The sequence below is a fragment of the Capsicum annuum genome, chromosome 7, assembly GCF_002878395.1.
Source record: "Capsicum annuum cultivar UCD-10X-F1 chromosome 7, UCD10Xv1.1, whole genome shotgun sequence".
NCBI classification, from domain to species: domain Eukaryota; kingdom Viridiplantae; phylum Streptophyta; class Magnoliopsida; order Solanales; family Solanaceae; genus Capsicum; species Capsicum annuum.
Window position 1 is genome coordinate 120549784 of NC_061117.1, and position 72089 is coordinate 120621872.

The window sequence follows — 72089 nt, forward strand, 5'->3', positions numbered from 1 at the left end:
AGTATATCCCTATCCTAGACACTAATTTGAATTTTTTATTTTATAAAAGAATACAAACCCTACTTTGCTTATCCCTATGTTCTATCTTCCTATTTCTCCTCCCGAGATCACAAGGTTGATAATGAATATATTCTAAGGGTAACTAATCCCTAAAATAGTTAAAACAAGGATAAAAAATAACCATATTGATAAGCAAATCAACAAACTTAATTCAAAACAAAAATATTCATGATCTTGGCCTTAACCCCGGAAAGGGAGTTTAGCCCTTAATGGAAATATTCACCATCCAATTACTTGGATTGATGATACAAACCATGAAAGAAACTAAAGTTTAAAGAGAATAAACCCTAAAACATATGAAGCATCCTCCTAAATTGTCCAAAGACATCCAAAAATGATCAAAGATGTCCCAGATATGTTCACGTACATCTATATATAGTAAGCCAATCATACTCCAAGTAGGAGTACATAACATCACGTTCTCTTGATGGTTAACCAATCATATGCTGAGTAGGAGAAGAATTCATGTGCAATTTAGCACTAAAATGAAGCAGGCGTTGCATGCTATAGAGCACAAAAATATAGAGGGCATCGCGTGTTCTATTGCATCGCTATAGAGGGGGCGCCGCAAGCTCAACTCCACCGCAATGGAGGAGGCGATGTACCCATATCACGGGCAGCCTTTGGAAGTTGCTCGTCAAATATTTTTTAAGGCATTGGAGCACTGATGTACAGCAGGCGTCACATGCATATCTACATGCTGCTACTGAAAGTTGCATTAAAAATATATTCTAACTGTTCCATGTCCAACTTTTTGTTTCGTACCTTGTAGTGTTCTTTTACTTTGAATTCCAGCATGTTCCACATCAATTCACCACAATAATCAAATCCACAAACATTCTACAATATCAAACACCATGAATTGGATCTCAATACATCAACTCGTCAAGAACAACAAGCTAAAACCTCAATCTAAGCGCTAGTCTCGACTACTTTACGCTAATATGTATTGTTGACTCTTGGCTCATTCTAACCAAATTTTGTACACGTCAAATGATTTGTTCCACATAATATTACACATTCAAACCACAAGAAACTCATTTAATAGGCTAGAATCCATCGAAACCAACTAGACACACACCTATCACAAGCTAGTAACACTAGTTTTCTGGATTAAACACTAAATGACTCAACTAAGTGCGAACTAGTTTGGAAAATAATTTGAACATTGTAATCACTTCCTTTGAAACTTAAATACTTATTTATATAAATATTAACACATTAAGCACATGAACTGCTCTTAAAACAAGGCTAATTAAGCTAGAATCATAAAGCTAAAGTGTATAAATACACCCAACATCACCTACTTCTTCCACTTCTAAGCTTGGATAAGATCCATAATACCCATTTCAATTATTTTCTTCAATCCTTATTATCTAATTCTTGTTTTAAACTTTAAATTAAGAATAGAATTTGGAGATTTTGGCCCATAAAGACTAAAATTTATAATTCTCAAATTTAAATCCAATTTCAAACCCTTTTCACTTGGATGAGTTTCTAACTGCATAATTATTAATTTCCCTCAATTACATATTCAAAACAACTTTGATTCTTGATTTTAAAATGGATTTCAGGGATTTTACTTGATAAAGCTTGAAAATGAGTTTTTTTCAATTTGGACCTTGTTTTTAACTCATTTTCGCTTGTGTTTTCAGCTGTAGGCTCCTAAAAATATGGAGAATATATTTTTAAAATAAATTTATGATTTTTCCCTTCTTTTTGAAAGCTCATTTCGGGAGTTCGTTTTGACTCCGACTTGAAAATAGGTAATATGAGTATTGTTGGCTTTCTTTTGATGCGTAGATTTTATATTTATATATTTTAGTTAATTTCGTGTCTGTTCATGGTTATTAAGGCTTTGAGATTAAAGTATTGCGGACTAGTTTTTAGCCTTCAAGGTAGGTTATGGACTAACTTCTTTCAAAATGGGATGGACAGTTAATGTTGATACAAAAGCATGTTAAGGGTGTGAGATCTAATAATAAAAATGGCTATCTTAATATGTTGTTCCCATTTGGAGGCCTATATATAATGTTATGTGGTGGCTTTGGAACATTATGTGCTATGTGTGACCGTGTGGGATCCTATGTGATATTGATAGCCTTGTATACATAATGATAATTGCATCTTATTTGATGAAAAAAAGTGTTGTGATACCAATTTTGTGTTGTGATATATTCATACTATATTGGCATATGAATCATGTTGGATTTCATGGATGGTTGGTAATAATGAGTGGATATTTGGCTTACGTGATGGTATATTGATTGTTTGTGGAAAGACTCATTGTGGTTGGTTGTGAGCATTACATCCTCATACTCATTCATAGAACATTGGTACCACCATGAAAATGCTGAGAAATACTAGCAACACCTCTTTCTGGTAGAACATATGGCATCTTCTAAAATCCTTCCTGAAGGATCTGCTGGGGAGGAGATATAGATATATGTGGATTGTATATGGGTTGACGAACCCCTTGTGAGCTCTACGTCTTGTAGATTTAGCTTCGTGGGTGTATATGTAGACTGTGCAATGGTCTCGGAGGCTGTGCGATGGTATCGGAGGTTGCGTGACAACCTCGCACATTATATCATCATCATCATTCTTATTATATTTACTTTATTATGTTTGTGATGTGATTTTATATTTTGTTTGACTTGTTACCTATCTATTATTCTATCTTCTCTTACTTGTACTTGATGTTCTCGTATATGCTCTCTCTTTTCCTTGCTTATATGTGGTATAAATGTATGCTTGTATTCCTTTCTCGTATTTTATTGTGTTATATGTGGATATTATAGAACTTTTAGTGCAAGCGATGTGAATACCATTGTGGAAAATTTTCTAATTGCAGATGACGTGCCCTTAGTGTGTATTTTGTATGTTTTATTTTCTACTTTGCTCGTTTAGTCTATGATACATACTGAGTACAAGTGGATGTTCTCACTCCTATTGTACCCTTTCGATGCAGATTTAAGTTTGGGTGCACATCATGAAGTTTGATTTCGGGCGCCATTTAGAACGTTCCAAGGTAGTAGTTGATTTTAGTTGTCCGGGGTCTACTTCTATCTTTCCTTACCAGACTATGTCTTTATTATATTTCAGAGACAGAGTTATATCTAAAAGTCTTTTGTATTTGTCTTTGAGTTGTACTAGTTATGTTCTTACACTATGACACCAGGTTTTGGTATTTGGTATTATTGAGTATGTTTCTTTCTGCATTTGTTAAATTGATATGGTTCGGCTTTGTTCCAGGAGCCAAGCCTTGGGTTTGGATTGTTATTTTTTTTTTGTATCAGTTTGTGTGATAGGCTTACTTGTCAAGATTTGCCGCAACAAGTGCCATCATGATCCTCGAATTTTGGATCGTGATAGTGGGACCCACTAAGAATAAAATGGAGATGATTCTATTAAATAGTTGTCAAATAAGAAAAAATGATACTTTTTTAAACGGATCAAAAATGAAATGACGACACATAAACTGGGACGGAGGGAGTATATTTTTTTAGAATAATTTTGTAATGGTGTATTATATTGTTATTATGAACTTTTTCTTTTTTGATAATATTGTATAAAGAATTGAGAAATTTTAATAATTTTCACAACTTATGAGGTTATTTTGTTTTATAAGAAAAAAATACAACTTAAAAATTTTAATTACATGTCCTAACAAAACTTCAACTTCATCTTACATGAGTATATCATGATTTCATCTCACATGGCCACATATATCCTAGATATGATATAGTTCTATTATCTCCTTGCTGTGCAATACCAAGTAGACTAGTACAGTACCATAAAATCGCTCATCCGTTACATTTAGGGGTCATTTGATATAGTGTACTGAAAAAGTTAATGCATGCATTAGATTAATGTACTAAAAGTATCTTGTTTGGTACATTTTTTCACCCTATTTATAACTAATGTTTGCATTAATGATGCACTCTATTATGAATTAAGCTGTGTATTATTAATACCATCATTTTTCATGTATTAATAATACAAAGGACTTCAACACTTGCATTAGTTTGATTAATTTTAAAATCATCCCTCAAATCATTTTGCCTCTCTCTTTTCTCTAACTTTTCATGGAATCCATATCTTCTTCTTTCTTTCATTTAATTAAAAATTTCGAGAACCAACTTGCATTATTTATGCTCCAGGAGCTGTAGGCGGAAAGGCAATAATAATAATAATAATAATAATAATAATTATTAGAAACATCAGAATTTAGTACTATTTGAGAACCACAAAAAAGTTAGCAGGTAAAAAAAATACTATTCTGCTTAGTTCTATTTTACTCAATAATACGACCCTCAGTGTTGTTCAAAAGGGAGAAAAGGACATAACTAGTCCTCTACTATTGGAGTAGATTTAAAATAGTCCTTTAAATATATTTACCAATTTTAATTCTTTAACTATCCATAAACTTGTAGGTTTGGTCTTTATCTATTCTTATACAAATAACTATAGTTTATTCTAACGGAATCCATGCCCCCGTCGGATTAAATCGTTAAGTCATGCCCTAAATTATCTTTCTCTCCTCACTATCTTTTCCTCAAATTTTTCTATGAGAAAGAATCTTAACCTCAACAATTCAAAATAAAGTTTCTGAGAGAAAAGATACAATGGAGGTTAAAAAGGAAGAATATTCTTGTTGCTAGGTACTTGAATATGTTATATTCTGAGGAAGACGATAGTAACTGCAAAATTTGATACAAGAACGAGTTTTTATTATCATTGAAGACAATTTGGACAAAGCAAAATTCAGGAAGGAGATTTTGGAAATATCTGGATTAGTTCATATTTGAACAACGATTTTTTTTCTTAGAAAGTTGCAAACATTTGACTATGGCATAAGGATTGAACTATTGCGAGTGGTTCTCCACCAAAGTTGAAAGTAAATATATAATGCTAAAGAACTTAAAACACCAAATAACGTATCAGTAAATCTTTTTACTAGTTAACCGCCATTTGAGATACGCGTCTTATAGTTTGTTGTTTCCGGAATAACCGGCTATCCTACTTATCGAAGAGACACTACTTTTTGTATAATGGAGTTCTTGATTATAATTTGAACAAGGATCAAGATATTTGATATATGACAAGTACAGTCCTTTCTTATTTTCAGAATCAGAAGCATATGGAGAGTAAAATTAAGAGAGCTTTTTGTATTTAGCTTATACTAACATATAATTTTGTCACCCCCTAATTTGAGTGTCTATGTGATCATTTCAGACATGATTCTAAACATTTCTATGTCTAACATTATGGGTGGTTATCATTTTTTAGTTAAAAACTTTATTAAGGTGAGTTTTGTTTTTCTCCCTAGCTACTTGCTTCTCAAATGTTATAATTATCGGTGTATTTGTAGGCCTAGCAGCTGCTTGGACGTATGTTATCATGTCCGATGAAGTTAAGGATCTTTATGCGTTCTCTTAAAGATTCGATGAAGTTAAGGATCCGTTTAATATAACACAGAGAAATCTGATGAAGTTAAGGATCTCTATGTGTTATATTAAACGACGCATGTTATATGTCCGATGAAGTTAAGGATCTCTATGCATTCTCTTAAAGGCGAAAAGCTATTTGTATGGCAAGCTGCGGAGTGCGAGTTGATGAGGCATTTTAAGTATGTAAGGGGAGATCATGAAAGAGGATGAGGAGTATTCAGACGAGATTTGTTGTTACATATGTTTTGCTAGTTGGCTACTTCTTAGCGTAAACTGCTGAGAAAATTCAGACGTGGACTAAACTTGCACAACTATAGGCCCTGTTTTCACCCTCTGTTTTGGATCGAAAATGGCTGCCCAAAGAATTTGTTGTAGTGTCATATTTTATAGTTGGTTTAGGTTACTAATTGAATTTGGTGGTGTCATATTTTATAGTTGGTTTAGCTTACTAATTGAAGGACTGCAACGATCTTTGATACTTTGAGTTCATGACATTGTAATTTGTATTCAACTATGCAATTATATTGTCGTAGTTGGCTAGTTTATCCATTTGTTCTTAATTTTTATGCGTTGGTTATTATTTTATGAGAGTTGTAACAGAATGCCAAGCAAAGAACATAATCGAGCAACTATTGCGAAGAAAAAATATGATTCTATTTTTATGTTAATAATAAGTCATTACATCAATAAATCTGCATAAGATTGCAGAAAAATCCAAAAACCAACAACTAAACTGATCTAAAAGAACTTCAATTTATAATTTTTTGTAGCAGAAAATTAAAAACAGCAGCTTCCGTCAAATTTGACCAATTGTAGCACCAAAACACCTAAAAAATAACACAAAACCTCACCAGAAACTTCGCTAAAAAGTCACCAAACTGCACAAAAAATTGAGCCAAAAAATATCACCTAGATGCACCAAACAACATATATCATCAAAATCAGCACCACACTTTAGAAAAAAACTACACATTGAGTCAAACGATACAATAACTGCACCAAAAACGTCAACAAGCTGCACCAACCACGAGAGCACTTCACTTTACATTGACTCTCTGAAGCTCTTCTAACCTATAAATATAATGAAAGTGAAAATCTTTATACAATTTTGATATGTAAATTAAATGAAATATACTATAAATAAAAGAATAAAGTACTGATAGCTTTGTAGGAGCATATGATGAAGATGATTCATGATATTGTGGAGTCACACTTTCATATTCTGTCTGCAATAAATTATACTTGCAAGTTCTTATGTTATGTCCAAACTTGTGGCATGTACTGCATGCTAATATTTTCTGATTCCTCTTCATTTTTGTCCTACTTTCACCAACTTCATCTGATTCTTTTTTATTTTCTTTTGCTTTCTTCCTTTGGTACTTTGTCTTACTATTCGTGGAGGCAAAAGAGGAGTATTGTCATTTTGCGGCCACATGTTTTGACTATTCATAAGAAGAATAGCAAGTTCGCAGACTTTTCCATAGGTTTCCACCTTATAATAATCCTCATCGTAAGAATTAACTTCATCGTTTTTAGCCCAAAGAGCTGCAATGACATGCTTACAAGGTATTCCTGTCAAATTTCATTTTCTGCAAATGCAATTTTTTTAGCAAATCTACAGCCCAAATATCAGCTATGCTAGCTCCTATAAGCTCATAATTCCACTCATTTGACTTTCTAGGAATATATTCAGCAGCGGCAACTTTTCTTTTGTGCAATACCTCCTTAATTCTGGGGCATATATCATCAGAATTTCACTTAACAGATTTATGCCTATTTGCTTGCATTCTTGTCATGAGCATATATCGAATTTTCTCCAAAAGAGTGATAATAAGTTTATCCCCCGCATTCAATATCATGCTATTAAAACATTCACACATGTTAATAGTAAGGTATTACACTTAACTTTTTCAGAAAAGTGAGATCTGGACCATTCACTAGGTGACTTATCTCTCAATCAAATAGTATCTTCGGAATCCAATTCAAATATTTCAACCATGCGTTCATTAAACCACTTTAATGTTGTTGCACTAGCAGCTTTCCAAAGTGCATCTCTCAGTGTATTACCACCGAATTTCTCCTTTTTAAAATTACTATGCAAGTGCCTCACACAAAATCTATGATCAACAAATGACAATACATTATTAAATGCTTCTATCTAACCTTTTTGCTTATCTGACATGAACGTCCAATGAGCTCCTTCATCAATCTCCAAGTCAAATTTAAGATGATCCAAAAACCATGCCCATGAGTCAAGATTTTCTTTCTCCACAATACCATATGCTATCGGGTAGAAATCATTATTAGGATCGAGCCCAATGGTAGTCAACAATTTAAGTCCCATAAATTGGACCCTTGAGCCAACAATCATCCACTCCCACTATCCTTCTGCAACCACTCTAGAACCCTTCCTTGCAAGCACCAAAGCAAATATAGAATCTCTGAAATTTTTTAGGCTTGCCATGATCCTCATTATCAACCAACTTCATATACATAGAAGTATTTGGATTTATCCTCACTATTTCATTGCAATAGTTCCACAATAACTTGAATTGATCAGATATATCTCCATCAATCATATAAATTGCCTACATCTTTGCGCTTCTACATTTAGATAATGTCGCATGTGCTCTCAACTGGATACTAACATAACTCTAAATTTAGAGATCTTTCAATCCCTATATGATTTAATGGCATCAAGAAATATTTCTAGCGATGAACGAAGATGTGATGGTATTGTTATTATGGTTTCAATTTTTGCACTTATGGATGGGGTTATACGTTTTTACTTGAAAAGCACTATCTCTATATTTTATAAGCCATAATCTCCCAATCATAATCTGGATGTTTCACGCAAACTGCTTGTATCCTTTCCTCATCATTCTTGCATCATATTATATATCTTTCCTGATTGACTGCATGAATTGTCACAACATTCTTGAACTTATTTTTACTTTTAAATACCAATTCAAGTGCCAAAGTTGGATATAGTCCATCTATATTTGGATTGAACTCAGGAAAGTTCATGTTGTCTGAATTAGAATCACTTTCTAGGCTCTTGAAAGCTTCAGAGTTAACACAATCAGAATCTCCTTCTTCACGAGCCATCTTTTTCTGCATTTCTTCGTTAACTTCATATGTGTGCGCCTAATTTTCACTCCTTCCTAATGTGTCATGTTCATATGAGAAATCATTATCCAATTCTTCAAAATCGTCATCACTTGAAGAATATTCATCCCTTCCTTCGTTGGTGGTATCTCTAGCAGATTGTTGACTGTCACTTAAACTATTACTATTTTGTCCCTTATCGAAGGTTTTTCCAACATACATTTCAATATAAGGGGTCGTTTGGTAGAGTGTATAAGAATAGTGTAGGGTATAGTATATTAGTAATACTTGCATTAGTATTGCCGGTAGTTATGTCAACATAAATTTTTGTACTTTGTTTGATTTGATGTATTAGAAATAACATGTAATGATATAATTTCTATAAAATAATATTTATTTGCAAAAATATCCTCCTTCAAAAGTAAAGTACCTCAAATCATGTACACACAATAAGGCAAGAATCTGATCAAAAGAGGGTTAGATTCAACCCCTCAAACAAATCCAAAACTTAAAAAACCCAAACCTTTCTTTCCCAAATTTATAACCTCCAAAACTAAAAAAAAAAATCAATTTCATATCCACATCCCAATCACAAAACATTCTAATCAAAATCATCTAAATCTGTATATCATGATTAACCCCACTTTCTTTCAATACAAAATAACTATACCCACTTTCGTGGGTATTTTCAACTTGTTTGCTATTAACTTAGTGGAGAAGAGAGAGGTAAAGTGTTGCAAAATAGGCAAAGCACGATGGAAAAGACTTGGGAAAATGTTTTAGTAGGATTTTGTAACGACCCTTTAGGTCATTTTTCATATTTATACTTATCTTTACTGTTTGAGCTTCTCCATAGCTGCCCCAAGTCATTTATGACTTGCTGGAACTGAGAGTTCGGTTACCGGACAGTTCGTTTGGTTTTTAGAGTGAATTCCTTGTTTAGAAGTCTTCGTTGGTTCCAAATGGCCACCGATTAAAAACTTCAGCAAAACGATCTTGGATGAAAATTTTGACTGCGCCAGCGTATCCGAAATATCGATTTTAGTCTAGGTATACATTTGGTTCAGGTCCCAATGCATCCGAGCTCATTTCGACCTATAGTCGAAAAGTCATAAAATCGAAACTATATATGTGGGCCTCACTTTTTGCCGAAATGACCTTTTATGGAAGTTTTGATGATTCCAATAGATTTGAATTATGGTTTACACTCAAATTTCACTATTGGGGCGGGATGGATGAAGTGGAAACTCGCATCGGGGGTGCTGTGTGATAAGAAGGTGCCGCCCAAGCTTAAAGGCAAATTCTATAGGGTGGTAGTCCGTCCGGCCTTGCTGTATGGAGCGGAGTGTTGGCCAGTTAAGAACTCCCACATCCAAAAAATGAAGGTGGCAGAAATGCGGATGTTGCGCTGGATGTGTGGACTGACCCGAGGGGATAGAGTTCGGAATGAGACTATCCGGGAGAAGGTTGGTGTGACTTCAGTGGAGTGTAAGATGCGGGAAGCACGATTGAGATGGTTCGGACATGTGAAGAGGAGGGGCATGGATGCCCCGGTCCGTAGGTGTGAGAGGCTAGCGTTGGATGGTTTTAGACGGGGAAGGGGTAGACCGAAGAAGTACTGGGGTGAGGTGATTAGGCGAGACATGGAACAGTTACAGCTCACCGAGGACATGACCCTAGATAGGAAGGTCTGGAAGATGCGAATTACGGCAGAGGATTAGGGCCAGTTCGGGTCGCTAGTGTAGGGAATTAATTGATGGGGGTGTATTCCTGTTATGATTCCGTATTCAGTGTTTCGTGTTCCGTGTTCCATGTTTATTACGAATCTGTGTGCTTTCCTCTGCTTTATATTCCTGCATTCCTGCTTTACTCTGTTTTATATTCCTTATGGGTGCCGTATCTATGTTATGTCATCTGCTTCTGTGCTGTACTATGTGTTTGTGTGATATCTCGTGACTTGAGCCGGGGGTCTTTCGGAAACAGCCTTTCTACTTCATCAGAGGTAGAGGTATGGACTGCGTACATCTTACCCTCCCCAGACCCCACTAAGTGGGAATACACTGGGTTTGTTGTTGTTGTTGTTGTTCTCAAATTTCACTATTGGATCATATATTTTGGGTCCCAGATGAGTTTCGAGGGTCAAAAATAAGTTTTTGACTTTGTTGTCATAGGGTACCGCATCTGTTCGCCGAAGGGGTCTATAAATAGACCCAAAGTCGCGAATTTGGAAATTTTTCATTCACCTTTGAGAGCTTAAAACCCTAAATGGGTATAATAACTCAAAACTGAGTCTTGTGGATGTCTAGGGAGCTTGGTAAATATATTTTATCAGGATTATCATCCGGATTAAGGTAAGATTTCATCACTTTATTGGTGAATTTCATTGTTCTTGACCCAAAATCCCAATTTAGCTTAGGGCTTGATTTAGCCCCAAATTTCATTTGTTTACACCCATCAATTGAGGGTTATGCTTCCTTGGTGATAGATGAGCATTGGGTTGACCTCGGAAACGCGATTTCCGTATGTGGGACCCACTTAGGGTTTTTGGTGTCATTTTTGAACCTGAAGCACAACAGTGCAATATGGGTATCGTTAGACTCGTATTGATGAGTAGATTATATTTTTGATAGTGTGATGGCATTTTGGGGATTGTGAAGTGAAGACAAGGATATGGTGCTTGAAGTGTGATTTTGCGGTTTAGCCTTGAGGTAGGCTTCTGTCTACTCTTCTTTATGGATGATGTATGATATATATTGCGTGTGAATGTGAATGTTAAGATTGATCTTGGATAGAATGACTTAGTATTAAATATACATATAAGTTTGGAGATTAGATAGGGTTTTGGACCCGTAGGTTGAATTACCTAATACCCTTATAGAATCCTATTGCCTTCTCCTTAGTTTGGGTAAATTTGTAGCATGGATATGATATAATGCTATGCACAGAATATGTTTTTAGCATTTGAAGAATGATTTGTACATTTAGCCTTATTGGGCTAGTGTGATAGTTTTGGAACCGTAAGTTTGGTAGAGTTGACTTGAGAACCCTTGTTTCTAGTCGAAGTTACTATCTTAGGCGTTAATATGGCTTGCTTGACATCTATAGGATGAACTAGATACCTTAGCCTAGTTTAGAGCATATATGTCTAATTATGAAAATTATGGATTAAAAGTGGGATCATTCGGCCCACTTAGACCAAGATTTGTGTTAGCCCTTGTGGCCTTAGTTGCGGATAGTAGACCTAATTGAGACTAATGAGCCTTATTTATGAGAATTACTTGGTGAATTGATAAATTGTGATGCTTTTCGTCGGATTATGATTAGTGGCCCATAAAGATGCATTTTCCTCTTTATTATGATATTTGGCCTCTAGAGATGCATTTTCCTCTTTATTATGATATTTGGCCCATAGAGATGCATTTTTCTCTTAATTATGATATTTTTCCTATAGAGATGAATTTTCCTCTTTATTATAATATTTGACCCATAGAGATGCATTTTCCTCTTAATTATGATATTTTGCCTATAGAGATGCATTTTCCCCTTTATTATGATATTTGGCCTCTAGAGATGCATTTTTTTCTTTATTATGATATTTGGCCCATAGAGATGCATTTTTCTCTTAATTATGATATTTTGCCTATAGAGATTCATTTTTCTCTTTATTATGATATTTGGCTCATAAAGATGCATTTTCGTTTTAATTATGATATTTTTCTCATTGAGATGCATTTTCCTCTTTATTATGATATTTGACCCATAGATATGCATTTTTCTCTTAATTATGATATTTTGCCCATAGAGATGCATTTTCCTCTTAGTTATGATATTTGGCCCATAGAGATGATTTTCCTCTTAGTTATGATTATTGAGCTTAGAGAGACGATTTTCCTCTTGGTCATGATGCATAACCTATAGATATGAGATGTCTAATAGAGGCGATATGCTTGTTGATATTATGCCTCCTAGATGTGGGATGCCTCATATATGTGAGATGATTATAGATATGCAACGGTTTATAAATATGATTATTGATATGAGTTCCGAATATGTATATCGACCTAAGGCCATGATTATGATGTTGTGATTATTCCAGATAAATTAATAGGCCAAGGGCCGTGTTATGGTACTGATTAAATATCCAAGAAGTGTTTATCATTGTGGATGATGTGATTGCAATTTATAAATATGAATATGTATATGTTTGAATACACATCTCTCCGGTATGAGACGGAGGAAGATGTGGTATGATGCTTATTATTCCATTGATTGAATACTGGTGATGGCATGTATAGGTTTGGTACGTTCATGACTATTTACCATTATAAACGATGTGATTATAGCCAAAATATGATCTTATGCTTTTTCTTCTTATTTGACGATTAAGCTATATAGTAACTAGTTGTCTATTAGCTAACTATTGCACTTGATGGCTAGGAAGCTAATGTATTAGTTAATGAATCTTGCTTAGTTGGAACATGGTAGCTAATGATGGTCAGTTAATGAATGATGTCATTTAATTAAAGATGGTTAGGCGACAAGTAGTAATGTGTTGTCTAGTAATGATTAACAAAAATAGGATGAATTGCTGATAATAATGAATGGTGGATAAATGACGATTTTGGTCTAATGATGAACCTAGATTAGATGTTAGATGTTGACTATTAAATGAATAGTGGTTAGTTGTTATCTCGTGAATAAGGATTATGTGAAGGATAATGTTTAGACTAATAACTAGAGGTTATGTGATGACTAGCGAACTAGCGGTTTAATAATACTAAATGTTGGTTAGCTAATAATGAGTAATTGGGATGTATTGATAAGATAGATATCTTTACGGTTATGAGTATATCGGTTTGCGTCTTTGCACCTATTATATGCCTATATGTATGTGTCGAGAGTTATGCTGATACATTGATACCCGGCAAGGTCGGAGGATATTATGATGATATTGATACCCGATTCTAGTTCGGAGGATACTATTGAGATGACATTGATACCCGGCAAGGTCGGAGGATATTATGATGATATTGATACCCGGTTCGAGTCCAGAGGATACTATTGAGATGATATTGATACCCAGCAAGGCCGGAGGATATTATGATGACATTGATACCCAGTTCGAGTCCGGAGGATACTATTGAGATGATATTGATACCCGGCAAGGTCGGAGGATACTGTCATAATATTGATACCCGGTTCGAGTCCGGAGGATACTATTGAGATGATATTGATACCCGGTGAGGTCGGAGGTTGATGACAATGATGATGGTCCTGATGAGGACATTTATGATGTATTGTGATATTGATGGTATATTTTGCATTCATTCCTGCATGAGCATCGGCTATCACCAGTATGCATCTATGTCTATCAACCGGTATGGGATGGTTGCATAGATATGGGTGAAGAATATGCCTTGTGTTGTTATATATTGATTGAACCTTTCGAGTCTGGGGTAGTAGGGGTACGCATAGGCTCAGCTAGGTATTTGGTTGTCCGGAGTAGTCGGTTATTTACGATGTTATTGATATTGTTGTTATCATAGTTATGATCATTATTATGGCTAGCCTATGACAGATTGGTCATGAATCTGGTATTGGGATTAAGGTATGTCTTCGTCCTTTGCTATCTTATAATTACATTGTTATGCACAATTATTCTATGTCTAGCCATATGGATTAGAAATCCTGAGTATGTTGGTATTAAATCCTTATAGTATTATAAGGAGGTCTTAAAATGAGAACATGACGATCTAGGTTATGTTTGAGATACCTCCTATTTATATGTATTATATATATATATATAGCTATATGAAGTCATTGGATATCCCTTTTTTCGTTGTTCATATTGTATAGTCGTTCCTTCGCCTTGTATATTACAATATTTCTTTCTGTCGCTCTTTATCTATATATTGACATGAGATATACGGTATAGCTTTGGCATATATTGAATATAGTTGGAATAAGATAGTTCACCTTGATACTTCCTTAGTTTTATTATGTTAGACTTTTGGACATGAATAAGATAGTTGTCCCTTGTTATTCTCATTGACTTAGTACATGATTTATGGATTCTTGGTTGTAGTTTCCATTATGTTTATATGTTGTATATATCTACTTTATCTTTGGAGCTCTGTTGGCAGTTGTCTACTGAGTACCATTCGTTTGATACTCATACTACACCTATGCAGCCTGCAGATCATAGTACGAGTTATCTCCGTTGATGTGTGCATCGTGTGGAGTATCCCTGATTCGCAGACTTAGAGTGAGCTCCTGACGTTCGGAGTATTACTTATCTCTCTCCTATGTATTAGACTAGTCTCTAAGTTGTATTCAGAGGTAAGTTGAATCAGTGTATTTCTCCATGATATATCACTTTTGTACTCTTGTTATGTTAGAAGCTCTTGTACTGATACCACCAAGTTTTGGGATTCATCTATGTATTGATCTTTATCTCATATATTCTGTATTATTTTTCTTATGTTATTAAGTTGTCTGTTACTAGCCGTTCCGAACTACAGGTTGGCTTGCCTACTGGTGGGTTATGGTAGGCGTCATCATGACCTGAAATGTTGGGTCGTGACAGACTTTGAGGGGTAAATTTGTCATTTACTAATTAATACATGTGTTGAAACACTTAGTGTTACTAATACATATATAGGAAATGGTAGAGTATTAATAACACACGTCTTAATATACAATAGTGTGTATATTTTGCATAGTCTAAAAAATGATACCAAACATACTATTACTAATACACAAAGAATAATGCATGTATTATATTTTAATACATTCTACCAAACGATCCCTAAGAGTCTAAATGCTCAAAGCAAACCTCAATTACTCTATCTTCTAGGATGTTCTTGGATACCAAATTAGCTTCTAAATACGTTGAAACAAGCCTCATTTTTTCACTGAGTCTACTATACTCTGCCAAAATTCAACTGAATCATCACCATATCCACATATCTCGGTCATAATTTTGACTAGTGATAACTTTATTTTTGAAACATCAACACAATCAATGAACTGAACACGACCCCCAAAATAACATCTTTTAAACCCATGCTTCATAATACCACCGTGGGTTACTTTGACGCTGTTTTTTAAGGCATCGCGTACAAAATCTACGGAACAAAGAAAAAAAAATACGAAGAATGATAACTTTTTAACTGTAAAGTCTCACAAAAATAGAGATTTAGAATCCTAAAAAACTCACCATAGAGAGAATTTATACCACCTTCTGCTCGTAAAATCATGATCCTAAGCTTTCAATAATGATGTCAATTGATGAAATTAATCTAGGGTTTTCTCTTGATGTAGTGACAAAATAGCAGGGAGAGAAAATTAGACGGGGAGGTATGAATTTCGTTAGTATAAGTTGTAGTCACTTGTATAGAATAGATAAAGATCAAACCTGATAAGTTTTTGAAAGTTCAAGGACTAAAATCGGTAAGTGTATATGTAAAGGACTATTTTAGACCTAATCCTATAGATGAGGAACTATTTATGCCGATTTCTCGTTCAAAAGCATTACAAACATTTCATTTTTTTTTCCATCAACTAAAAGAAAGTGAATTTAAACATTATATTCAAACTTATATGACTTTGATTAGGATATTTTTCTATTGAGATGTCGAAGATATTTTTGTAAACATGCATTTTTTTAATAAAAATTATATAAGACATAATTTCTAATACATCAAATCAAAGTGTATTATATAAGAAATAATGCCAACATAATTAATGTAAGTGTAACTAACACCAACATTACTGATGCAAATATTACTAGTACATTCTATTCAACATTATTCTTACACACTCTAAACGACTCCCTAGTCTTAACAAAAGTACGATTCTCGCTTTTTCCAAATTGTGTTTCATAACAATCTAATTAAGCGTTTGTTTCAGCACAATCGGCGTTGTTTATCTGTTACACCCATTATTTACATTTCAGGTTAGCGTCACAGTCAAGCACAAGCAGAACAGAAGAATGAGAAATTATAGGTGAGACGGGATTACTAACAACAGGTACACCTCAAGATAGTATTTTACATTTCGCTGACATGGAGAAAACAATAAAATGTTGGACATCATATTTTACATTTCTCTGACATGGAGAAGACAATAAAATGTTGGACATCAGCATCACTTGTGTCCTTGTGTTGTGCATTTAGAACAGATAATTTCGTGTGTCATCTGAATATATCATTTGATGACGGAAATACCCAGAATACCTTGCCAGAAAAACATCATCAGCAATGGTGTTGCTGGTGGATGACCAGTGTCCTCTAAGAAACAGTAGCATAGAGCTTGGAATCCAAAACTTAAATACTCGAATCACACAATAATTCATCCTTATGATGAAGCTTAACGTGCACTGCTTTTTCTATTCATTACGTCGTGGTAATACAGGAGCACGCACATTGGCTGACCAAGAATGCAGAAAAAGCACCAGAACATCATATTGCCCACCTAGAAAGATTATAAACTTGATATCAATTGCTTCTAATTATATTTTAAATGAATGTAGAAGGAATCAGCTGAGCGTATGGAAATATAACTGCATCCGAAAACATACCATCGAGCTTTGGAACTGATTTTGTAAGAAGTTTGTGAGAATGACCAAAGGAACCTGACCAGAGAAACACCGGCATATTTAATCTTCAGCATGAGTAAAGAAGACAATAGTCCATTGTCAAATACTGATGTTTTAAAAACAGTGGTTTTTGGAAACATGAATAAAAATGAATTTAAGTTTCTATGCACCTGATGAAAATGACTACTAACCTTCTATATTAAGTTAAACTACACTGATAGTGTAAACATTTGTAGCCGGAGTATACAACTTAAATCCAATAACAATATGTTAATGCCATTACCTGGAACATAATTCCAATGAACGCCCAAAACTTGAAAAGGCGACATGGAACAGCAATACACAACTGCAGATAGGCAGGAACATGTCATATCAAACCAGTAGTTCTAAGTTTCCAGTACCAGGTTTTGTTATAAAATATGGAACAGGATGGAAACAACGAACCTCGTGGAAAACAGCAGATACAAGGAAAGCAATCAGTAATGCGACCGCCTGCACCAAGTGTTAATGATATAAAACTTGTCAAAGCAGAAAGTGCAAATTCATTTCAAGCAACAGGTTGGTGTTTTATCCTATTTACAGAGACAACGAATAACTGAGATCTGACAGAAAAAGACTTTGATGTAAAATATTCTGCTGAATTGTCAACCAAAGTACCTTATGAAGGTCAAATATCAGGGGCAACTTTTCTCGTTTTCAGCATAAAGACATAATCTTAAGGTTTTAAACCCATCTACACTGGAAATATTTGTGCTTGAAGATCGCCATGGGATAAAAGATGAAAATGCTGCCATAGATTTCTAAAAATGCATTTTGAATTGAGGAATCATCAAGTGAATATAGATTGCCGCATTAGTGGAAGTGAGGTTATTCCTTCAATCTTTGGCAATGATACAATGGAACTAAAAGTAGAAGAAATATCATAAATCAATTTGGAGAGGCGAACACAAGAAAAGTACGATATATACACGAAAAAAAAAAATGAGACTGAAAAGGCACCTTTGGAATTCCGTTCCTTAAGCATGGGAAATAAATGTGACGAACCATCCACTTATGAACAGGCTGCAATAATCACAAGATAGATGGTTACTAATGTTACGGAAATGAAAAATGCTTGACAAAGAGGGAAGCTTAATTGCATGTGCCTGTAACTTAGGGTTCTTTATATGGTGGAATAGGAAAATTGATTTGGGGAAGCAGAACCTCAATGAAGGCCTTTGTTTAACGGGGTCTCATGCAATATGATAGGTGGGCGGAAAATGCTCCATTCTAACTTTAAGAACAATCTATATGCAGTTTCATATAACAGGGAAAACCACAAAACAAAACCATACTTTGGAAACCATTTGAGTTAAACTCAAAAACATATTGACCAATTCCACTAGATTTAACATATAATGTAAGTTTTTTATTAGGATGGTACAAAAATGCTGCCTTTTTGTAACCTAAAGTAGGTCAATCTGAATAAGCCAAATGGACACCCGTACTTCCATCATACCGAACAAAATTAAGAAAATCTTTTTCCTGGAAAACATTTTCCATCATGCTTTAGGTATTTATTATGATAAAATTGGAGGGTGAAATTAAACTTGTTTTATGACATCATTATTTTTACAGTTTGACTTGACCTAATAATACAAGGAGAAATAAGTCTATAAGTTGCTCGGACTATTCCCTTTCGATGACGCACCCGTGTCGACATGATATGGGTGTGGGATCCGTACCCAATATGGTCAACCTAGTTTAGGAACTTTGATCAAAGTCAATGGAGAAATTCCAGATTCAATAATTTTTGTAATCAAAACAAAAGTTAAGGTGAAATTGAAGAAAAATGGATTACTTTGTACGTAGAAATTACTATGTCACTACTTTTTCTTTTATCTCCTCCAAAGATTCTCCTCTTGATCTATATTTTCTCTTCAACTTTTCCACATAGCATCTCATAATTTAGGTTTTATAACTCTATATTTGGATAATTGAATTATTTGTAGCAGAACCCCGCACCCGTATCCATTCCTAGATCCGTATCCTCGAATCATAAAATTTAGATCATGAAGGATCCAACCTCTAGACCGCACCCATGTCTGACACCCGCACTCGAGTCCGAGCAACATAGATAAGTCTAATTGATACAAGAAGACCAAGGAACACAAGAAAAGGCTCAAAACAGTCCACAAATCAAGAGGAATCCGAGGACCCCTTTGAGAGCTAGTTTCGGTCAAACAACAACAATACAAGAATACAAGGAAACAAGGTGTATTTATACACCAAAACAGCCACTAAAACATGATGAACACAAGAAGATAGACAACAATATGATAAGGATAATAACAACAATAAACGGTTACAAGATACATGAACAACAAGAACCAACGGTTTCCCTAAACAACACTAACTCAGACATGAAATGTAGGTACTTTGATCAAAGTCAATGGAGAAATTCCAGATAGATTCAATAATTTTTGTAATCAAAACAAAAGTTAAGGTGAAATTGAAGAAAAATGGATTACTTTGTACGTAGAAATTACTATGTCACTACTTTTTCTTTTATCTCCTCCAAAGATTCTCCTCTTGATCTATATTTTCTCTTCAACTTTTCCACATAACATCTCATAATTTAGGTTTTATAACTCTATATTTGGATATTTGAATTATTTGTAGCAGAACCCCGCACCCGTATCCATTCCTAGATCCGTATCCTCGAATCATAAAATTTAGATCATGAAGGATCCAACCTCTAGACCGCACCCATGTCTGACACCCGCACTCGAGTCCGAGCAACATAGATAAGTCTAATTGATACAAGAAGACCAAGGAACACAAGAAAAGACTCAAAACAGTCCACAAATCAAGAGGAATCCGAGGACCCCTTTGAGAACTAGTTTCGGTCAAACAACTACAACACAAGACTACAAGGAAACAAGGTGTATTTATACACCAAAACAGCCACTAAAACATGATGAACAAAAGAAGATAGACAACAATATGATAAGGATAATAACAACAACAAATGGTTACAAGATACATGAACAACAAGAACCAACAGTTTCCCTAAACAACACTAACTCAGACATGAAATATAGAGATAGATAGTGAGATATACACTACAATAAGACCCAAGAACCCAAAGATATATTAAATCTAAGGACCCCTAGAACTTACGATAGCAACACCACACTCTTATGAAGACACGAGAGGGATCCCACCGCTCAAGCACCATCGTTTCCAAGCAATACACATTCACAAGTGAATCCACACTTGCTCATGTCCTAGTTTCGGCCTAGGGAGGCTCTCTCTCTCAAGAGATGTGTTCTATCATCAACATTCAACAACTAATGAGCTAAAACCTAACATGTTCTATTTATAGACTTATTACAATAAGAGACAAAATGACAAAAGTGCCCCTTAGTGTTAAATGAACAAAATGGAGCCCATGGAGTGCAATAGAGGGGCGACTTTGGAGCCCTTTTCACACTTAACTCGTACACTCTATGTTGCATTCAAAATACTCAAAAGTGCGCATCTTCATGATCGTGCTTGTATCATCCTCTCCATCTTGAGAGGAATTTGACCTCAAATTCACGGCACAAACCAAATGAAAATGGCTCCCAAAACAGTACGCAAAATAAGAAGAAACCGAGGACATAACAACTTCAAGTCTCGGCAAACATCTTCATTTTGCACCTCAGTTTTCTCTCCATCTTGAGATTTGCCTTCAATCTTATTCGGCTCAATTGAGTTTCATACCCGGCCAAGATAGCACTAGGAACGTTGTTATTCATTGTAGCAAAGAAGTTACCTACAAAACACAAACAAATTAGTTGTACAAGAAAGGTCCTCACACTCTCCCTTTATTTCTTTGCCTCTCGGATTCCTCACACTTTAATTTCACAAGTGTTGTAAGCTTGCTTGTACTCCGGGAGGTGTTGAGAGGTGAACCAAATGTTTACAACGACTCAAAAAAAAAAGACTAAGACACACAAAGGAACGTAGACACGAACGGTTTTCAAAACTAATTTATAATCTAGTAAATGGTCACTAGTTTGTAAATTAGTATTGGAATCAACAAACGAAACTAAAGAACAACAAATTGAAACTAGAAGATCAAAATTTGAGCCAAAATTTTTTGCGTGAACAATATATATGGTGACGTGGCAGTTTACAATTGGTCACGGCCCACACAATTTGTTCATCACTTGAAGTCTTCATCTTTACATAATTTTTTGTAATGGATGACTTGATATTGGAAGGAAAGTAAAGTCCTGTAACCTTTCAACTTTTCAAACTCAAAAGGTGAGATTTGACTTTACTAGTCCCACAAGACAAGGTCCCTTGTTTTAAGGAAAGTTGTTGGAAAATGATTGATAAAGTCTTTGATGGTTGTAGTGTCTTTCAAGACTAACAAGTCACACCCCCTTTTTCCTTCACCTTTATGGATCAAATAAACACTTTATTTTAACAAGACATAAAGATTATGAAGAACATCAAGAACTACAACAACATTCCCCAAGAACAACAACAAACTTCAAGAACAACCAATAACATCCAACTTCCAAGTCCAAATCCACAACAACACAAGGCCAAGCTTAGAACAACAATAACATCACAAGGCCAAGGTGAAAACTACAACAAATGTAAGCTCAAATCAAGATATAGACTCAATGTGTTAGTGAGGAACAAAACTAACACTTAGAGACAACAAAGACAAGTAAAAATCTCGGGTAAGACACAACATGAACACAGATTTCGGCCAAGAACACAACGCGGACAGATTGCTCTTTTTTTTTTTTGGGAATTTTCAGTTTTCAACAATTTTTTTATTTTTTTATTTTTCAACTAACAAGCCCAAGATTGATCTTGTGGGAACAAGATCAAGCCATGCTTTGATACCAAATGATACAAGAAGACCAAGGACTATAAGAAAAGGCTCAAAACAGTCCACAAATCAAGTGGAATTCGAGGACCCTTTTGAGAGCTAGTTTTGGTCAAACAACTACAACACAAGAATACAAGGAACAAGGTGAATTTATACACCAAAACAGCCACTCAAACATGATGAATACAAGAAGATAGACAACAATATGATAAGGATAATAACAACAACAAACGGTTACAAGATACATGAACAACAAGAACCAACGGTTTCCCTAAACAACACTAACTCAGACATTAAGACCCAAGAACCCAAAGATATATTAAATCTAAGGACCCCTAGAACTTACGATAGCAACACCACACTCTTATGAAGACACGAGAGGGATTCCACCGCTCAAGCACCATCGTTTCCAAGCAATACACATTCACAAGTGAATCCACACTTGCTCATGTCCTAGTTTCGGCCTAGGGAGGCTCTCTCTCTCTCAAAAGATGTGTTCTATCATCAACATTCAACAACTAATGAGCTAAAACCTAAAATGTTCTATTTATAAACTTATCACAATAAGAGACAAAATGATAAAAGTGCCCCTTAGTGTTAAATGAACAAAATGGAGCCCATGGAGTGCAATAGAGGGGCGACTTTGGAGCCTTTTTTACACTTCAACTCGTACACTCTGTATGTTGCATTCAAAATACTCAAAAGTGTCCATCTTTATGATTGTGCTTGTATCACTAATGGAGCACCAAGTTTTTGGCAATGTAAAAGTAAAACATACTTTATTTTTATGGTCTGATTTTCAACACTAAAATTTCAAAATTAGGAATTCAAATAATCTATTTTCTATAACTTCATTATTCAGGCCAGCTTGCATACACCTCAACTAATTTTATGGAGATAGCCATTACCTCTTCCACTAGCTCAGGTATCACATAACTGTCCACCAAGTCACCTAATGTTCAACTCTAGGAATATTAGAATTTGTGAACTCAAGTTTCTCAACCCAATTCATTACCATTAGGCCACATCCTTATTGCGATATCTATTAGATAATTGTATAGCCTTATTATGAAAGTTTGGAGTACGTCTAGATTAAAATGATCTGCTTCACAGAACAAAACCTAAAGTTTTACTCCCTCTGTCCCAATTTATATGAGTTAGTTTAACTTGACATGGAGTTTAAAAAAGAAAAACTTTTGAAACTTTTGATTTAAAATAAGTCATAGATGTTTGTGTGGCTATAAATGATTTTATTAAGGATATAATAAGCATTTTAAATTTAAATTGCTACTAGATATAGAAATGTGTCATTCTTTTTGGGACTGACTAAAAAGAACAGCGACTCATATAATATATTGGGACAGAGAGAGTAAACTATAAACATCAACTTATATTTATTACAGATGACAATGGTGTAGTGTGGGTTTCAGCATGTGCAGGGAGGTGTCGAGAGTCAAGATAAGCCTGTCAAACGGGATGGGTCCAACCCGGCCCGAATCGACCCATTTAATGAAACCGGCCCGGTTTGACCCAACCCGGTAAGCCCAAGGGCTTTAGGGTACCGTGTCCCAGGCTGTTTTTTTTGTTTTAGGCCCGGTTAACCCGGCCCGAACCCAACCCGGTTGGGGCCCGCCAGTTAACCGGTCCGGCCTGGCCTTCTTTTTTTTTTTGGATTTTGGGCCAAACTAGACGTTGGCCCAACGGCTATATAGCCGTTTTTGGGTCCAAACGGCTAGTTTGGGCCCATTGATTAAAAAAAAAAATTACTTTTAAAATTATTTTTTAATCCCAAAAAATTTTCTATAAATACCCTACACCTTCAAATTATTTTTCACACAATTTTTAATTCTCTCAAATCTCATTCTCTCTCAAATCTCAACTCTCAATTATTCTATAAATTTAATTTCCTAAAGTGCTCACTTTAATTTTTTAATTTTGCGATTACAAAGTACGAGTGCAAGTTTCTAAAGTCGCAACCTTCTGATACTTTCAAAATTTAGTATTGTCGTTCCATCTCTTACATTTAATTTTTATTTAGTGTATTAATTGTTGAATATTTAATTTTATTATATTTGTATATTTTGAATTTGTTTAGTTTAATTTATATTATGGATAAATTAAGAAACCTCGCTACTAAAAGTGTTAAAAAAATTTGTCCCGGAAGCGGTAATGGTAGTAAAAAGCGAAATACTAGCGGTAGAGGTAGTTCAAGTAGTAGATATACCCGTATGCCTCCGACACCGCTTAGTCAACCTTTTGAGGAAGAAGTAGGTATACCTTTAGGTGTAGGTGCTCACGATATGAATTATGTAGAAGCTCAGAAAAATTACGGTATAGAAGAAGAAAATGAAGTAGATGCAGTTAATTTAGATGAAGATGATGAAAATATTGGTGAAACACCCGCAGTAGGAAATGCTAACGTTAGATCTGAATCGGTTAATCTCTCTTCCCGTCCTCCCTGTGCCCCAAGAGCTCGTAAAACAACTAGTATTGGATGGCAATTTTTTGAACGTATATCATATACTAAAGTGCAATGCAATATTTGTCAACAAATATATAAGCATAAAAGCGGAGGCAAGCTAGGAGGTACGGATACGTTAATGAGACATATAGGTGATGCTCACGAAAGAGAGTTAAATATTGCACGAGGTGGTGGGGATGTTGGTGGGCCAACGCAAACTAGAATGGACCCAGCAACCGGTCAGGTAATGAAGTACAATAAATTGAGGGACCGAAAAGAAATAGCTAAAATATTAGTTGTGGGTTGTTTGTCTTTTAGTTTTCCTTCTTCTTATGCCTTTATTCATTATATTCAAGCAATTTCTAATCCTATGTTTAATGGTGTTCCTAGAAGTACTTGTCGATCTGATATTTTTAGACTTTATTCACAATATTGTTTTTATTTATCAACATTGTTAAAAAATATTCAATGTAGATTGTCCCTAACTTCTGATCTTGGTCGTGCTGTAAATAAAAATGATTATTTAACCGTTACTTGTCACTGAATGGATAGTAATTTTGTGATGCAAAAATATATTCTTTCTTTTTTATATGATAAAGATCGTAAACATACTGGAGATTTTATTGTTGATTCTATTGTTAAAGTTGCCGGATTTTATGGTCTCAAAAATAAAATCTTATGTATTGCTTTTGATAATGCTTCTAACAACAAGACTGCTATAAAAAAATTAAAATCTAAGTTATCTCCACCGTTGCCTGAAATTTTTCACATTAAATGTACATGTCATATATATAATTTAATTGTAAAAGATGGTCTTGAGTTTTTTGACCTTTATATTGAAAAAATCGTCTTGCTGTTGGTTTTATTCAAGGAAATAATCGAAGAAAAAGAGTTAGAGAATTTAAAGTTAAATGTCAAGAAAATGGACTTGCACCGATATTGATGCCTGAGGAAATTGATATTAGATGGAATTCTAAGTATGATTTTTTAAAAACTTGTTATAAATATAGAGTTCCAATTACACTAGCTTTTAACCAACATTGCGGTTCATTTGCTAATTCTGCTGATTGCATGCTACATGATTCTGATTGGGTTGTAATTAATGTTCTTGTTAAGTTTTTAGAAAAATCTTATGTAGTTACGGTTGAATTTTTCGGTGCTTATTATCCTACTGTTTGTAACATTTTGACATATATAGCCGATATTTTTGGTTTGGTCAAAGAATATAAAAATAAAAAAGGTTATAAAGAAGTTGTTAGTGCCATGTTTACTAAATTTAAAAAATATTTTTTCCCGATTCCACCTATTTACTTGGTTGGTGATATGCTAAATCCGTGCATGAAATATAATACTATGTGCCACTTTAGTACTATTATTTATGCTAACTTAGAAATAAATACTAACAATGATTCTGAACAAGTACAACCTGATTTGTGGACGGCTAAGGGTGATGCGAATGAATACATAGAAAAATTATATAATCACTATGCTGATTTATTTGATTTAGTCGTACCTACAAATATCACTCCAACTGTCGCTCCTCATCCTCCCGAGGAGCTATCATCTTCTAAAAGGCCGGCACATAGTGGTTTTCCTGATTCCTTTTATGATTTACCTTGTTGGAACAGTGTTGATGACAGAGCTTACGTATCAACTTATCGGAAAGAGTTGAAATATTATCTTCGGTCACCGCCAGAGGATCACAGATGACAGATCAACACGTTGGATTGGTGGAGTAATGAAACACAATATCCTGTGTTTTCAAGATAAGCTAGAGATATCTTAAATGTTCCAATGTCAACCGTTGCATCAGAGAGCGCCTTTAGTCAAGGCTTGGAGACAACCGACACTCATTGGGAAGCAATGCAATGAATCTTCTAGTTTCAGAGATTGGATTAGAGAGGCAAGAAGAAACCAAAGAATGGAACCGGAGCCGAACGACGAGCTGAACTTGAAGAAATTATGTCTTCACGGGAGAACTCAGCAGAATCAAGTCCAATGCATGGTCTTGCCCCCATTGACTTTGACTATCCTATTCAAATTCCCGTTAATATTAACATGAATGAGTTGGAAAAAAAGATGCATAATTTGTAGATTTTTCATTCATGTAAATTATAAATTTTGGATCATTTCGCAATCAATAAAATTCAACATTCATTCACTCCTTGGCCCTTACTTTGTAATTTTTTTCATTTAATGATTTAAATTGAATTTCTACTTTAAATTAAAAACTTACTTCTAATATATTATTAATTTACTACCAAGTATTGTTAATTTATTATATTAAGTAGCATATGTTTTATATATTTGGGTATATATCTTCTATAGATATGTATATTTAATGTATACATGTGTATATGTTTTATAAATTATATATATATTGTAGTGTGTGTGTATATATGTGTGTATATATCTTCTATAGACGTGTATATTTAACGTATATATATGTATATGTTTTATAAATTAGTATATAACTATATATATATAAAACTATATATAACTATATATATATATAACTATATATATTGTAATGTATATATATTGTAGTATATTTTATTTAAACTTTAAAGTAGCAATATACAATGAATGGTGCGTATATATGTGTAATTGTGTATATATTTTTTAAATTCTAATGTAGTATATACTATATATATAGTGTATATATATTGTTTAATGTATTTAAAATGTTTATAGGTGGGTATATATAGTGTATATTGAAAAAAAGTTTTTATTTTTATTTGTGACCGGGTTTGACCGGATTTCTAACCGGGTTTGATCGGGTTTAGGTGGGTTTAACCGGGTTGGGTTAAGTGGGCCGGGTTAGGGTTGTTTTTAAAAAGTTTACTGTTGAGCCCGGCCCGGCCGGCCCACTTAACCCCAACCTGGACCCGACTCAACCCGCAACCCGAATAATTTTAATGGGCCAGTTCTGGGTTGACCCGGCCCGACCCACTTAACACCCTTAAGTCAAGATAAATAATTAAATTATATGCAGGTATTGGTGCAGACTGGATGTAATGGAGGTCTGTATTCGTGGTCTTGTGTGATAAGAACGCTTCACCAAAACTTAAAGGCAATTTCTATGGAGTGGTAGTTGGATCGACTATGTTGTATCGGATAGCCTGTTGACCAGTTAAGAACTATCATATTCAAAAGCTAAAAGTTGCAGAAATGAGGATCCTGCAATAGATGTATGCGCATACTAGGATAGATAGTATTAGAAATGAGGATATCAGAGACACGGTAGGAGTGACTACGGTGGAGAACAAGATGCGGGAAGTGAGATAGAAATGGTTTAGGCATATGAAGAGAGATGACTAAATGCTCAAGTGAAAAGGTGTGAGAGGCTCATTATGGAGGATTTCAGGAGAGGTAGAGGTATAAGTTAAAAGGAGATGTGATTAGACAAGATAGTGGAATTTCAGCTTACCAGGGACATGACCTTAGGAGGTTGTGGAAGACACGGATTACGATAGTGTTAGTAGGTAGCAGTTTGTTGTCTTGTTATCTGTCCTTACTAATAGTTGTAGTATTGCTCCTGTAGTTTCTTGTCCTTCAATTTCTGTTACTATTTGTTGTTTCTTATACTTCGACAGTCATTTTATATTGTTGTAGTTACTATCCTATTACTATTTGTTCTTTCTTGTACTTCGGTTATGATTACTGTGGACTCATTTTCCATTAAGCCACGGGTCCACAGAAAACAATCACTCTACCTCTGAGGTAGGGGTAAAGTCTACGCACACTCTACCTTTACCAAACCCCATTTCGTGGGATTATACTAGGTATGTTGTTGTATTGATGCAGGTCCCATTTAGAATTTAAAGTGATCTCGAAATTTTTTGGTATTTAAAATGTTTATAGGTGGGTATATATAGTGTATATTGAAAAAAAGTTTTTATTTTTATTTGTGACCGGGTTTGACCGGATTTCTAACCGGGTTTGATCGGGTTTAGGTGGGTTTAACCGAGTTGGGTTAAGTGGGCCGGGTTAGGGTTGTTTTTAAAAAGTTTACTGTTGAGCCCGGCCCGGCCGGCCCACTTAACCCCAACCTGGACCCGGCTCAACCCACAACCCGAATAATTTTAATGGGCCAGTTCTGGGTTGACCCGGCCCGACCCACTTAACACCCTTAAGTGAAGATAAATAATTAAATTATATGCAGGTATTGGTGCAGACTGGATGTAATGGAGGTCTGTATTCGTGGTCTTGTGTGATAAGAACGCTTCACCAAAACTTAAAGGCAATTTCTATGGAGTGGTAGTTGGATCGACTATGTTGTATGGGGTAGCATGTTGACCAGTTAAGAACTATCATATTCAAAAGCTAAAAGTTGTAGAAATGAGGATCCTGCAATAGATGTGTGCGCATACTAGGATAGATAGTATTAGAAATGAGGATATCAAAGACACGGTGGGAGTGACTACGGTGGAGAACAAGATGCGGGAAGTGAGATAGAAATGGTTTAGGCATATGAAGAGAGATAACTAAATGCTCAAGTGAAAAGGTGTGAGAGGCTGATTATGGAGGATTTCAGGAGAGGTAGAGGTATAAGTTAAAGGAGATGTGATTAGACAGGACATAGTGCAATTTCAGCTTACTAGGGACATGACCTTAGAAGGTTGTGGAAGACACAGATTACGATAGTGTTAGTAGGTAGCAGTTTGTTCTCTTGTTATCTGTCCTTACTAATAGTTGTAGTATTGCTCCTGTAGTTTCTTGTCCTTCGATTTCTGTTATTATTTGTTGTTTCTTATACTTCGACAGTCATTTTATATTGTTGTCGTTACTATCCTACTACTATTTGTTCTTTCTTGTACTTCGGTTACGATTACTGTGGACTCATTTTCCCTTAAGCCACGGGTCCACAAAAAACAATCACTCTACCTCTGAGGTAGGGGTAAAGTCTACGTACACTCTACCTTTACCAAATCCCATTTCGTGGGGATTATACTAGGTATGTTATTGTATTGATGCAGGTCCCATTTAGAATTTAAAGTGATCTTAAAATTTTTGGTCTTAAAAGTTCATCCATATTTGGAAATCATCATATTCATGGTGCACTTGATATCACACTGATAAGCATCAATTGAGTCAAATTCAAGATTTAAATTTTATGGATTCAATATTTCAAGTTTTTTACTTTTATAGCTATAAATACATATCTACTACCCCTCCATGCCAATTCATATGACACCATTTGACATGACACAAGTTTAAAAAAACAAATGAAGACTTTTAAAACTTATGGTCTAAAATAAATCTTAGACATCTGTGTGGTAGGTTATAAATCATTTCATTAAGGGTAAAAGAGAAATTTTAAAATTATTGTTTCTAATTATAGAAAGATGACATTCTTTTAGGAATAAACTAAAAAAGAAAGGTGCTACATAAATTGGGACAGACGAGCAATATTTATTGTAATTCTAATAGACTTACATACATAAATTTATGTTAGTTAGATATTGAAAAAACGGGGTTCAAATAAATCCGGTGCTACTATGTTGCATCCGCCCCTAGCATCAGTTATTTTATTCCTATGAATTTTGAAGAGCAATGTGGAATATGTCATTTACACGTAAAAATGGAAATGAAAATAATCTAAAACATACCTAAAATTAGGAAAATGTAACATGTATTTTGCAGTGTTACTGCATTCACTAACCAAAACTAATGCCGATCATTCTTATTCCATTTTTAATATTGATAAAATTTTAAAAGATACTTCTTGTGAAGAAATATAAGAGAAAAATATATTGAATTGTTGTAACTACATTATTACATTGAGACTCTATTTATAGACAATACATTCCAATCCTTTTCCTAATAGGACGCTACATTACAATCTTTTTTCAAGTAGGATTTTATATGCTACTCCTATTCCTACTCATATTCTAACACTCCCCCTCAAGGTGGTGCATAAAAGACATATGTACCAAGCTTGTTATGGATGTAACTAATATGAGAATCGGTGAGGGACTTGGTGAAGATATCTGCAAGAAAACTGATAAGGACTGCTTTGGACGTCTGTGAGACCTCAATTGAAACAGAACAAACTGAAAAAATGATCCGAAAAGAAGTAAATATTGCTGTAAAGTCTGTCGCTGGAAAATTGTCGAAAACTGATATAAAATATACGGGTCGTCTCGAAATCAAGAGACGAGTAGATCTTGAACATGAAAGTCACCAAAAACTTAGCCGAAACATGCTCACACGCCAGATTATTAGATTTGATTGCTGAAAAGTGACTACAATTGGAGGAGGAAAAAAGTACATGGGTAGGGTCGGAATGATGACACGACCCTACTGAAAAAGAGAAATATGTGTAGGGTCAGAATAATAGCACGACCCTATTGAGAAATAGAAATTATATGAGTAGGATCAGAATGACGGCACGATCCTACTGGAAAAGAGAAATTATATGGGCAGCGTCGGAATGATGGCATGATCCTACTGAAAAAAATCTGAAGAGTCACCGGAAAAACGTACGGAACTATGTAAATTAAATCGAAGGAGTCACCAGAAAGATGTATGGTGCTATGCAACTTAAATATGAGACGGCAGTCCGGAAAGATTCTCGGTGCTATGCAAATCAGATATGAGAAAATAGTCACCGAAAAGAAGTACGGTGCTAAGAAAAATAGATATGAAAAAGTAGTCACTGGATAGATGCATGGTGCTATGCAAAGATATGAGAAAATAGTCACTAAAAAGATACACAGTGACCCAACTTTTGCTAACATAATCATTGGCCAGATGGGCGGCATATATGGATTATAGCCGTCCGCCGGCAGCGAAAAGTCTTTGATTCTTTACCAAGATCGTGAAAGCTCTGATACCATGTGAAAAGTATGAGAAAAATATTATTGAATTGTTGTAACTACATTATTATATTGAGGCCCTATTTATAGACATTACATTCCAATCCTTTTCCTAATAGGATTTTATATGTTATTCCTACTCATATTCTAACACTTCCTATGTCAATTATGTAGAAGTGTACAACAGTAAATCATTAACCTTACGATTAAATGTCTTCTATAGAAGTAATCATTAGTAACTGCCTTTGAAAAATTTAAAACATGTTTCAATTTTAGAATCACCTATTTTTATGTTGTTTCCAAGCACTACCTGGATTGTCTTAAAGCAGTTGCACTAAAGGTCCAAAAGAAAGAACTCAAGAACACACTTAATTCCCAAACGGACATACAAATTTCCAACCAAAAGACAAAAAAGGAATACAACTAACAATACTTTTAGAAAAAGAATACTTAAGCGGGGCGGGTGAACGCGGTTACAGTGCAGGGCAGGTGAGTGGGTTGAAAATTTTGCGAGTTAAGATAGAACTTGCACTGCACCACTTGCCATCCCTAATTAATTGTCATTCCTGTCACTTAATATAGTTAATTAAGAGTTGCTTTTACTTACTATAATCTGCTTACTGTTATGAAATATAAAGTAAGAACAAGAAGAATGGAGAGAGAAAGAAGAATGGAGAGAGATGAAAGAGTAATTCTTATTTCTTGAAGGGTGAATAATAATGAAGGAAAACCCTTTTATTTATAGGGGAAAACTAACTTTGTCCCAAAGTTGGGGTTTCTAACTTTTCTAAAAATAGACATTCACTATATATGGGAATACATTTAAAACACTTCCCTTTGAATGTCTAATTAATAGATAATACGTATATATAGGTTGCCTCATTAAAACCTTACAGAAAAAAAAAGTGAGACAAAACCTCGTAAGATAAAAAGAGTACAACCCACATTTACCTCCCTAATGAGAACATCCTTGAACCTTTGTATTCCGATCTTGTGCACATTCTTCTTAAAAGTTGCAGTTGGAAGAAAGTGAATAAATCAGTCACATTGTCATTTGAATGAATCTGTTTCACATTAATATCATAATTCTTTTGGAGCTCATGTGTACAGAAAAGCTTTGGCGAAATGTGCTTCATTATATCTCCTTTTATGGATCCTCCCTTAAGTTATGCTATGCATGATGCATTATCATATAAAATTATGGATACTTTGTCACATTTCAAACCACATTTTTCTCGAATGAGATGTGTCATAGATCTCAACCACACATTCCCGACTTGCTTCATGAATAACTATTATCTCAGCATGGTTCGATGAAGTGTCTATGATAGACTGCTTTGTAGATCTCCAAGAAATGACAGTACCCCCACATATGAACACATAGCCTATTTGAGACCGAGCTTTATGTGGGTCAGATAAATATCCAGCATCAGCATAACCAACAAGATCAGGACTACAATCTTTAAAATAAAATAAGCTCATGTGTTTGATCCCATTTCGATGTCTTCTAGTAGGAGCAGAACTATACCTTGCTAAAAAATTGACTGAAAACGCTATATCAGGCATTGTAGTATTTACAAAATACATTAGTACACCAATTGCACTAAGATATACAACTAATCTAATTCGATATATTTCTCATTTCAGTAAATAATCTATTGCTTTTGAAAACTGTCCAAGAGTTCCAACAATTTTCAAGTTATAAATTTATGCAATACAAGGATTATAAATAAGTTTCCCAGAAACTTTTACTTTTATATGCTTCAAACATTTTGAATCCTTAAAAAGTTTTCATATAAGTTTTGTCAAGTGACAATATTCAACATTTCATGTGTGACATCTTCACGTGTCTGAACTGTAAATCATAAAGTTTTATGCTTATCAAGATGCATCCTTTCAAGTCGCTTGATATAATATTTCTACATCAGTATGCTTAAATAAATGTAGAATTCAGATCTTCGTAATCTTTTACAATATTGGGCCAATATTGTATCAAAAATATCATCGATGATATATCATTTTGTATCGGCTCACAATGTGACATAACATTTTGAGATCTCATCACTTCATTATTTTCAGGTACCTGAACCTTTCAAAAGATTTCATGAAGTGTTATGTCGTAACCTCTTTAAGTGCACATTGCCTCCTTATTATGGTCATTTGCTCCTTTTCTTTTTCAAGAATTATTGCTTTTAGAATCGATTGAACTACCATGCTTCATACATATAGTAGACTTTGTCCTTCAGGGACATCCAATTGAAGCATTTACAACTAAATATAATATTAATTTTTGGGTCAACAAATGCTCCTAACATATGAACTTAAATTATCTTTTGAATCAGGATCATATTGATGATAATTCACAACATATTTCTGAGTTGTTTATTATCTCCCCTTCGTATTAGGAAAACTAACATATCTCCCCTCGTATTGGGAAAACTAACATACATCTTAATTTACTTTAGAGAATATCCATCTTTGTGCATCATTGTATATCCATTAATCATATACTGCACATCGAAATTATTAGATGAAAAATATGTGGTTCTTGACCTTGAACCAACTTTGAGGGGAATTAATATAATTTATTGATTTGATGCATATAAGTACTTTTGTATATAATATACTCCCTGCGTCTCATTTTATGTGTCGCCATTTCCTATTTAGTTCGTCCCAAAAGAATGTCACCTTTCTTTATTCAGTAATTATTTAATGACATCATTCCCATTTTATCCTTAGTGGGTCCCATTAGTTAAGAAAAGATAACTAAAAGGTAACTATTAAAATAACTTTAAGAGAGGCAATTTTGTAAACTTTACATAGTCATCACTTATTTCTTAAACTCCGTGCCCGGTCAAATGGCAACACATAAAATGGTACAGAGGTAGTACCATTTTTCAAACCAACACATGAAGCTATGTTCTCATTAGCAAGGGTATAACTATTTATCGAAGACATTCAATACCAAACCGGCATTATTAAGATGAATTGTCTTGATTACACAATCCAACAATTATGCTCTTAACTCAATTTTATTGAGCAAGCAACTTTGAAATGTACATGCGATCATCTTATTGATTTAATTTCTCAACATATCACATGATAGGTGAACAGGCCCTTATTCACCTTTAATACTTTTCAGAATTTGAGGAATTCAACCCCAACGTTAGTTGGTCCAACTAACTTATCATGAGAACAAGCAAAACATTAAAAGTTCATGAAGAATTTTCTAATTCTTCAATACTATGTTTATACTTAATATGCACATCTTTGAAATGTTGCAGTCATTCATGTCAACTTAAGTTTACCATGACATACGTTTTTTACTTTAGTAAACTTCTTGTTTACTATGACAAGAATTTTGTATCAATAAACAATAAATTCTTGATTTATTATGGCATGCTTGTGTAATTTTTCACATTTGTGTTTCTTACCAAAGTAACTTGAAAATATTCAATCTTACAATTATTCTGCCTCTTTTGGAAGTGGATTGTGATATCTTCACAACTAAAAATACGTTCGAATTTATATATAGTCACATTCACCCCAAGGTATAAATTTGTATTTATAATAATCAGAATTCTCATTCCCCAAGAATGAAATATAATCGTGCCTTAAGTCTATCAAATTATAATAGCTTAAAACCTCCTTCAAGATATTACTACTTCAGGAGCAAATCGAGGCTTACATATAATGTAGAGAATTTTTCTCTAACATATCTAATAATCATAATAAGCGTGTGAAAATATCATCACTTTTTGATGATTATTATATCATATTGTCCCTCTACGCTTATATTCGTACATTCAATCCCTTGTCTTCTTTTAGACATACTATGCACTGTCATCACATTAACTTAAGGGAATGGAGCAAATTCAATGGGACAAATTTTACGTCTTTTCACCAAAAATACATTATTTAACCTTAGCCATCATTATATTATCAATATAGTGCACTAAGATTCAAACTCAACGTCTTATCCATATAAAGACGTCTTAGGTCATAAATTGATGGGAATCGAACCCATCTTATCATCATGGTGCATCGATACTCTAAGCTGATGTTTTAACCCTCTTAATGTGATGAAATTTGAATCCATCGTCTTACCTTAGCCAATAAATAGCCTTTGAGATATTATACTTTGTAATTATATACATACATAAATAAATTTAATTTCAACAAGTCAAGTAAAACATACACATACAGTTATCTATGTAGATGGACAAACTTAGTTACTGTTCAATTAAGTACCACTTACGATGACTGTAGGCCTAACCCAATCAATCACAGTTAATTTGACTCTAAAGAAAATCTACTTTTGGTGGCCTTATATTTGTTTTACACCCAATAAAGGACTAGAAAAGAAAAACAAAAGAAGATCAATCTTCAAATTCTAAAGCTATGAAATAATCCTCCAGTACGATATATGACTTTGATTTCAAGATATATTCCAAAAATTAGAAGTGTTAAACGTGTAATAATAATATAGATCACATTTCTTGATGTGATCAAGCAAGAGTAATAAATTTATCATGATCTACAAGAAAGCATATAAAAAACATGAGCAAATAAAAATTACAAATTCAGACCTCTTACCAAAAAAGTGCTCGTGGCCTTAAATTACTTCATTCTTCTTTCATGTTTTAAAAAGTGTTTGCTCGAGATGATAGAGTCTCGTGCTGATAATGTGTTATGAAATATAATATAAGAAGAAAAATAGAGAGAGAGAAGAAAGAGTAATTCTTATTTCTCTTAAGGATTTCTTGAGGGGTGAATAACAATGAAGGAGAATCCCTTTATTTATAGGGAAAACTTTGTCACAAAGTTGGGGTTTCTAACTTTTCTAAAAATGGACATTCACTATATATGGTAATACATTTATAAAATTTAAAACAATATCTCTACAGTTTTTTGGGCTAATGGAAAAAATTATTAAGCATGAGCCAGAAGTATACTTTTGGAAAGATGCAGGTTGGGCCAAAGATATTTTGCTAAATCCAACAGTGGAGTGGAAGAGAAGACAGACATTTGATTCTGTTAGGAAAGCTTTACTTAGTGACAAATCAAACCAAGAGCGATGGCAATAGGATATAACATCATTTCAAAATGTACTTTTGGTATTCCACTAATTGGTCAATAAGACAAAATGTTTGCATGCATAAGAATCAAGAAATGATATACAAAAAAAAAGCAGATAGACATACCATATTCCACATTCTCCAGTACTGGTAACAGCAACCGCAACAGGATAATCACGCAAAAAACGAATAAGAAACTCCAACCAGCTGTGAAACATTTGGGATATAGCAAAAGGCAAAGTGATATTTGAATCTACCTCATCAATTGTTTTGGCATTCCACCAATCCTTGTAGAACTCACGATCACCAAAACACAGTAGTTCGGCAAGTATATTTAACCTGAAGACAAATATGAAAGATGTAAACAGAACTAAGTCTCTTTGATGCAAGGGAACATAAGCCAAATATTCATTTTAGTATTATTCAGAGATAAAGAGTGTAAGCTTTTCATCCTCATTAACACTAAGGGAACATCAGCAAAGAGATAAATTATGATGACACGACTTTGAAGCTTTCACACTAACAAAATAAGGAAGAATGCATAGTCTAAACATCTGATGAAATAGTTCTTATGTCATTGTCAACAATCCTAACTGTTCATAAGATTCAGAAAGTCTTAGCATTAAGGCATTTACAACTGAAAGCCACTTTCTTATTCCAGGGAACATTTTCTCTCCTTTTATCTGGGTGAGGGGGGGAGGGGCAGATTTCAATCAGAAATATGCCAACTAAAACCATTCAGGCTCATTACAACCTCCAGATTGCACCTTCTGATCCTTCTTTTTTCCGTGATAGTGCACTAATCATGTTTAGAATCTTGAATTTTAGTAAGCGATCAACACTTCAACGGTTAGTAACTAAGCATCAAAGTTGAAATAAACATGTTTTGATTGGGAAAAGGGAAAACCTGTGGAGACAGACACCTCAACAATATTAACAATACTTGTTCTGAAGGATTTTACAGCACACATTTCTTGCAAGAAAAAAGGATTCGGGCGTCGAACAAAAGGAAAAGAATAAATAATATATGAAATAAAAGTAGAGGGACATACCAAAGATGAAAGAAGCAGTAAAACATGCAGAGCCAGACATATAAATTTGGAACCGAAAGCTTCAATACCCTCTCGATGGCATATAAAAGGTTTCCTTTCAAAGGGTGTTGTGAATTTTGCACGATTGGGTTAATGTACTGCACAAGGATGCATCCCCCTCAGAATGTATTTAAGCTTATCAGAGGCAATTCTGAACCTTCACAAAAGAAAAAATCACCTGTTCTATGATAAATCCCATCAATCCCGTAAATATTACCAGCTTGATGAATTGTCGGGCCACCCAACCTTTGCGAATGCATGGAGTTTGGGGATAGCTAAGCTTCAGATAACAGAATAGATAAATCAAAAAACTAATGAGTTGATGTAAAACAAACAACTCCTACAGTGAAATCTCTTTGATCCCATTATATAGGATTTTTATTTAAAAGTGATTTAATTAGAAGATGATAGCTTCAGTGATCTATTTCCATTGGTTATCAAAAAAATAAATTATAAGATGATAGCATATATATTTTCTTAAAAAAAAGGGAAGAGGGAATCACAATAAGTTATTAATCTAGATAGAAAAGAGTCCTTCAGTATTAGATAATCATGGAATGAACTTTCTTAAGTAGTAGATTAATTGTTTGGTTGAGTTGTCTTTCTGGACGAGACCCAAAATTAGTATGATAAAATACACTATAGTAGTCAAAATGTATGAATATGTTCAATTCAACAACCCCCTAAATATGCTAACTGAGTTGGACTTGCCTAAAGTTCTAAATCACAAGGAACTACTCTGGAGTTCAAGTATGAACAGTAAAATTCAATAAGAAATTCAAAGAGAGCCATGTAAGTAGTTTAAAGAGTATCATATAACCCAACCATTTTACAATCTCAATGAGTAATTTAAAACATCTAAACACCAATAATACTAAGCTCCAATCATTTTACAATCTCTATGAGTAAATTAAAACATCTAAAAACCAATAATACCAAGTCCAAGATAAATCTTCAAGCATGTGTATCATTTTAATAATTTACTATGAAGATCTGGGAGAGGATGGTTGAGCGGAGATTGAGGAGGATCGTGTCCATTTCGGAGAACCAGTTTGGTTTTATGCCTGGTTGCTCGACGACAGAGGCAATACACCTGGTGAGGAGATTGGTGGAGCAATATAGGGAAAGGAAGAGGGATTTGCACATGGTGTTCATCGACCTGTAGAAGGCGTATGACAAAGTTCCTAGGGAGGTGCTTTGGAGATGCTTAGAGGCGAGGGGTCCCGGTGGTGTACATCAGAGCTATTAAGGACATGTACGATAGAGGGAAGACTCGGGTGAGAACGGCGGGAGGGGACTCAGAGCATTTTGCGATCGAGACAGGGTTGCATCAGGGTTCGACTCTTAGTCCGTTCCTGTTTGCGTTGGTGATGGACGTGTTGACGCAGAGTATTCAAGGGGAGGTGCCGTGGTGTATGTTGTTTGCGAACGATGTAGTGCTGATTGATGAGGCAGGGGAGTGAATGAAAAATTGGAGATTTGGAGGCAAACCCTTGAATCTAAGGGGTTTAGGTTGAGTAGGTCCAAGACGGAGTATATGGAGTGCAAGTTTAGTGACTTGAGGCAGGAGGACGATGTAGTGGTGAGGTTGGATTCCCAGGATGTTTGCAAGAGGGATAGTTTTAAGTATCTTGGGTCTATGATTCAGGGGAATGGCGAGATTGATGAGGATGTCTCTAACCGTATTGGAGCTGGTTGGATGAAGTGGAGGCTCGCCTCGGGAGTGTTGTGTGATAAAAAGGTGCCACTTAAGCTTAAAGGCAAATTCTATAGAGTGGCAGTCCGTCCAGCCATGCTATATGGAGCAGACTGTTGGCTAATCAAGAACTCCCACATTCAAAGAGTGAAGGTGGAGGAAATGAGAATATTGCGCTGGATGTGTGGACTTACTAGAGGGGATAAAGTTAGGAATGAGACTGTCCGGGAGAAGGTGTGAGTGGCTTCGGTGGAGGACAAGATGTTGGAAGGAAGATTGAGATGGTTTAGGCATATGAAGAGGAGGGGCACGGATGCCCCAGTTCATAGGTATGAGAGGCTTGTGTTGGATGGCTTCAAGAGAAGGAGAGGGAGGCCGAAGAAGTACTGGAGAGAAGTAATTAAACATGACATGGAGCAGCTTCAGCTTACTGAGGACATGACCCTAGATAGGAAGGTGTAGAGGTCGCGGATAAGGGTAGAAGGATAGGTTGTGTGCGTAGGTTGTAGCAAGTAGTTAAAAGAGCTCATGTATAGCCGGGTTAGTAATCCTAGGACTATGTCCATAGGTAGGAGCCCCTAGTCAGGAGGTTCTGGGTGTGGCGGGTGTCTCTGTATGTGTATGTTACTGCTAGGTGGGGGTCTTATTCCAGATGTCCTATGGCTTACCTATTATCTCATATTGCGCTTATCTACCTTATTTTCGTATTGCTCTGATTTCTATTTTATTATGTCTTATTCCTTTTATATTATGTCATCCATCATGCTTCATGTTTCATTACGCTCCTGTTTACTATTCTTTATCTTTAGTCGGGGGTCTATCGAAAACAGCCTCTCTACTTCTTTGGAGGTAGCGGTATGGACTGCGTATATTTTACCCTCCTCAGACCCCACTTTTGTGGGAATATACTGGGTTTGTTGTTGTTGTTGTTGTTGTATTATTTGAACAGTTTGAGCACAAAATATATCACGAAAAGCATTTGAGGGTATCAATGGTTATTGAGAGGGAAAAATGAGAATTCTAACTAATGAGAGACCCAACCATATGATACATATACGTACATACTATAGGGAGCGGGGAAGAAATTGAACTTGTTAAATTAATATTAGGGATCAAGCGCCCGGCAAAACAATTTCAAAATCTAAAAGACAAAATCATAAGTTGATAACTACGAATCACAAGATTCCCAGAACCAAATTTACCATTTATAGCAATTGCAACACCAATTTAAAGCTCCTAATTTTTATCATATTTACAAGATGGATAGCCCCGCTGTTCCACTTGTGACCTAATTTTACTTTACTCTAGTGGCCAAATTGATCAATGCTAGGAATAATGTTAGATCAAGGTGTGGTGTAGTGGTCAATGAAGCAGGTTGAGAATCATGAGGTATCCAGCAGAGGCAAACGCACTAGGCGATTTTTTCCTATTTCTCCAAGCTTTGGTGGACAGAGTTACCCGACACTTGTGTTGGCGGGAGGTAGCAGGTACCCGCCTATAGAATTCGCGCACAAACTGGTCCGGACACCCCGTTATCAAAAAATGAAAAAAAGAAGAGAGAATAGTATTACTGATTTAGTTGCAAAATTCCTGATAGATTAAGAACAATTTAATGGTCAAAATATATAAACTTTGACAATTGAAGTCTATGCATGACAGTTATTTGGCACAACATATCAAATACAAGTTTATCATCAATAATGTCTAACCTCTATGACCAAACCAAAAAAAACTGAAAGCATCAACTAGGCACACAGTAATCCACTCCTAATTTCTATATTAAACATTGCAAACCACATTAAACAAGTTAATTTATTTAGAATAGGGGTTAATTTGCAAACATACATAAGCTAATGATGTTATGGTGCATGTTCTCTATAATGGAAAAAAATGACTGGATAAAACTATGCAGGATGTAACTGATCCTACCTGATAACATAATGTTGGAGCAACCATGAAGTAAGCCAAACTCTTGAAGCTAACATCATAACAGGAATCCGCATCTGAAGTTTCAACCTAACAACATAAATAAATGAATAACAACAACATACCCCGCAAGATCCCACAAAGTAGTCTAGAAATAAGTAATAAAGAAAGGGAAAAAAAAAACATAAATAAACCAGGGATAAGACAGTTGGTATTAACATTTCTCAAAACAAAAAAATAAGACAAATCACTGAAGTTAGTTAATCTAGTGACTTTTAATATTCACACCACAAATGAAGCTTCAATCAAGCGCAGATCCTATGGTTCCATGAGAAGAGGACACGGATTAATAATACCTTATCCATACACTTTGCAAGCTGTCTCATATCGCGATTTGTATGTGCATAAGAAACCAGCTTCATCCACACAATACAAGCAACAAGCATCAATATGACACCAGACAGAAAAGCAGAATCACACCTGTGCAGTTTAAAACACATTAACTTGATATTATTTTCAACTTATATCAGCTAGAGAAATAGCAGTTGGACAGATAAGTTGAAAATTCTCCCCTCATAATGGTAAACCAAATTTTACATCAGTGATTATCCTACCCAATATCCCAAAATGAAGGTTTAAAATGTCTAAAGCAGTTAAACTCAGAAACAAATATTAGTTCCTATGCAGAACTCCTCACCCAATAAATAGGCATCTTTTGACATCTAAGATATTCACCAGTTGTAGCTAGAAAATTTCTCAGTTTTACGACAAACATGGAAGCCGCAAGAGCCGCCTACTGTACACTCTTAAGAGGATATATATCAAAGTTTCATGATTTTAATGCATAAAGACATACGTAAGAATGACCAGAACTGGATACAAAATGGCAGCTGTTGTTATAGTTATATGAAGAATGACCACCACCTGCAGCATCATGCAGAAAAATTGTTGATCAAGTTTGAGTCTTAAAGTAATTATGGATCATAAAAATAGTCAAAACATCATAAATCACAAATCACAAATACACCAGCATAAACTTTCTTCACTATAAACAGGAAAACGATTTCAGTGAAAACTCCATGTGAAAGAAATTTTCACTTTACATAATAAGGATGGATTTTAGAAAATATAAAAAAGGTAACATAGAAAAAGAGGTGATCTCAACTTACACACTCAGTCATACGCCTCTTCTGTGCCATCTTCTCCACAAGGAAAGCAGTGAGAGGCAAAAGTTGGAGACTGAGACTGGAAGCACATGAAGACTTTCAAACCTTTTTGTCCAAAGATTAGTAGGTATTAAGACCAGAGCAAAGAGAAGAAGGGCTCAAGATGGTAATACCAGCACATTAGAAGCGGCCAATCCCTTAAAGACTTCGAACTAAACCAAAATCCAGCCCTAATTAACAAGCCATACTGCAATAGTAGTAAAATTTTGTCATCTCCAGTATAAAACAAACATTTTTAAATGACATATCATCTCTTTGTGACCCTATTCCTGTTAGATTGGGTTGATAGTGATACTGGTGCATCAAAAAAGTGGGCAGGCAACAAATTGCACTGAGACATTACAAAAAGATGTATACCTTCATCAAATTCTCGATAATCAGCCTGCTGTTAACTGCAATCAGCACCACCACACAGAGATTGAACAAGCCTGCATGACTCTACACAATATCCATATATTGTGCGTCAGAAAAGCATTATACGCGCGCTTTATACAAAGGTATATTAGCACTTGTGAGCCACATGAGATGCAGTCAAGAAAAACACAAAACTGAAATTCTTTAGTCTTCAAAAAGTTTGTAGAATTCCATTTTCTTCGGTAGTTCATACATCACTAGTGAATACTAATGATACAGCACAATAACTCTCTTATAGTGCATATTATGCTACAAGCACTTGTGATCCACATGAAATGCAATCAAGAAAAACAGGAAATTGAGGATCTTTCACCTGCAAAAAGTTTATAGGCTTCCACTGTCTTCATTAGTTCAAAAATCATTAGTGGATACTGAAAATATTTCACAGTAACTCCTACCATTTGTCAAGGTCTCCTGCTATGCTTTTCACCTATAAGCATAGCATAGGTGTGACCAAACCAAAGATCACAAGAACCCATTATCTATTGACAGTTCTATTATCTTCTCCGGTAATTTTGGTGACCATACTGTAGTATGAGTATCGTCCTAGATCACACAGGGTGAAAACCTATTATTTTATTTTTTTGTAACCAAAAAAAAGAAAGGAAGAAGAAGAAATAAACAACACCTGTCTGAAAATGGCGTCGGAGCTAAGAGGACTCTCCCTGATTCGCCGGTGAGCTGGCGTGGACGCCCTGTAAGAAAATTTATACAGCGTTGTTGCTTCGGTTGTTTTGTTTTCCTCACCATTGACAACAGCATCGCTCCGTTCCTCCTCCCTTAAATTTCCATCACCAACCGATTTACTCATCGTTTCAAATCCAGCACCGCTTCCACATGCATCATCTCTGATATCGTCATTCGTATTCACATCCGCACTATCGATTCCAGTAGCTGGCTCAAAACCACTACTGCCACGTCTTCTCCGAACCGCCTGATTAAGATCAGAGTTGAGATTTTCAATGCCCGAAGCCGTCGCTGTCGGTGCTAGGCTCTCCGGCATTTCCATGATCGCCATTGCATACTCTGACCAAATCACAGTTTAAACAGTAGAAATAAGGAGAGATTCGAAATCAAAATTCACATGCGATGGAATTGTGGTTATGGGTAAAAAGAAGGGCCGAAAAAGAGGATCTAAAAAAGTGAGAGAGGGATTAGGATTCGGTGAGATTTGAAAAGTAATCATCATTTGCTGTTAAGGCGGTTTCATTTTGAATTGTTCACATTAAATTGTATTTGTAAAAAAAAAACTGCGCAAATTACGCCAATGCGGGAATTGTGCACTTTTTGGGTCTAAACAAGGAAAGTGGCAAACATGCGGCCAAACTTATTTTAAGGCTAGAGAGGTGAAGTTATGATTTTGAATGGAAAAAATCCATTAGTTTGGTATACAAGATTAATGCAAAATATAATATATTAGTAATGTTTGTATTAGTAATATTTGTGATAGTTATGTTTGCATTAGTTATATTTGTATTTTTCTTATGCAATGTTTGGTTTGATGTATTAAAAAAAATATATAAATTACATCATTTTTAAAAAAAAAAATTTTTACATAATTCCCTCAATATATATGTTGGAAAGGATGCGAAATTCTTTTTGAGTGGTAATAGGGTCTTTAAGCATGTTAATGCATGCATTAGATTCATTGTATTACTAATGTTATGGATTTTGAGGTATTAGTAATACACACTTTAATACACAATAGAGTGTATAACTAATGCATTAGTTATACATAGGGTAAAAAGGTATACTTAACAAGGTATTACTAATACACATTAAACTAATACATACATTAACATTTCAACACACTTTACCAAACGATCCCTAACTGCGGACTAAAAAATAAGAAATAATAAGTACTTATAATTGCTTTCTTCTGAGGTCATGCGACCTTTATTCGTCAAACGTCATACTTGAGACGGGTTGTTTGGCAGGAGAAAAATAATATTTAATTTTAAGATTAATTTAGAAGTGAAGTTTATCTCATTTTAATTGGGACAAAATATATGGGATAACTTATAGTATTTTTCTTATTCTTTTTTAGAGTGAAATGATTAATTTCGAAATAATTAATCTCGAGATTAATAATTTTAGAATAACTTATTTTCCAACTAAACGACCCCTTACCGTTAGTCATTTATTTGACTAGCTACTTTTATATATTGGGGAGTAAATGCTTTTTTGTTAAAAAAAAATGTTTCCTAACCTAATCAGATCTAACTGAAATGATTATTAGATTTTTTAAATGAGAATTGAAAAATTATATTGTATCGAATAATTATATAGATTTTAAATTTAATAAAAATAAATTTTAAAAAAAATTGTACCAAATATATATTTATTTTATATATTAAGTTTAAACAATGAAATATAAATATTTTGTTTTGGGTCTAGGATGATGGAAATGGCTTTCAGTGTGCTCTTTTGTGGATGTCAATATATTTGTCTTCGCTAACCTGTAATGATTAAGAAGTCAACTTCAGCTGTAAATTTGTAAGTTTCTTTATGGTTATAGAGTCTATGATTTGATGATAATGCTCTACTCTTCTATCTTGAGGTGTGCCTTCTTACTTGGGGTTTTTTCAAGCATTTATTATAGTTGTGTTTTGCTTGATTAATACAATGATCTTTTCACATTATTTGCACCATACTCCCACAAAATCTTGAGCTTATTTTCTTTGCTTTTGTCATGAAATTCTACTTAACTAAGGGAGTTGATGGGTCTCTAACACCCAATAAAAGATGACCTAAGCTTATTGTCGATGTGCAAATCTTCAAATAAAATTGTTCATAATCGAGCAAAAATTTCAAATATCTTACTGTCCGTTGGATCAAACTTCCAACTCTTTTTAGGTCTCCAATTTTCAACCATTTTAGAAAAAGAATAATTGAATGAAAGAAAAATTTAGGCTCGAAAAAAAAAAAGATTGATGGAAAAGACAAAAATACTGTACTAGTCTATGCATGTTGCAATAATAATATAAGCTGCACAGATTATAGAATTATAGATTTTCTTTATATAGAGAGAGAGAATTATGTATTGAATCACAATACAAAGTATGTTTTTGTAGGAGTATAAACATTTAAGACCTCTCATCACGGTTTGGCTTTAAGCCACTAGCTTTGTTGAGCCGTTCTTGGCGGCTACAAGTTAACATGTAATTAACAACTATAGTCCCAAATCAGAAATTTACTATGCTACTCCTATTGAAACTAATTATCTTTACAAGTTATTTCAAGAGAAAACACATAAAGACAAGTTGTTTTGAATTTACAAGTAGACACTTAAAGTTTATGGGAGTCCTAATACTTACTTTAATAATTTTAATATGTTATAAATACAAACTATTTTGTTCAATCTCATCTATAAGAAAAAAGTGTACGTCATGCACCAATCGTTGCCCACCACGTGTCTTATTAATTTAATTTTAATTTTACTTACTTTGTTTTATTTTTTTTCTCTTCCCTCCTTTACCTTTCCGCCTCTAATCCTCACCCCCTCTTCACCTCACCGTTGCACATCTCTACTCCTTGCCGCAACCAACCTCCAACGAACCTCATTATTCCTGTTTCATGTTAAAATAATTATTCATCAGACCAACATCCGTTAAAATAATTATTTCTGTTTCATGTTAGACTAACTAATTAAGAGGATATAAATTAGAAATTGAGGTTGTTGAGTGCCTTGTTTATCTTACTTTTGCCTGTCTTTAGTTTAGTTTCATCTTATTTGGATTATAAAAATTTGAAATGTTAAAGGTTACGGAATCCTGTTTTTTTCCGTTCGCTCCTTGCAGTAGTGGTGATCAATCTAATTCTTTTAGGAGCTATTGAATATGGAGTTCATCTCTTTTATCCTAAACTATATCAACTTGATAGTATCAGTTAATGTTTGAAGTTTCGTGGGATTTTCAAGTTTCTTCAATACCTATTAGTGGGGAAATGGGGAAGAAGAGAAGATGAGTTAATTTAAAAAGAATTATTTATTACACATGACATATGTTTAATTGATTACTGTAGAAATTATATCTCATTCACGTGCGTGATTACATACATGGACTGAAAATCGATCAAAAATGTATATTTATAATGGTCTTTACAAGTTTTGTAGGGGGTCTGTACTTCGGTGATGTCTTTATGTGTTTTCTCTTATTTCAAAGCTTAAATAGTAGTTGCAAGATAGTATAAGATATCTTTCCTCCTGTATAATTTCAAAAATTTTCTTTTGGATATTTAATCTTATGAGACTCACTTCTTGAATTCTATCTTGATTAATTTCTTTCCACTCATATGATCTAGAATTTGTCTTTGTTCAACTTTATTTACACTACTATAAAATTGTAGGATGAATCTGTATTCTTTTCGTCTGTTGTGTTTCCTTAATTCTTCACAATCTGAGCAGTAAAGATTGTTTACAATAAATTTTAATGTGACAAAAAATAAGTTGCAACCATAAATAAAAAATGAAGAAACATAATTTATTGATAAATAATGTGGGTATGATTCTGTTTGTTCCCCTGATTCTTCTCTCTTGATTATTTTTGTAATTCGAGTGTCATTAGTAATGTAGTTCTCAAACACAGACTGATTTAAACCATCTTGCAATATATTTGATCACAATGAACATTGGATAGACATTCGACGCCTTGATCTCTTTGTGAATATCCCACTAGTTTGTGAGATATTGAAGATGCCTCTTCAAATGTGTTTACAACAATGTCTAGAAACTTTTTGCCAAATCTTTTCAGAAGTATGCATGCTACCTTTTTTCTAATTTCTTATTGTGAAACTTACATGGTGTTTTAAAATGAATTTATAAAAATTTGCTGAATTATATCAATACCAAAATGAAATTGAGATGATAGGACAATTTCAAAAAGTCTAGTTTTAGATAAAAAATTAAATAATAATAAAAATAATATGATATAAATTTTATAAAATAATCGCCCAAACCACACCATTAACAGCCCTAGGTAGTATGTATGTGTGTGTGTATGTGTGTGTGTGTGTGTGTGTGTGTGTATATATATATATATATATATATATATTGAAATAAAGCAATTAAAAGAAAGGGGGGTGTATTGTGTCGGCACACGGTACTAAGGTTAAAATTTTCTTATGCCCGATTTTTTGAAAAGTTTCATTTATCTCTCTTTATCATTTTGGGTTTGAAAAATAATATCCCCTTCATCTGTTGAAATAAATGATTAATTTTCTAATTTAAAATCGATGACAAAAAATAAATTACACCATTACACGTATATTTAAAATATCAAAAATAGACATTGCATATGATAAGGTGAGAAAGAATGAAGAATCTCTATTATTCAAAATTAGGGGGGGGGGAGGGGTTGATTTTGGAAGCAGAGTTGGATTGTAAATGATTTTGAATGTTCAAATAACCTATATTTAAGTTTTTCTTTTGGTGGGAGAGGATATTATTTATTTGTATTAAGTAGGCAATATAAAAAGGATTACATTAGAGTTTGCAATACTACGATTTTCTAGAACAACTACAATTAAAAAATTGATAGGGAACCTTTTTCATAATGCTATATTCCTTTTTAACGGTATAGTTACTATACCCAAGGTGGTGGGTTTAAAAAGATTTATAGACTAGTTCTTGCATAACAACTAGACTCTTACAAATTTGATAGGGAACCGTTTTCATAATACTATATTCCTATCTATCTAACTACATAGTTACTAACACCCATGGTAGTGGCTTCAAAAAACCTTGTAGACTAGTACTTACATCCTTAGCTCCTTCATGTGCCATAGATTGCCCTTGTTTTCTGTCCTAAAATTGTGGCATATTAGTGGATTCCTTAACTTTCTTTTTCATCCAGTACCAGCATTGAGTTGATAAGTTAATATAAAAAGGTAAGAATTGTTAAGAATATGAATTATATCAGTTGAGACCGTATCAATTTCCAGTGGCATGCATTGATGTTGGAAAGCCTGTATAAGGCCTTGAACGCCATCTCGGTAGGATTGAGAGCTTCTATTAGAGCATGAAATCTCATAATCAAATTGCCTTAGATGTTGTTTATTACTCCACCCAGTACTCTATCATGGTGCGTGTTTGCATTAAAGGCTCCATATGTATTCTATTGGTGATAACGCTCAACTTACACATCAATTTAGTGCAAGACGGTCGTCATTAATATATTTACCCAACTTTTGGAGTCGGGGTCGAATCCACAGGGAACAATGTGAGTGATGATTAAACTAATTTAAAACTATAGGTACAAATTGAATTCAAACAACTGACACGAAAAGATACAATGGGGGTTTTGGAGATTAACAAATAATTTTTGGTCACCTTAGTTTCAGTTTGTAATCAAGAGTTTATGGAAAAACCAGAATTATGTTCACTAGGGATTTTGGTACTTGACAGATGCTACTAGTGGTTCAAGATTCTCATGGTAGGTAGGACAACAACTTATCTTTATCAAAGTTATGCTTAAATGTCTCTCGACCTACTTAAGCATTTAATTACCTAATCCTCTCGGACTTAGGGAATTTATATTCACTGCCCAGATTTTACCTCAAGTTAACCAATCTTGTTACAGCCTGATTATTAAAGGGAAGTTTAGTGTTTCCAAGTCCCTGTTGATAATTCACTTCCCACTATATTTGATTTCTTTCTCAAGCAAATCAAAATAGGTGTTATCTATCGTTTGCAACCAACAGACAATAATTAAAACATCAGAATTATCAAGAAGTCCTACCACCTTTCGAATCCTGAACACTCAGCACCTTATCAATATCTAACCCTAGATCCCATAATTCAGGTTAAAGGAATTTAGCCACTCATGACGTAATAATCGAAGCAACTATATGAATTCATTCTTTGAAAGATAAACTTACTACAAGATGAATAAAAACTAGAGATTCTCTGATTAAATAACAAAGGAAATCCCAAAATAATGATTAAATTCTCTTCAAAGTAATTTCTTTTTCAAGCCAAGAAGTTAGAGAGAGAAAATATTAAAGTATAGTGTCTCAAAACTCAAGGTTTGGAACCCTTAAGAAAACCCTAAACAAAACTTTAAATAGTTCACCCTAATTATGGAAATAAAATAATAAAATTCAAAAAGTCCTCGGATTAGGTGACGCCATTTGTGATAGCCTATCAGGAGGCTGATGACTTATCACAAATGTCGTCAGCTTCCTCTTGCTTTAGACATTTGCTACCTAATGCTGACAACAAATGGTGATGCCCTATCAGCTCCTTGATAACTTATCACAAATATCGTCAAGTCTCTACTTCAGTTCTCATGTACTGCCTTAGGCTGACGGCATTCTTGACGGCTTATCAGCTCCTTGATGACCTATCACAAAATGTCGTCACAGCTTTTAACTTAGGTCAATTCTCTGTCTATGGCTAACGATGAAGCTGATAGCTTATCACAGGGCTGACGACTTATTACAAATATCGTCAGCCATACTTTGCCTCTATTTACTTCATATTTTAGCTCATTTGTTTCCATTCTTGTTAGTTCTCTAACATATTAGGTTCTTCTGCAAAATCAAACGTAAAACAATCAAAAATGATAAAAGTTTCTTAAGACTTCACAATTATTCTTAGTTAAAAGCCTCAAATGTGTTAGCATTAGCTCATACATTGATTAGAGTGACAAATTAGCGGAGGGAACCATATGACAAGGATGTTTCCATGAGTGATCTTGAGAGGCTTTGAGTTTGTAGAGAAAACAAACCCTATGACATAAGTGTTTACCTGCTGATGGGATGTTCTATTATTTTTGCTTTTGAAGAATTTGTTATTCATATTCGGCCATATATGCCAAAGGGTGAAGATGATTTTGTAAATTAAGTTTAAGATTTTTAAAGGTCAACAACCACTGAGAGTCATTGTTTGGGATTTGTATGAAGACCTAGAGGTTGTAATTGGCCCAAAAATCCCTTGTAATGGGGCAATTTATGCATATATGTTAATTTGATTCAATGTGATTGGGACAGTCGAAACATGTGTTATTGTCAGAGATTCTGAGGGCGTGAAGGAAGTCTTTGCTTGGAAGTCAAATGTGGAAGCATTTTTAGGGGAAGAATTTTATTTAGTTAAGGGTGTTGAGCTTCCAAATACATGGAAAATCAAGTTGATTAATCGGAGGCAGCTCCTAAGGATTTTGTTGGAAGAATAGGGTGGAGAAAATACTGTTATTGCTTAAAGACAAAATATGAATTTTACTTTTACATGCTGTGAGGCGGATATGCAGATTGTTTATAGTTTGCTTAATGTTGCTAGGCAAGATTAAAGAGATATTTTTTTTCGATTTCAAGTGTTTCTTGAATGATAGTAAATATTTTTTCCTATTTCAATGTAGGAAGGGGGGCATAAATGGCGGATCTAAAAGTAGTTTGGTCACTTATCCAGCTAAAGTCCAAAAATTTGATGTTTTACCATATCCAGTAATCTATTTGGTGGTTGAGGATAAGTATGTCAGCCCTTGTAGAATTTTTTTCAAATAAAAGAGGTGAAGGAGGTGGATCTCCATTGAGTATATTTGTTAGCTATATATTTAGCCCATAACTGGGATAAGTTGTAAAGATTTCTGCAAGTAAGTTTCGTGATCATTGCTTGGTTCTTAATTTTGGCTTAAATAATACCTAAATCTTCTTCAATGATGGATTTAGTGAAGGAGAACTAATTGAGGTAGTGAAGTCTTTTTTTTCATGAATTGAACCCCAAATGAAGTCTCTCTCAATTTTGTCAATAAGTTTGAGGTTTTTGCCTTGAGAATGAAATATTGCATGTGATAGGCAGGGATGAAATTTAGAGTGGCTGTTACAAGTGTCAAATGGCCTGTCAAATTTAGAAAATTAGTCTTCCACATGGAGAGATGATTCCTCATCATATCAGTTTATATAATAGAAGTCACTGACTTTTGGGTTGTTAAAGGGGACAGGGAAATCTAGGTAGATGCCAAAGTCAGGGACTGCCTAATGTCTAAAATGTTTTTACTTGGAGAGTAATGCTATTGTTCCAATTTTTTGAGAAGAGGATTTTAGATTTAGTCTTATGGATAGACTGTCCAAAGAGATTACAGAACTAAGTAATAGTATGATGAATAATCTGAATAGTTTTAATGTCAGGTTTGGCTATAAGAGTAAGATCACCGGTAATGCGATAAAGGAGGGACCCTTGGTGAAAGTTTTATGGATTCCAAAAGTCCATTCTCCACCTATTGGCTGATGTAAATTAAGAAGAGTTCCATATAGAGGATGAAAATGTATGGAGATAAGGGATTATTTTAGCCGATCCCTTTTGAGTGATTAATGAACTCTATTTATTTTCATTAACCGGGATTAAAATAGAGATAATGGTAATATAACTCATAGGTTTGGATATTTTGGAAGAAAACTTGGAGAAAGTGAAGGCATAATGTACAAAGGACCATGCAATTTTATCAAAAGCCTTTTCTAAATCAATAATTTCCCCTTTAGTGTTCTTGAAGTAGGACATGATCTCTTTGATGATGATAGCATTATCAGAAGGGTGTCTACCTTTCAAAAAACTAGATATAGGGACTAATAATTTGATTTAAGAAGATTAAATGTGACTCATATTTATTTTGGTTTTGGTTTTGTAGACAGTGTTACAAAGACCTATTGGTTTAAAGTTTTTAAGATCGCTACCATTATTGATCTTGGGAATGAGCAAGAGATAGGTTTGGTTGAAAATAGAGGGGATGGAGTGGAATCAAAGATCTAATGGCACATTTGTTTTCACTGAGGTACCAACTATTTCTCCGTGTTGTTTTTGGAAAAAAGGGATGGAGGCCATGAAGTTCGGGTGCTTTACAAGGTTTAAATAAAAAAAGGACTAGTGATTTCATGATCATGAAAATGGTCGTCCAGACTAGAGAATCTATACCATTATGGTTAGTCAAAACATTAGGGTTGTTATTATTATCAGAGTAAATATGAGAAGTAGTACAACTATTTTTAAAGTAACTTAGTTTATGCTGCTCTAGCTTTTTAGGGCCAATAATCTAGTTTTCGCTGGTATGTTTAAAAAGGATTTCCCTCTTTTTTCCTATTGATGGTAGAAACATGGAAACATTTAGTATTAACATCTCCATTATTAAGCCAACTAATCCTACTTCTCATTTTCCAATACTCTTTCTCATTTTTAAGGATGTCATTGGTTTCGACCCTAAGTTCTTTGTCAGATTTTTCCGAAAAGAACTATAGGGCTAGTGGGGGGAGTTTTGAATACCATTTGATATTGCGAAGATTTTATTTTAGTCTTCCGAATGTCCCCAAAAGTGATATAGCTCCAATACATAACCTTATCTTTAAAATTATAGGTAGCAGTAAGTAGCTCCCTATTTATCCAAATTTGTTTGATAATTTTCTTAAAACCTTGATAACAATACCAAGTTCTTTCAAGCCTAAAAGGTTTCTTACCCCAATTTTTGTTGATATTATTAAGATTAACTAAGAGGGGGGAGTGATCTAAATAGGCTTTTAGGAGGTGGGTTAAAGAAGTATTGGGTTAGGTAGAAATCCAACTTTGTTAGATAAGCATTAATACACTTAAATACACTTTAGGAAATGAATGTATACGATCATTAGCAATAATTTACACAACTTAGGAGTCGGAGTCAAATCCATGGGGAATAAGAGCAATAACTTCACTCTCAAGTGTCACAGCTGACTATGAATTGGCACGTAATGCTTAAAATATTTCAATAAAATAAAATAGGGGAGATTGCTCAATCAAATTTCACTTTGAATTGTCAAAAATGAATGCTAAAGGGTGTAATCAATAGATTAAAGTACTTGGAGCTATGCCTTCTTGAGAATGACTATATATTTGAATAAATGAAAATGCACCTAAACTTGATTACAAATTATGACTAGGCTTGGTTTTAGGTATTGATAATTTCTCAATATACCACCAAATTTCACATGAGTTTCTTTCAAACACCATGTGTCTATATTATCATGCAACCAATAACCTCAAAATGGGTGATCTATCCCTAGAACTACCTCTCAAACGAGTATAACTTAAGTTTCGTCTGCTAAATCTCATCACTCTTGTCTTATCTTTCAAGCAAGACAAGAGATCCAAAACAGACTAAGTTTGCAGCCTCAATATATAACTTATTCCATAGAGATTTAGCTAAAGTCATCATATGCAATCAAGTACAAAGGTAAATAATCACTACCTGTACAATAGTCAATATGCAATAATGCATAACCCCAAGTTTGGAAAATTAGCTACTCATAGTAAAATAAAAAGGAGATATACCTAATTCTTCTTCCATATTTGCCATAAAATAAAAAATGTTTCACAAGAAAATTCCAAATTTCAAGTAACAAAATAGTTAATATCCTAACTAAGGTTTGAATACAAGCTTAAGATTGAAAAAATTGACAAAAGATAGGATTTCCAATGGCCAAAAAAGCTTTAATAGCTTTAACAAAAAGGGCCACATATTATAGAAATGCCACCGCATCTAATTCAGCTAAGCAGTCTTCTGTTGTTGAATCGGTGTTGTGCTAATTTGCTCAAGGATTGCTAATTTGATTTTGCTAAAAAATAACCATATTATATAAATTGCTCAAGGATTGCTGATTTGATTTTGAATTTAAGCTCCAGTGGTTGGCACCTATCACTTTTGGCAATGGATCTTAGTCTTGTTGATTAGTTCGGTGATGCACCGAATCATATCTTGGATTGTCATCTTGTTCACTTTAGACCTATCTTGAACTGTTATGTTTAGCGATAGGCTGCACCTTTTGGCAATAGGCAGGCTATATTTGCGATGTTCTAATTTTCTCTTGTTATGTTTTTCTGATATTTTAGCTCAAATCATCCGTCCTTTTGCTTATTTTTGCCATTTTCACCACTCTTGGCCTTAACCTTATAATTAAACTAAAAAAATATTAAAATACATTCAAATTAACATTGAGGACATGACTTCTCACCATTTTTTGGTCAAATGAGTCATATTTTGCTAACTCATAAACACCCCCAACTTAAATCTTTGCTCGTCCTCGAGTGAATCAATGCACACACTAAAAATCACCCATTCCTACAAATGGCACTAGTAGGGATATTAGACACATGCCTATTTTGTGAAAACACTTTACCTTATTTGTTTTGTAATATCACCTATCAAACACTCATATCATGAACGAAGAGCCTTAAATATTTATTAAATATTACCATACGTCGCTCATGCTCATAGACTACAACCAAGATCAAAGAGTGAATAAGTAAGCAATCAAGTGCCCTCACACAAAGAAGTCCTTTCCTACAAAACACATCATCATTAAAATAAAGGATTATTACAAATCACTCCACACTCCAAAAAATAATCATGCATATGAGAACCCAGCCATAATCTTGCCTATAAACTCCTTTTCACCACATACAAGTTTTCTATTTTGGAGATCACAAAGGTCTTACGTTGACTGGTAATGTAGGCATCAGGCAAGGTAGGGAAGGTTAACATCGTAGTGACTCTACCTTCTTAAAGCATCTAAGAAGACCTCAATCACACTTATTTCCAAAAGCTTACTCTTCAAATCTATCCAAGGACCTATTCCCAAATGCTTTTATGGTATTTTCCCCTCCTATTTTTTCAATCACAAAATCTTTATATTAACATACTAACACAATTTACACTCTTTTTCAAATCTTTTTAAAGATTTTTCCCATTTTACCGTTCATAATAAATACTAGGATACTTAGGAGGGAGGCAAAATTATCTGTCCTTAAATCCAAGAATATTTTATCAGAAGTCTCACCTAGGATCTCCACTACCCCAACTTAGAATTTTTACCTAAGTCGGTTTTTAATCTCACCTAAATGCTTTAAGAAGGGTTAGGTTTCAAAAGAGGGGACTTTGAAAAATAGATTTGGCTTGTAATGAGGTTATCTAATAAAATCGGTTCTAAAAGTTAGTGATTGGGACAAAATTAGTCACTCAACTCACAATAGGGTGGCTATTTTGGTCAAAATGGAGGCTTACTCTTAATCAATAGCATAAAATCATTTCTAAAATATTGCACACTTTTAGCTTTAGAATTAGAGCAACCAGGCAAGTTCTAGGTGGACTCAATAAGTAAACTCACACATGGCACTCAAACTCATACCCAAAGCACCCTTCCTTAATTATTGTACAATATTTATAGAACATGCCGAGAAAGGTACTGAAGTAGTTAGAACAAGATGTCAATGTTCATAACTGATAAGCGCCTATCTAGTTAAACTAAACCAAAGAGATTTCTTTAAAAAGAGCATATTTTGAAGAATGGAGAAATGCACAACAATTTATCATTTTTAAGAGTTGAGATACTATTTAAGTCAAAGTGTTCGATTGCTAGTACACTTTTCTCTTAAGCGCATGCTAAAAAGTGTTTTATTTGTGACTAGTTACGAACTATAAAGCTAAAAATAAAAAGTAAAGAAATAAAATGAAGCATCACACACCACACACTCAAATATTACAAACCAAATGAAATATCAAAATAATATCCAAATTACAGTCATCACCACACACCAAAACAAATATCCAGAACTATCTCAAACAATGTACTAAAAGAACCAAAGTTCAAGGACTAAATATTATTGATCCAAAATAAGCACTCCACCCTCAACTAGAAAATATGCATTGTCCTCAATGCAATAAGACTAAAAGAAGAGTACGAGTATAAGAGTAACGGTCCCGTTGAATATAGCTAAGCATACATAGGTGACTGGATCACAAAAGTGGCCACTATTTGGGCATTAGTGTTCGGCTCATCTCTAGGTTTGTCATGTGGGTGTTGATTTGGTATAGTCTTCTCAGTCTCCATGGTGACTACTAATTTAAAGGTCTCAATCTATGTCATCTCGACCATTGACCTCTCTAATATGGCAGAAAGTATGGCATCATCATTCGCTTGTTTGTCAGTCTACTCATCAATCTATGCCACAACCTAAAGATCAACATGTATCCTAATCTTGTTGTGCTCCTCAAAATAACCCTCAATCTCTGCATTATAAATATCCTTATCTAAAGCATGGTCATCCTCATCTACCTCCCTCTTAGCTGTTGGGTCATCATCATGAACAAGTGCAGGGGTTGGAGTCATTATCTCAGATATAGCTCCCTATAAATATGTCAAATCAGGAAATCAAATATCATTCACATGCTTTCGAAGGGAAGCTAACTCATCTTGCATCTTCGTCACTGCCTCAGGTATAGTAGGACTTTGAGGAGCACTCAAATCATCTAATCGTCTTCCAAAAATCTGTAGGGTCTCATAAACGCCCTATAGCTCCTGACGTACCAGCTCCATAAAGACTTTCACCATAACAATAATTATCTAAGATATCTATCTCTAATCTAGCTGACCTTGTATAAGAGGAATACACTAATTTTCCCCATTCAAAAAACATCGGCCTAAGTCAACGGGGTTCTCAATGACCCAAAATAGTAGAAGACTGAAGACTGAAGACTGGGGCACTAGGTTGAGACAGCTGTGATGATGTAATTGAGAATGGAATTGGAGGAGGAACGGTAACTAACCTAGGAGGTAGGAGTTGTATTAGTATCAAGAGTGGGAGGTTGGTACCACTATCAATAAAAGCAAAATCAGCTACTAGGGAATCATCCACCAAGACTTTCTTCTTCATTACTTTTTAAATGAGCTCAAGTTTGGTAATGTCCATTGTATAGGTAGGGGTATACTAAAAATCCTTATTCTTATTAAAAAAAAACCTTGGACTACCTTTATGACTCAGTAATCAAACATAATATGTGAGAAAGATTTGCTTCTATTGGGCCTGACAAGTAATGTTCGAGATAATAATTGAAGCCAAGTTCAAACCCTCCTTCACAATGATGGTGCCCACAAGCACTTTCCTAGGGTGCACAAGAATTGACGGAAGGAAATAAGTTGCTACAAACAAAACTCAACCAATATCGAGCCTCTAAATGGATATCCGCCTTTTGAATTTTTTTCCTCTGGTGCAAGCCACGGAGGCGTGTTGTCACTTAACAAAGGGGCTAACCAAGCCCTCAACTTAGTCAATGGGTTCCTGATCTAGTATCAAAATAATGAAGGTTTATTATTTTACACTGTTGACACTCAATTTTGACCTCTTGATGCTCCTCTTAGGCTGTTATTTTAAGGCTGTTATTTTAAACAAAAATATTAATTATAAATATTAATATTTCTTATGCATTATTTTTGTATAAAATAAATTTTGACACGCCACAGTCACAATTTAAAGGTATGCAATTTATTTTATCTTTAAATATAATATTTTACATAATTTATTAGTATTTATTAAATTAATTTTTGCAAATATATGCGCTCATAATTTATAAACACATTGTCTATTATTATTATTATAGTAATTTTTATTTTTATTTTTGTTGTTATTATTATTATTATTATTATTTACTATAAAATATAATGGTTGATGTAATAATTTAGTGTTATTATTTTCCTTCACGTAGTAATTTAGTAGTTACCTATTTTATAATATATTTTTTGTAGATATTTATTTAGTCCTAAACAAGCTCAAAATTCAAAATTTCAAATTTTTAATCAAATCTTTTCATATGTAGAAAAGTCCTCTTCACTATCTTTCCTTTCTTGTAAAGGATATTTTATTCTCAAAAATCATTTCAAATTTGTTTTACCGATTTTATTTTTACTCTCTCCATATTCACAAAATCCTTTTACAGAATAGATATTTTTTTTAAGATGGAAGGAAATTACTCTCTCCAAAATTACTCCTCTATCATTCCTTAAGACAGAGAACATATTTCCTCTCCATTTTGAATTCCCTCTCCCAATGTCTTCTTTTTTCTCTTCTTCTACATATAGTCGGTACTAATTCACCTTAGGGAGAGAGATCTTCTTCACATCAAAGCACTAAATAGAGCTGCTCTTTCTCTATTGACACCACCACACACCACTACCCCTTTGTAATGAAAGACCTCATAGCCATCAAATTTCACTGTTTTTAACTATGAACTCTTTCTTGAACCATTGTAACTTTGCTTGCATCTATCAAAAATATTGTAAACTTCCTGACAATCATTCATCTCTACTGAAATATGCCCGACAGAGGAGAGATCGACCATCACCACAAAATCCAACATTAGTTTCATTGGACATCATCTCTTTCGATGAAAATAATTGAGGCAACTCTACTCGAGGTAGCAGGGGTTTATGCGGATTTACTATCAGCTTTTGAGTTCATTGGCGGTTTGATCTAGCCAGCTCCGATCCTTTTTTCTACTCATACCACTGTTATTATTGATGGAAAGTCCTTGGCACTGTCTTAAGGTAATGTTCTTACTCTTCTCTCTTAATTAGTTTTCTTTATCATTTATCATAAGGCTGTAGAATTTTAGTTAGTAATTTATTATTCGATGAGTTTATTTAGTTTATGTTAGTTTCATTAGCACCGCTACTTGATGTTTCTTATGAGTATATTTATATTTAGTCATTTCATTTGTGAAATAAATTCTTTTAGTAGTGCACTTGAAGAACTCTTTGTCAATTAGTTAGATCAAATTTGGCATCTAAATTAATCAATTCTTGCTCTTTGTTTTATATCGACAGACTAGGTTGCTCCCAACTATATGTATATTTGTGTCTATTATATATATTTACTAATTGTAGATATTGAAATTTTGTGGACTCTACAAAAAGAGTTCAATTTTTGTTAGAGCTCTTGGGGACTACTTTACCCTAAATCTAGGCATCTCCAAAGTTCCAATAAATTCATGGGATATTCATAAAGAGATCAAGATCTTTAATATCTCAGAAATTCATGTGATATTCATAAAGAGATCAAAACTCTCTCTTCTTAATAATCAAATATTTCTTCTCGATAATCAAATATATCAAGAAGATCCACAAACCCTCCTTTCATGGAGATCAAATCCAAATATTCCCATATTCGAGAAATACGCCACAAATTATGTTGCAAGCAAATTGGCATGCCCAGTGGGACCAAATCTGTCCTTCATGTTTTCTCTCATAAATCAAATATGCAAATCTGTAGCCACAGGGTCGTAAAGATGGAAACGGTACTTCAAGACTCATCTTTGAGTTTCATCAAGTCTATACTCTGACAATCCTTGAAGTATGGGGCATTGGTAGACATTGAAATTTTATGGACTATACAAAAAGAGTTCAATTTTTATTAGAGTTCTTAGGGACTACTTTACCTTAAATCTAGGCATCTCCAAAGTCCCAATAAATTCATGAGATATTCATAAAGAGATCAAGAGCTTCAATATCTCCAATATCTTAGAAATTTATGGGATATTTATAAAGAGATCAAAACCCTCTCTTCTTGATAATCAAATATCTCTTCTTGATAATCAAATATATCACGAAGATCCACAAACCCTCCTTTCATGGAGATCAAATCCAAATATTCTCATATTTGAGAAATATGCCACTAACGGTTCTCGAATTACGGTAAAAATTCATACCAAATCCAAATGTTCCTACATTCGAGAAATACGCCACTATCGATCCTTGAATTACGGATAAATTTATATTCAAATCTTCCTATATTCGAGAAATACGCTACTGAAGGCCATCAAATTAAGGATAAAATCAAGAGAGAAGAATCAAGGGAGGACCAGATTTGTACCCACATCGTTTATCAATAAAAATTATTGTTTCTTCATATTTTTATTTGTGGTCGAAGTTTATTTTCCATGAATTAAATCATGTTGCAAACACTAATATTTGTAAGCATGTAATGCTTAGTCAATTGTTTAAATATGTGTTAATGCTTGTTTATAATAATAGTAATGAAAAGGGTGAGCATTTACTAATTCTCAATGTGAACCAAATGTCTTAGAAATCTTTTGATCCAAAATATATTTCTTTAGAGTTGTTTTTGCGGAAGATGCCAAATAAGGTAACACCTACATCTTTATCACCTTTTCATGCTCACCATTTTAAATTGTTATGGTTATTTCAAGTGCCTTTATTTAGTTTTATCTAGTCTGTTGGTGCTATGTTTACTGTGATAGTAGTCATTTTGTGTTAATTCATGAATTTGAACTATTTGGCATGCCATGCATTTGATTAACTAGTGGCATATTAATATATTTGCACACAAACAAATATTAAGGCCAATTAATTAACCAACTGTGAACCTTTTTTCCCTTTTATGTGCTTAATCGGTCAAGAATTGTTATTACTTTATTATCTTCATTTTTCTATTTCATTAGCTAAACATTCATAATAGTCATGCTCTTACTTCTTCTAATACTATTTACATGTGCACTACATTGGAATGACATGGCTTGGAGTTGGAAATGGAGGAGTCAACGCGCTAAGCAACACTAATTAGGTTGAATCATCACCCTAAGCGAGATCAGGTACGTTGGGAAATGATGACATAAAAGACAGGCAATAGCTGACTTCTCATATGAAGCACATATAGCTTTATTAAAATATAAATTACCTCGTTACTCCCTTCTTCTTTTTTTATTTCATATGTCACTCTTTTAAAATTCTCAAAGACTACACAACTCTTACTACTATACTATAACAACATGCTTCGATACAATTTATACATTATACCCATATATTTTTCCTTTACATGAATTTTAAATACTTAAATATTTTATTTACTACTCTTTATTATTCAAATAGTTTTTCTACCGAGTCATATTTTCCCTTGCTTTCACCTTTCCAGAATGTTATAAGGGTGAAAACTAAAACTTTTTTGAATTATTCAAATAATTTTTCGCAATCTCAATTGCCTCAAGTGAACTAATTTTTTCAAAAATTCAAAAACTTTTCAATCTTCAAAATGAAATTTCTTGAAATATTCTCTACCTTTTTAATATCGTATCATTATTTACTTGTTCACCCATCAACTTTAAGTACAATTTTAATACCTAGGTCTTGCTTTGAGACTGCCTTCTACATTTTGATATCAATTTGCCTCTCAATCTTAAGATCTAATTCACCCATTCGTCCTAAAGTCCTCTTTGACGAGATGACTCATACTGTCACATTATCTTTTCTTATTGGGTACACTATCTCTTGTTTTGTTTAATTTACTACTTTTATGTAAAGGCTGTCAAGCATTTGAACATCAACTCTATTGAAATTCTGCGATATGACAAATATGCTTAATATCCAAAAAGACTCCAGGCCTCTTTCTCCTTTCCCAAGGCAAAACACTGTGCTTCCTTGTCCTCACCTTACTCACACACCCTCTCAACAATTTCCTTCAGCACGTATTACTCTTGATTGACAGGCAAACTTTTCTTGTTTTTTGTTATCATTCTCTTTTTATCCGCCTTATAGCTAATAATACTTTTTTTGTTTTTTCTATCATTCTTTGTACTTATGAACTACGTTTGACCTGAATTCCATTTGGATACGTAGGCAGCCTACTTTGGGTCCGGTCGTAATCTAATAAAATTTTTATTTTTCCTCTCTATCTAATTCAAAAACTCTTCTCAAATTCTTACACCTCCAAAGTATACGGCTAACAGAACATATTCTTAAGCATATAAAGGCAGATTTAAATTGAGATCACAATATTCAAATGTACGACAACCATTTGTCTTGAACTAATATTTTCTTTGAGTATAGTAGGAATATGAGATTCCAAAAGTAAATACTGGGGAAATATTTTTGAGGTTTTGAGAAATCCTCAAGAATACTACAAGGAAGAAATATATCAATTCACAAACAACGTGAAATTATGTCTTATATTCTAAACTGGGAGAAATTTTTTAGAATTCCTCAAAAGTTTCACCATGATGGATTGTACAGTCCATGAAATAAAAACAACGACAAAGAGTCAAATTGATCCAAGGTACGAATCAATATTTCCCTTTTCGAAACTAACAATTTTCCTTTGAGTGCAGGAGTAGAGTTATAGACACAAATCCTGAGTATGCTATACACCATCAGAAGATATTTAAGGTTAAGTATTGTCGTTCTATATTTGGGGAGCGGGCTAAGAAATACCCTTTCTTGAGAAATTGCCTGAGGCTAAGCATTGTCCTTTAAAAGTTATTTGGGTTAAACACTACCCTCTCTCTCAAAAAATTATCTGAAAATAAGCATTGTTTTGGAAAATCAATGGAGTTAAGCATGACACTGTCAAGAAATCTCAGTGGCTAAGCATTTTCCTTGAAAATTTAATTGGGTTAAGCACTACCTTCTCTCGAGAAACTGTCTGAGGCTAAGCATTGTCCTTGAAAACTTAATTGGGTTAAGCACTACCCTCTCCCGAGAAACTGTCCGAAGCTAAGTATTGCTTTCAAAAATTTAATGGAGTTAAGCACGACTCTATCAAGAACTCTCTGAGGCTAAATTGTCCTTGAAAAGTAAATAGGGTTAAGCACTATCCTCTCATGAGAAATTGTCAAAAGCTAAGCATTGCTTTTAAAAATTCAATGAAATTAAGTATGACTCTATCAAGAACTCTCTGAGGCCAAGCATTGTCCTTGGAAAGTTAATTAGGTAAAGCACTACCCTCTCTAGAGAAACTGACTGAGGCTAAGCATTGTCCTTGGAAAGTTAATTGGGTTAAGCACTATCCTCTCTCGAGAAACTATCTGAAGCTAAGCATTGCTTTTGAAAATTCGATGAAATTAAGCACGACTCTATCAAAAAACTGCCTGAGGATATGCATTGTCCTCTGAAAGTTGATTGGATTAAGTATTACTCAAAGACGGATATAGTTTTCTGATATTGAACATGCTAAGCATGACTACCTCAACATTATTGAAGGTTGTTGCTTTACTTGATATGGTGTGGATTAAGCATGACCTCTTCAGATTTATATGAGCAAGGCGTTGCTCTCTCATGATAGATACGCTTTCTTATCTCATCTTATCATTATTGTTACATTATGTTTGATTTCACCTTATTGTTTAATCTTTTATCTGTTCTAACTATTTTTATCTAGTGGCAGGTAAAATGAAAAGTATTTGAGAATTATTCTCCTCCTAGTTCTGAAACATAATTTTCTTTATTTCACTATCTTGCAACCTGTTTATATTTTACGTTTCAAAGCCCCATTCACAGCTATCCCATCGACCCATAACATCGTTGTTTATGCTCGTCATTTATCATTAACAATCTTTAGGAATATCATTCTTTCCTAAATCTAGAACTACACACTACCTGATTCTCGTAAAATCAAAGATATGTAGGCGACTTAAAAACAAAGTCTCGGCTGCATTATTTTTAAAACCACCTCCTATTGCATCAATTCCAGCAAACTATTCTCTCGGTCGAACAAAAGTGTCTACTACATCAACTTTCGTTGCTCGACAATTCTTTTATCATTCTCGAACAATGAAGGGGCAGCTGTTGACACCCAATTTTGACCTCCTAATGCTCCTCTTAGGCTGTTATTTATACCAAAAATATTAATTATAAATATTAATATTTTTTATGCATTATTTTAGTATAAAATAAATTTTGACGTCACAGTCACAATTTTAAGGTATGCAATTTATTTTATCTTTAAATATAATATTTTACATAATTTATTAATATTTATTAAATTAATTTTTGTAAATATGGCTGCTCATAATTTAAAAACTCATTGTCTATTATTATTATAGTAATTTTTTAAAATTATTAGTGTTGTTGTTGTTGTTGTCATTATTATTATTATTATTATTATTATTATTATTATTATTATTATTATTATTGTTTACTATAAAGTATAATGGTTGATGTAATAATTTAATGTTATTGTTTTCCTTCACTTAGTAATTTAGTAGTTACTTAATGTATAATATATTTTTTGTAGATATTTATTTAGTCCTAAACAAGCTCAAATTTAAATTTTCAAATTTCAAATTTTCAATCAAATCTTTTCATAAGTAGAAAAGTCCTCACTATCTTTCCTTTCTTGTAAAGGATATTTTATTCTCAAAAATCATTTCAAATTTGTTTTACTGATTTTATTTTTACTCTCTCCATATGAAGATTACAAGAATTATGGCATTTTTATTTTTTATTTGCATGTCGCAAAAGGTCAGTGTAATATCTCTAGTATTTTTTTAATTCTTTGAATGATATGTACACTAGTTGAAAGTTTTCTTTATTATTTTCATCACTTAGTTATTATTAAGTTAATCAAAATAATTGACTTTTGTAGATCACATAGAATTTCCACGTAAAGTACGAATTTGGTCGGGAACCACCCTTGTGGACCTCGAAAGGTGCCTAACACCTTCTTTTCGAGGTAATTTGAACCTTTACCTAAATTTCTGGTGAACTAAGACTAAAAACAAAAATAGACTCGTAGTTAACCTAGAATGGATCCCTAACATACCTTAATTCGTTAGGTGGCGACTTTTCACATTCCTTAATCCATCCCCAAAAAAGTTGTCACGTCGAATCCCGATTTTAGCGAGAAAAATGGGGTGCGAAATACACCCTAAACACTCATTGATTATTGTCTCATTAGAGCAAGAATCCACACCTCTCACTCTAACCTTTCTCATCTCTTGCGGTCCTTTTGTCTCTTATTTAGCAAAAGCTTCTCGTAAGTCATAATAATTTTGTAACCTAATTTTTATCATAAGGTTTTAAGAGTTCAGTGAATGCCTATAAATCATTCTATCTCAATGTTGATAGCACTTGGGGATGCTTATCCTCTAAACTATTTAGACTCTGTCACTGCTCCTCAATGATGGTGTGTTGATTCAACACCTTAAAGCAGTTTAGGATATGATAGCTCCCGTGAGTATGGTTGGAGGCTTTGCTACAATAGTGCAATGTTATTTCACCCTCATTTTCTTTGGAGGTGCAACCACGGGAGACTATGATGAGTGGTGAATTCACCACTTATTTGCATCCTAAATTCATGCACACTACTACAATTTAAAGATATGAATGACACAAATGTGTTACTTGAATGCAGAAATTTCCATATTTTGTAGGCATACAGGTGATGAAATAGAAAGATGTGGATTTGAGCTAAAAAGGGATCAAAAGGAGAGGAAAAGTACACAGTTGAAGAACATGCACAAATCAGACTCAGTTACTGCGATCGTGGCCTAAGGGCTGCAATCGTTCCCTAAGGGCCGCGATCGTGGCCTGTCAAGATAGGTCAGCCACTATAATTACATGGATCTATCGAGGTAACGGTATCTGCGATCGCGGTAAAGATGATGTGATCGCAGTGCCGTATGATTAGGCCCAGGGGTAGTTTTGTAATTTTCAATAGTCGACCCCAAATCCATAAAATGTCTCAAACTATTTCCCATTTTGGTATTTAGTATCTTGGATAGAAATTTAATTTGAAGTTACAAACCCTAACTTGGTCAACAATTGTATTTGAATTTCTTGCTTTGAATTTAGTGAAGTTGCAGAATGGATGTTTTGACTGACCCTTTTGGTATACTTCTTTCTCTTTACTTCATGAGTAGCTAAATCTCTTTGTCTTGGTATTATGTTGAACTAAGGTGCAATTTTGTATGGATTATGACGTATTTGTGTAGATTCTATCTTGTTGATGATGGGTATCACTATTGCTTGGTTTAATTTGTTGGAATTTATAGGTGAAAACCCCAAATGCCTAAAATGGATTTGTGGGTGAAAACCATAAACTCTTTAAAGCTCACACATCCTTGAAAGAGGGATGTGGGTGAAGTTTTGGAACATATGGCATCCTTGGAAGAAGTCTATGAGATACAAAGCAATAGTGGACAATAATGGACGTAGTTTACTATCTTTTTGATATCTTAGAAATCAAGGTAATTACAGAGTTGGCTATATTTTGGGCATCTTCCTTAAAATAGGGATGCCTAATTGAGGTGTTTGATGACTTAATTGACACACTCGTTAGGTACTCAAAAGGGTTAATGAGTGATATCCTTGAGGCTTTGTTGACAAAATAGCCTCAAGGACTTTTAACCTAGCCTACCTTATCGTCAATGACTAGAATTTGCACTAAATCATCATTTTCCCATGCATAATTTCCCGTAGGTAGACATAATCGCAAGATCCTTTTAATAGTGACTTTTTGAATGACAATTGTTGTCTTAGTGTCTTGACTTGAATAGATATTTGTCAAATCTTGTTATAAATCAAACCCCCCAAATTCAAATCATGCTTTTTACTTTATTTACACTTTGGGTATCTTTTTAGTAAGTGTTAACACCCATAGGACTATAATTCTAATTTTGCTCCTAATGGATTTGACCTTAACGTAAGTTGAGCTATTGACAACGACCATCCTCTTCCAAATTGAATGGTATGGGTCAGCATTATCAAAATGGTGCCATTGCCATAGAATGAAATCTAGTTTTCACTTGTACAGTGTTGGTTCTTACTTAGGGTATACCCGTAGTGGTGTTTATTTATTTTGGTTGTTGTTTTTGTTTTTTTTTAGGTGATTCCCATAGTGTTCACGGAACTATGAATGACAATGCAAGCATTGCCAGGTCTTTCGATGTCCCTATTGATAACGAGGAGCAACTCAATGATGTTGGTCATTCATGTGCCATCTGTATCCCACCTACTCATGGGAATATTGTCTTTTATATCACGAGCGTCATATTACATATGCTACAAATGATGGGACCTTTTGGGGGACTAGCCTATGACAACTTGCATTTGAAGAACTTCATTGAATTATGTGCACCTTTGGATATTGCACACATAACCCAAGAGTCCATCCGACTTCGTCTTTTCTCATTTTCTCTAATAGGAGAGGTGGTAATGTGACTTTGCTCTCTTCCAGCTGGATCAATCATTTCATGGGATGAACTCACCATGGTCCTCCTTGACTGGTATTTCCCACATTCTAAAATGCTCTAATTGCGTGATTAGATCATGAACTTTAGTTAATTGAATGGGGAACCCTTGTATGAGGTGTGGGAAAGATTTAATGAAAAACTCATACATTGTCCCAACTACGAGGTCCTAGAGAAGATGTTTCTCCAAATCTTCTATCGGGCTCTTGATCTGCTCAACAAAACTGTGGTAGACAATGCGGCGGGGGGCTCTCTTATGAATTTGACTTATCATGCGGCTTCAAATTTGCTTAAGTAAGTTACCAAGAAAAACTGGGGGTTGCATACCTGGGATGTTGAGGTACCAAAAATATCTCCTACTATTTCTATTGTTGATAAGGAACAAAGAAAGAGAGATGTGGAGAAAGAGGAGAATATGGCAAAAATAATTACTCAATTGGAGCTTTTGATGAAATATGTGATAGAAGTACCCATAAAAGCAGTGAATGCCATGGCATCCAAGGCCTATAATGATGAAGAGGACAAGAAGCTTGATGAGGAGATTTGGTATTTGTCCAATTATTTAGAGGGAAGGGGGGAGGGTTCCCGCCCCACCATCCCTCCGCCCCACCTATCAAAGGTAAGGTGGAAACCAAGGTTGGAATGAAAAGGATAGAGATCATGACCATAATTGTTGGGATAGAGACTGTGACTATAATCATTATGTACCTCCTCACGACCAGAAAAAGAACAAAGAAGGTAGCTTTGTCGATCCTAATAAATACAAAATCAAAGATGTCTTGGCAATAATTTTGATGAAAGTGGAGGGAACGGACAAAATGGTCCGTGAATTGAAAGACAATTTTTTGCAACTCAACTAAAAGGTTGTGTCCAACTCTACTTCTATCAAATAATTAGAAATTAAAATCAGGAAAATCTTCACTCAATTAAATGCTATACCAAAGTGGGGTTTTCCTAATGACACTATTGTAAACCTGAAAAATAAAGCTCAAGTATTGACAGTAGTCACTAGGAGTGGTAATACTCTTGGTGATCATTTGAAGAAAGTTAAGGGAGAAAATATGGGCAAAAAAGAGCCCAAGGTTGAGACAATGAATGTGAAGACCAAGGTTGTGATTAATTCAAAAGAAAGTCCTTCGATATCTCAAAGTAAAGAAGATGAAAAAGAACTGGTGGAAATGGATGAAGAGGTGGGTAAGAATTATACACCACAAGATGATATATTGCCCACCATGTAAGTCCCCTTTGTGTTTCCACAAAGGCTTAAGAGAAAAGAGGAGAATGATAAGCTCAAGAAATTCATGACTAAGCTTATCAATCTCTCTATTAATATCCCACTACTTGAGGCTATCCAAGAGATTCTGAGGTATGCTAAGCTTATGAAAAATTAATGTCGAAGAAGAAGATTGTTGAAGGTGACACCATTAAAGTCACCCAAGGGTGTAGTGTTATAATGAGTAGCGAAATGGCAAAAAAGAAAGAGGAACCCGGGGCCTTTACCATTCCATGCACCATCGGGACATATAAGTTTGAAAAAGCTTTATGTTACCTTGGTGCGAGTATTAATTTCATGACCTTTGAAATATATCAGAGGCTTGTCTTGAGTACCCTTATCTAATACTGATGAAGCTTTTGATGGCGGACCGTTCCATAAAGAAATCGATTGGTGTTTTGTTCGATGTGTTGGTGAATGTAGATAAATTCATACTTTCAGCAGATTTTGTGGTATTAGATTGTGAGATGGACAAGGAGGTGCCTATTATCCTTAGTCAACTTTTTCTTGCTACCGGAAGACCCATTGTGGATTTGGAGCTTGGGGAAATAAGGTTTAGTACATGATGGTGAAGTACCATTTCGGGTGGAAAAAATAAAGAAGCAACCTATAGAGCTTAAGGTGGTGTCGGTGGTAGGTGTTGAGGATAAGGAAGTGAAGAATGGGTCCTTTGAGGATCCAACTTGAAAAAGATGGGAGACATCGTGCCATGATGATAACTAAGGCACAATGTGAGAGGTAACCCACAAATGCCATTAAAGTGGCTTATATCGTCTTTTTTTTTTAATTTGGTAGAGTATATTTTAATTTTTTTCATTGATTAATCCATGCATTTGAGGTACTATGGAGTGATTTGAATGAGTTTGAGAAAGGGAAAGTGTGAAATTTTTGCATGATAAACTGAACAGGGGAAAGTGTGCCAAAAAGTGAGCAATGAGCTGAACAAGGGAAAACAGAGGAGCAGAAATGCTCTCTGTTACCATGATCACAGACCTTGGACTGCGATCGCGGGAAGGACAATTTTAAAAGACCATCGAACTCCCATTCTCCCCACACTCCTTTCTCAAATTTTCTCTTAATTTGCACCCATTTTTGGGCACCTTAGCATTAGAGAATCCCTCTTGCATCATTCACTCCGATAAGTGTTTTAAATTTGTTCTTGAATTATTGAAAATAGGTCATAGATAGCATGTTATAGGAAAGGCCTAAATCTATGATTTTCATTGATTATTATGTCTTGAAATGAACTTCTATTGTGGTTAGCTACTGGAATATGGTGTGCACACGTGGGGGGAAGTCTTGAGTACCTAAATTATGTGTGAAATTGAGTAAAATGAAGGGTGCAAACCAAGTGCTCGATCAAATACCCAAATGAGTATTCACTAGTGGTTTTTACATTCTAAGGGCATAATCGAGTACCTAGTAATCTTGTTCTATGATTTTAGTGTAAATTTTTGTTGTCGAACATGTTTTGGCTAAAGATTTAAATTTTTAGAAATTGGAAATTTTGGCATAAAACTGGTCTCAGGTACCGTTATTGCATCTCTATAGCATTGGATCATAGTAATTGAGGCTGATTTTTTGCCTGTTCCAAAACGTCTGCACTTTAAATTTTTGTCCAAACACCAGCAAGTAACCATCTCATGAGCTTTAGTAAACAACAAGTCTTAGTTTGTGTATGTAAATGTCAATGATTAATTTTATTGTGTTCTCCTCATGTTTTTCAGGATAATATCATGGAAGAATATGACCAAATTCGATTCATGGCCCCTGAGTGTCACACTCTTTACTATGGTGATCCGTTAAGGACCTAGCTACTCTCAGAGAGAGGAATATGCTTGGAGAAAGTTTTGGGGAGGCTTTCGGCATTTCATGTAGGTTTGTGGCCACGGAGTGGCGGTGCATTACCCGGATCCTTGCAACGCAAATAAGCAGTGGGTCGTGAGTTCTACGCTATGCTTAGTGCAGTATCTTTCTTAGACCTATCCAACATGATTATCAGGATTCTAGGGAAGGAGGTGGACTTTGGGGAGGAAAAAATTAATGATATCTACGGGCTTCTGAATGCAAACATGAATGAGTTCAAAGAAACAAGGTGTGAGCCAGGAAGCTGGTTGGCAGATAGGTTATGTCTCGAAAAGAAAGTCTCATGGGCGATGACCAAAAGAAATATATCAATAAATAACTTCACTGCTGAGGCCCATGTCACACCCATTTTTACCAAAAAGATTAATTCTTAAGTTTAGAAAGGGTTTTATTATTAAGTGAATAGAAAATAATTTGTTTCAAAATGAATTCTTTTTCATTTGAACTCAGAGTTTCCATTTGGCATAGGCTGGGTGTGCCAAGTCACCTTGGAAAATCCTTTTTTCAAAAATGGTTTGACTCTAAAACTGATCCACGAACATAGATTCCAGTTAAGAAATTTTGTTGATCGAGGGAAAGGTGTTAGGCATCCCTCGGTCCCGTGGTTCGACCACGGTCGCTCCATAGAGTATATCGGCTAGTAGATACTATGAATGTATAAACCATATAAAACACACTAAAACAATCAGTCAAACAAACAAAACAAAACAAGTCCAAAAATGTAGTGTCCAAGTCCATTTTATATAGTCCCAAAATAGAAAAATGCAGAAATGTAAATCCTATTCTAAAATAATCCTATACTATGCTTTATCGGACCCTTCGGGCCTTCATCACAAAAATCCTTTAGGTACAGAATACTTTGGGGCATTCCCCAGTGAATAAATACAAATGGCCTTGGGGCATTCCCCAGCTAAATGAATACATTTTTTCATTGCAAGAAAACCAAACCATTAAACAAAATTTCAAACATTCAACAAAACCACGAGTCCTAAACTTTGCCTACCCAAAACCTATGATTTGCCTACCAATCCTCAGCCTAAAACATGATACTATCGAGATCAATATAATTGACGTTCATTTGGATCTAAACAATAAACATTGAATCAACATAAAACAAAATTCACGTTTTTAATTTTTAATCCTCACCCCAATTTCATTGACCTAAAATGAATTCAATTCATTATCAACTAATTAGCCAACTCAAGTGACCGATTAATCAACATTCATGACCCGAACAACACCAAATCAAACAAAGAAAGGTCCAGACATTATCAATTTACCATACAAAGTATTAGAAGTTTAAAATTACTCGAGAAAAGGATGAGAAATAGACCTTGATTTCAGTTTTCAATCAAGTATTACTCACTTAGGCGAGAT

The 72089-nt window shown here is 34.3% G+C and overlaps 1 protein-coding gene across 2 annotated transcripts; it reads right to left on the bottom strand.

Annotated features, from left to right (window-relative positions):
- Nucleotides 1-16615: 16615 nt before the first annotated feature.
- LOC107877877 (diacylglycerol O-acyltransferase 1A) lies at nucleotides 16616-44139 on the bottom strand. 2 transcript variants are annotated; one of them, XM_016724662.2, is made up of 16 exons: nucleotides 43438-44138; nucleotides 42753-42833; nucleotides 42509-42582; nucleotides 42339-42414; nucleotides 42026-42093; nucleotides 41526-41649; nucleotides 41173-41259; nucleotides 37726-37827; nucleotides 37509-37645; nucleotides 36714-36795; nucleotides 36583-36603; nucleotides 18220-18282; nucleotides 17665-17712; nucleotides 17504-17566; nucleotides 17203-17256; nucleotides 16616-17096 (listed from the first exon to the last, which is right to left on the bottom strand). In XM_016724662.2, exons 1-16 carry the CDS (start codon nucleotides 43825-43827, stop codon nucleotides 16992-16994), a joined length of 1575 nt encoding a protein of 524 aa, XP_016580148.1. In that variant the 5' UTR covers nucleotides 43828-44138; the 3' UTR covers nucleotides 16616-16991. The 2 variants fall into 2 exon arrangements, 1 of the variants encoding a protein (XP_016580148.1); XR_007042892.1 differs by lacking the exons at nucleotides 16616-17096; nucleotides 17203-17256 and adding an exon at nucleotides 17878-18122 and having other exon boundaries at nucleotides 17498-17566; nucleotides 43438-44139.
- Between the last annotated feature and the right edge of the window lie 27950 nt (nucleotides 44140-72089).

Excerpts from the sequence above, each read along its gene's own strand:
- LOC107877877 (XM_016724662.2), bottom strand. The coding sequence starts at position 43,827 with ATGGCGATCATGGAAATGCCGGAGAGCCTAGCACCGACAGCGACGGCT. Across the intron at positions 42,415-42,508 it reads TGGCCGCTTCTAATGTGCTG|TCTCAGTCTCCAACTTTTGC; the intron begins GTATTACCATCT and ends ATGTGCTTCCAG. Across the intron at positions 17,097-17,202 it reads ATCAGTTCCAAAGCTCGATG|GTGGGCAATATGATGTTCTG; the intron begins GTATGTTTTCGG and ends TAATCTTTCTAG.